Source organism: Triplophysa dalaica, chromosome 23 (genome assembly GCF_015846415.1).
Source record: "Triplophysa dalaica isolate WHDGS20190420 chromosome 23, ASM1584641v1, whole genome shotgun sequence".
Taxonomy (NCBI): Eukaryota; Metazoa; Chordata; class Actinopteri; order Cypriniformes; family Nemacheilidae; genus Triplophysa; species Triplophysa dalaica.
In genome coordinates, this window is record NC_079564.1 from 18,550,355 (window position 1) to 18,622,443 (window position 72,089).

Genomic DNA, 72,089 nt, shown 5'->3' on the forward strand with positions numbered 1-72,089 from the left:
AATTAATCAGCAGATTTACAATGTCCTGACTAAAAACATTAGACAAACACAAATAACATTCCTACGAGTGGAACAGGTGTCAACCCGCGTCCTGCAGGGATAGGGGCCGGCATCTGGCCTGGACGTACGCCTGCGAAGCGCCATCTCTCCTCTTCAGGTGAGGATTGTGCGCTATTAGCCTCCCTTCTGTTCCCCCCTTATGTTGTGTTCAGACCAAACGCGAATGGCGCGTCAAGCGCGAGTGATTTACATGTTAAGTCAATGCAAAGTCGCGATAGACCTACTTGCGGCGCGATTCGCGCGAATTGGAAAATCTGAACTTTGGCGAAAATTTGCGCCGCGTTAACCAATCAGGAGCTTGCTCTGGCAGTCAAGTGATTATGATGTTGCGAGCGGAGGCAGAAATATCAAACAACAATGGAGGACAAAATCATCGTTGCTGGATGTGCATACCTGGAGCTGTACAATACATCTTTATCAAAACAGAAGTAAAAAGGATCTTGCTTGGAAGAAAGTGAGTGAGGAGGTAGTACAATCTCCACGCCCATTCCACAGCTTTACTCCGAGTTCCGCAACAAGATCCATCCATCCATTTTCTACCGCTTATCCGAACTACCTCGGGTCACGGGGAGCCTGCGCCTATCTCAGGAGTCATCGGGCATCAAGGCAGGATACACCCTGGATGGAGTGCCAACCCATCGCAGGTCACACACACTCACTCATTCACTCACGCACTCACTCACGCACTCACACCCTACGGACAATTTTTCCAGAGATGCCAATCAACCTACCATGCATGTCTTTGGACCAGGGGAGGAAACCGGAGTACCCGGTTGTACAGTATCTTGGCTGACACGCCTCTGCAGCATCGCGTGGCGGTCGGGGACAGTGCCCTTGGACTGGCAGACCGGGGTGGTGGTCCCTCTTTTTAAGAAGGGTGACAGGAGGGTGTGCTCCAACTATTGGGGATCACACTTCTCAGCCTCCCTGGGAAAGTCTATGCCAGGGTACTGGAGAGGAGAATCCGGCCGATGGTAGAACCTCAGATTCAGGAGGAAAAGTGTGGTTTCCGTCCCGGTCGTGGAACACTGGACCAGCTCTATAACCTCTCCAGGGTGCTGGAGGGTTCATGGAAGTTTGACCAACCAATCCACATGTGTTTTGTGGATTTGGAGAAGGCATTCGACTGTGTCCCTCGCGGCATCTTGTGGAGGGTGCTCCGGGAGTATGGGATTCTCGACCCTTTGCTAAGGGCTATCCGGTGCCTGTACGACCGGAGCAGGAGTTTGGTACGCATTGCTGGCAGTAAGTCAGACTTGTTCCCGGTGCATGTTGGACTCCGGCAGGGCTGCCCTTTGTCAAACATGGTCAAGATGTGTAGAGCAACTTTCCTCAGACCTGGGAAAGATGTCTCAGGGACCATTTGAAGCCAGAATGTGGAAGAGTCACATCTTGCAAACTGCTCTTTCAGAGCCACATCTGCTTGGAGATCAACCAAGTGCATCTGGAGAGGCCCAGCATTTACCCATTTAAAGTGCTGTGTGACATCCTTTGAGAACTCCATGACATCTGTGATGAGAAATGGGTTCTGAATGAACATGGTGAGCTGCTGCCAAACCTGAAGCTGTCAAAACGGTTGCTGAAGTTTACAATCAGCTTATCAATAATGTCAACTAAGGAAGACACATCTCTCTGTCCTTGAACCTGATCCTGCACTGCTGGGAAGTGTGCACAGTCTCCCTGCAGGTCTTCCTTGAACACCAAGTTTCCTTTGAAAGGAGCGGACAGCTGTTACCAGTTCACAAATTGAATTGTCCTTGCCCTGTAGCCTTAAATTCAGTTCATTCAGATGTGAAGTGATATCAACCAAAAAGGCCACATTATCCATCTGTTTCTTGTTTTCTAAAAATGGTGAAAACTGTGTTGCTTTCTGACTTACTAGCTCTGTCAAAAAATATGCTACTTCCCTCCTGATGGACCAAAAGTGTGCTAACACCCTACCTTTGCTGAGCCATCTCACATTGTTGTGCAGCAAAAGATCATCAGCATTGGCATCAACTTCTCTGAGGAATTCCCTAAGCATGCGATGCTGGTAGGAAGAGGATGCCCTGAGAAAATTGATCATTTTCATCATTGTATTCATCACCTCAGCATGCTCATCTGACAGGGAGGCGCAGAGGACAGATTGATGAATGATGCAATGGTAAGCTATGAGCTCAGGATTGTCCTCTTTCAGTCTTGCTATAGCAGGGGTTCCATCTGCGGTTATTGAAACCACTTGTTTTGGCTTTATTCCTCTCTTTGTTAACATCTCTTTTATGGCCAGGTAGATGTCTTCTCCTCTTGTATTGGCCTGAAGGGGAGTGACACCTAACAGGTTTTCGCAGAATGCTTTCTGGTCTGTGTTGAAAAACCTTACATACACTAACAGCTGAGCATTATCACACATGTCAGTAGACTCATCCACAGCTAAGCTTACACACGATGCCTTATGCACGGCTTCATCTAGCTGGGTTAGCACGTCCTGAGCTAATATTTGGCTTTTCTTTGTGGCAGATGATGCTGACATGGGTATTTGCTTTATTTTATCACAAAGTTCTTGTTTTTGTTTTCCCTCAAGTAGTGTTTCAGCTACTGCAGTCATGCATTCTTTGACAACCCCTCCATCAGTAAATGGCTTTTTGTGTTGACCCAAAATCCAAGCAACTCTGAGGGAACACTCATGAGCACGTTGTTGGGCAGTGAATGTGTGGCTCAGGATCCTGGTGGACTGCTCATATTGGGCTCGGAGACTACTTATTTTCTGTGATCTCCCTTCAGATTTGAGTGGGTATGTTTATATTTTATTTTTCTCTCCCTTCGTCTCACTTGCCTGTTTCTCTCTTTCTTCACTTGTCTATTTCTCTCGTCTGTTTCTCTTTCTCCGTCTCACTCGCCTGTTTCTCTCTCTTTCTCCGGCGCAGTCGTCTGTATCTCTCCTTTTGTTTACATACACTACATATATCGCTATCTTATTTTCTTTCTACCGTCTTTTCATGTGTAACTTGCCGCAACTGTCTCATCTGTCTGCACTGTCGAGTTGCAATGTTTACCAGACTTGATTGGCTGACCGGTATCACGTGGGATGGCTTCACTCGCATGCAATTGGTCTGTGCGTTTCCACTACCACTTCCGTAAACACTACAACAGCTGCGCCAATGAAATAGAAGCGCCCCGCCAGGTTTTACATCATAACGTTATATTTTTGGCTCTAGGTCCGGGTCCGTATGGGATGACTTCTGGGTCCGGACCCGGACCGCGGTCCGCCTGTTAGTGATCTATGGAATACAATATAAAACAGACACACTGATGATAAAAGATGTCTGTACAGGCGTATCTGTTCAGCCAAAATCTCTTCAAAGCTTTCATGTTGACTGCGGCGCCGCGCGAACTGTTCGCTCAAGTCCCAAAATATTTCGTGCACGCCGCCACGCGAAATGAGTTCGCGCGGACACGAAGCGAACTTCCGCTTACTCCGCGATGACGTCATATTTGGCGCGCGCACCCAAACAATTTCAAATATATGTATCCAGTTTATATAAAAATTATATATAACCTATGATGTCCGTCTGTGTCTTGTGTTTTTGCTTATTTCACATATTTATCCAAAAATCATTTAATTGAACTTAAACATCTTTTACAGCCGCTTTCATTAAAAATAGCGCAGTTTGTGGTGCACAAATGGTTAAGTTTCATTCTCTGGAATATGTCCCGCCTCCGTAACTCACGTCGCTAATAGGATTGGCTATCCCTATCTAGATTCCCGCATACACACTTCGCCAAGCTGTAGCACACGTGGAGAGTCAGAGGCAGGGTCACAGGTGATTAGGCTTATAAAACATTGAAAAAGCACATTTTATTTGTTGTGCATTATATTAAAGTTGCACTGTTATTGAGGCCTTAAGCACTCAGTTATACATACAGATATTAGCAAAGGTGGAATATATGGAGTGCTAAAAGATACACCTGCTTCAAAGGTATTTTGCTTCTAACACACTAAGGGATCTATTGAATAAAGTTTAATGCAGTACTGTAGTGGTTTTGTAATTTGTCAATTGGTCACCTATGTACTTATGCTGAACATGTTGCTTCTGTTAACTGTTTGTGATTTAAGAATTTGGGGAAATATATCTAAGATTAGACTAGTCTTTTTAGACATATTTTTACATTTATTACAAGAATCATTTGTAAGTTGGAACTGGTATATATTTTAAAGAGATGAGGCATATGGAAAAAATATGGGAAGGGGAAGAAGAAATAGTTATGGTTGTCTTTCTGCAAAGATGTGCCTTATCTGTTGACTTTACTGCATTTCAGTAAGCATGTTAGTGACGGTGGTATGTAGAGGATCCCAGAAGTATGTGAAGGTGACCGACACTGATGGAGAGTATAGCTTTCATCAGTTTCACCAGGAAGGTTTGAAGGCTGTCGTTAACCTATACAATTTATAGGCAGGGTTTTAAGTTCATTTTAATGTAATCATAATACAAATTTTGATTGAACTTAATAAAATAAATCCTACTGTTGACTTCACAAATATCTGAAATAATTATTTTCCGTATACAGCATTTAAAAGGGGGGGGCACGGTGGCCTAGTGGTTAGCACGTTCGCCTCACACCTCCAGAGTTGGGGGTTCGATTCCCGCTTCCGACTTGTTTGTGTGGAGTTTGCATGTTCTCCCCGTGCCTCGGGGGCTTCCTCCGGGTACTCCGGTTTCCTCCCCTGGTCCAAAGACATGCATGGTAGGTTGATTGGCATCTCTGGAAAAATTGTCCGTAGGGTGTGAGTGCGTGAGTGAATGAGTGAGTGTGTGTGCCCTGCGATGGGTTGGCACTCCATCCAGGGTGTATCCTGCCTTGATGCCCGATGACTCCTGAGATAGGCACAGGATCCCCGTGACCCGAGGTAGTTCGGATAAAGCGGTAGAAAATGGATGGATGGATGGACAGCATTTAAAAGATTTGGCCTGCCAGTTGATGTAGATGTTACCTACAAAGATTCAACGGGGAATGAGGTTGATGCCGATATATTCAATGAACTCTTGCAACAATGCAATGTCACTCTCACAGCCTGTTTGGATGATGGTATGTTCATGTACACATTGTTACTCTTCCACAGTTCTGTAAACATTTTAATATTGTCGAGCTTAGAATTTTTTTTGTGTGGCTAGACATTACTTTTTATATCATGCCTGTTTAGAGCATGGTGTGATTTTTATTTTTTTTATTGTAGTTGATCTTTAATTTCTTTTTAACAAAGGGGAAAATAAATGCAAGGCCTTGGTATTTTGCTGTAAGTTCTGTTTAGTTTGTGTAATAGAGAGATTTTGTCTTAATTGCCAGTAAAGTGTGTAAATTAATAAATTTTTAAACTCCTATGTATTTGAGATTTGCACTTTCCAGATGTATCTGAAGACACCGAAACATCTGACACATTGCTTTCTTCTAATGCATCAACCATGATTATTATTGATCCACCAACAAAGAATGCAAGACTGACAGCTGATAGCTGTACTGATAAACAAGCAGCAAAAAATGTAAGTGTTTCTAAAATAAACTCTTCATTGTTCGACTGTTATTTAGCATTTTGTTAATAGTAATATTAATGCAATACTGGCCGCAAATAGAGTGTTGGGGAGCCATATCACATGACTACGAGAGTTATATTGCATTTTTAAACGTTCGCTTGTTTACAGTAGGAAGTTGACCTTGCAATTTCTGTTATGCACATCTCGAGACCCACACGTTAACATGCTGTAATTTGTTTAACCATTTCTTAGTGCTGTGAATTGATCTGAAAGTTCCAAATGTGAATTTTTTTTCTTTGCTTCATAAGTCCAACTTGGCTTAGTGACGGAGTGATACAAATTGTGATACTGCCTGGCATTTAGATTCGACACCCAGAAAGAAACTCTTGTATAACTGTGTATGGTTTTCTGTTTCATGTTACAGATGGTGCACACGGTACTCAAATCAAAACCTGGTGGAGACAAAATTATGTACGAGTATGATAAAGCCAAAACCCTGTCAGACAGCACCCGCAGACAGTTAATTAAAATGCTAGTCGCCAACATGATTGAAGTACATGGGTAAGAACTAAAATAAGTGATTGACTAGAATAGTGTCAATTATATTGTTGTGGTCAAAGAAAAGATTATATTTTTATAACGGAGTAATCCAATAAATGTTGTTTTTTGCTGCTTTCTCTCAACCCAATGTCTCTGCTCCATAACATAAAACAGAAGGACACCTCCACAAAATTTGCGACCGAAGTATGCACTTGGAATCATTGCATTATTTCCTTACTTGGAGGACCCATACTCCAAGAATGGATATGCGAATTGTTTTTTGGATATGTTAAATCTTTCAACAGGTTTAAATTCACTTTTTGCTGACCCATCCAGTATTGATTTTGCCAATTATATTTTTATTTTAGGAGCATTTCTATGATGCTTCAAGTGGTACTGGTTACCTAGCTTGGCGTATAAAGACAGTGCAGAGAAATACTTTCGTTGGTGAAAAAGGCAGACCTGTATCGTCTGAAACCAGTAGTGGCCCATTGTCAGCGAGGGAACCATTTTCAACCACAGAACAGCTGACTGGTGATGAGAGCAGAGAGGCAATATCAGTTATGAAACACTCTTCAGATGAGAACGTAGTTAAAGAAAAAATGAAGGCAACTTTCCAATACAGACAGTCAATGGTTCGTAATCCTGATAAGTCCCAAGATGTCTTGGGGCTGTTCCCTAGATTCCTCAACACACCTGGCCTTGTAAGTTTAAAACTTAATCTATCATACTTTTTACCTTCTGTATCTATGGTGCTGTTGTTTATTTTTATCAATTTTATCTTTCAAGATTGAACTAGATTTTTCACTGCTATTTGGAGAGGAAATTGTGGGAAAGTTTCTGGCAAAGTGGTCAACCTTCAAACCCTAAGTAATCAGTGAAGGCAAAGTATTGCCCTCTAATCACCACATTGAAGAACTCATCATAAATGCTCAACATGAATCTGGTTATGCATTTACATTTACATTTAGTCATTTAGCAGACGCTTTTATCCAAAGCGACTTATAAGTGGGGTAGGTAATGGAAGCAATTGGGACAGCACAAGTACAACAAAAGCATAAGTGCAATTAAAAAGAAGACTGGTCTCATATAGCCTAACACAGCATACAGAATCATTAATTCATACTTTTTTTTATGGGTAGAGAAGAAAAGAGTAGAGAAGAAACTATAGTCAGAACAGATCAGTAAGATGTTGGCGGAAGAGATGTGTTTTCAGGTGTTTCTTAAAGATGGCTACAGAATCTGCAGATCTTGTAGCAGCGGGCAGAACATTCCACATAGGTGGAACAGATCCGGTGCGTGAGAGAGATTTTTTTACCTTTATGGGATGGTACCACAAGACGCTGTTCGTTTGCAGAGCGTAGGGATCTGGCGGGTACATATGTCTGTATTAGGGAGTGAAGATAAGGTGGTGCCGAACCAGTGGTGGTCTTGTAGGCCAGGAGCAGAGTCTTGAATTTGATGCGAGCGACTATAGGGAGCCAATGTAGCTTAATGAGTAGAGGAGTGACTTGTGCTCTCTTCGGTTCATTAAAGATAACTCTTGCTGCAGGATCATCTGTAGAGGTTTGGTTGTGCAAGCTGGAAGTCCACCCAGTAGCGCATTGCAGTAGTCCAGTCTGGACAGGACGAGAGCCTGCACTAGGACTTGCGTAGCATGCTCTGATAGAAAGGGTCTAATTTTCCTGATATTGTAGAGGATGAATCTACAGGACCAGGCGGTGCTGGCAACTTGATCCGTGAAGTTGAGCTGATCATCGATCACCACTCCCAGGTTTCTTGCCTTTCTGGAAGGTGTGATGGTTGATGAGCCCTGTTGAATGGAATGATTGTGATAAGTCTTTGTATCAGCCGGGATTACAAGCAGTTCTGTTTTTGAAAGGTTCAGCTGGAGGTGATGGCCGTTCATCCAGAGCGAGATGTCGGCTAGGCAGGCTGAGATGCGTGCAGAAACAGTCGGTTCATCTGGGCGAAAAGACAGGTAGAGTTGTGTATCATCCGCATAGCAGTGATAGGAAAAGCCATGTTTCCTAATGACAGAGCCAAGGGATGTCATGTATACAGAGAATAGCAACGGACCAAGCACTGAGCCCTGGGGGACACCGGTGTCGAGATGTTGGGACTCAGACACCTCACCCCTCCAAGATACTCTAAATGACCTACCCAAGACGTAAGACCTGAACCATTGTAGCACCATTCCGGAGACCCCCATAGCCTTGAGAGTGGACAGGAGGATGTGATGGTTAACAGTGTCAAAGGCGGCAGATAGATCCAGTAGGATGAGAACAGATGAGTTAACTTCTTCTCTTGCGCCCCTATTTTTTTTAACTTTTCTGATAAAACAACATACCCAAATTTAAACGCCTGCCGCTCTTAAACCATATGGTCTATATTCATAATTCTGGTATATTTTTTAACTACATACTACATATTTTGTTGCACAAGAGTCATAATATCTTAAAGTTTCAAAGAAACAAGGTAAAACATGGTAAAACATGGTAAAACATACATGAAAAACGCAATTCCGTTTACTTTGAATGAAGTTTACTTAGAGGAAAATGGATGAAAACTTGATGGTAAGGGTTCGAAACACAGTAGAGATAAAATTGAATGTCTGATCATTGTTTGATTCAAATTTGAGGATGATAATCCCCAAAATGTAGCTTCTGTAACCTTTTTTCTAAAGAGATCTCTAGGCGTCCTTTCAAAAAGGCCACTTGGAGACTCCAAAGGGACACCAAGTAACCAAATGACATCAGGAGTCAACACTTCATACTACATTTTTTATATCAATTCACCACTACTTGGCCCATCAAGACACACAAGAAAAAACTATTTCAGAACAACATTTGTACATTTTAACAAAACTCTTTATTTTGAACAAATATTATATATATACATATATATATATATATATATATATATATATATATATATAATAACAAATATTTCAGAACATTTGTAATTGTAACAATAATTTTTTACTCAAATCTACAGTAAACTTCTAGTTATTATATAGAAAATATACAATAACTGAAAAACTAAAATATTTACAGTATTTACAAAGTGCAGGGAGACATGTTGATCAAGGCAGTCACTAAGGAGGTTTCTTCTCTAACAAACTGGAAACCCAAGCCACTAAAAGACAGAAAAAAGAGAAAGTGATTGTGGGTAAGTAGAACAAATTAAATTTGCAACACTGTGTGTGTGTGTGTGTGTGTGTGTGTTACGTACTTACAGAGTGTACTGCCTCACACCAGCATGTCACATTTGATTCAGTAAGGCCAAGGACTCATACTGCAAAAGAGGGAGACAGAGGGAAAAAGAGAGCGAGAGCAAACAACCAAAACCAACAACAAAGTCCTAACAGATTAAATCTATAAACATTTTATTTTGGAATAATGGAAACACAATAGCTCACAAACAGGATGAAAATTTACAAGTCATCTAAGTGTGCGTGTGAGTGCGTACTCGACCATTACCGTCTCAAGAAGCGATTGCTTCTATCCCTTCACATTCCTCCTCGGAACTGGAAATTATGCAAGGCTCTGACCTAAACTAGGAAACATTTCTGGAACAAGTATTAGTTTTGAATAAACTGAACAATGTAAAAATAAAAGAATCATTCAAACAATGATGGTTAGTATTTTCCAGTCTGCACATGCCAGTCATTGAAACAGTCCCGTTTAGGCAAAAAACACAGTGGCACCTCACATGTTGCACACATCACTGGTGTCTTCTGATGACACAGTCTGCACTTTCGTCGTCCAGAAGTGGTGTCGTCCGTGATGTGTTTTGGGTTGTGGCGACCAACATCAGATGTCTGAGGGGCAGCAGTGCGTGATTTCAAGCCTGCAAGTTCCAGAACGAGCGTTTCCCTAAATGCTTTCTGTGTCAAGGGTTTTTCGTTCCTTGCTCTGGCCAGATGCTGATGCAAAATGAAAGCGTTGACAACAGCAATATCGACAAAGTGATAGAAGAACGTACGGTACCACTTCCGTGTCTTGTGGAGCACTTTGTAGTATCCAATGAGGGCATCAGACAGGTCCACTCCCCCCATGAACCTGTTGTAATCCAGCACTGCACCGGGAATAGGCACATGCACTTGAGACCACTGCCCATCGTTAGCCTTCACCCTCCTTTTCACTGTGTCACCTTCATATGCTTTGTGGAAAGTGGAGCACATCAGCACTTCCCGGGTGTCTTTCCATTCCACAAACAACAGCTCATCTTCTCTAAGCCATCTAATGGACCCTCGTGAAGCATTCCGTGGCAGTCGGTTTCTGATGGTCTTTGGGAAACCGATCCTGTTCGGACGTATGGTGCCACATGCCCAAATCTTCTTAGAGAGGAGGTCTCTGAAAAGCATGGGGCTGGTGTAAAAGTTGTCAACATACAACTTGTAACCAGCGCCCAACCTTTTTTCATCCACAAGTGCCATAACTGAATCATAGCTCAGCCCATTCCGAGACTGCATTGACTTGCCCTCATACACGAAGAACTCACAAGTATAGCCACACAGGGAGTCTGCCAAAACAAAAAGCTTGTAACCCCATTTGGTGGGTTTGTTCTTCATGTACTGCTTGAGTACAGACCTTGCCTTGGATGCCACCATCCTCTCATCTATGGAGATGTTTTGATGTGGATGAAAGAAAGTCTTGCAGGCATCCCTAATGTTGTTATAGAGAGGCTTGATCTTCCCCAAGCGGTCGTAGGCTGATGTACCCTTCCTCTCTTCATTTTCTTCATCATCCTGAGGATCGCTAAGATGAAGAGCAGATGTGATGGTCAGAAACTTCCTGCAGGACATGATCTGAGCAGGAAAGGGAAGACTGTATATCGTGGACCTCCTCCAATAATCAGTCAAGGTAAAGACCTTAACAAGACCCATGTATACAACAAGCGCCAAGTAAGACTTAAAATCTTCCCCGGAGATGTTATGCCATGGCTTGTCTCTTCCCTGATTCAGTTTAGCACCATAGGCATTCGTGTTGTGAATGAGGGTCTGCAGCACAGATGTAGAAAAGAACAGCTGAAACAACTGCAGTGCTGTGTATGATGCAGTAAATAGCAGCTGTGGCCCAGGAGTACGAGCAGGCCTAAACACAGGTTGGGGAGGCTCTTTATCATCCTCATCCACGTTGTGCCATTTCTCCTGTGAGGTGCTGGGGGACAAAGCATGCACTGACTGGCTCCATCTCCCTCTCCCCCCTCTCGCCCGCCCTCCTCTCGCCCTCCTCCCTCTCGCCCGCCCCCCTCTCGCCCGCCCCCCTCTCGCCCGCCCCCCTCTCGTCCTCCCTTTACCTGTACCATTTGCAGCTGCAGCAGATGGAGATGCAGATGATGTAGTTCCAGATGATGACGATGGCTGCCGTGATCTCTTCCGGAGCTCAGCACTAGACTCTGGACACCAGTCCTCATCTGTGTCATTTGAAGGCCTATTTTACAGCACAGTAACAACAACAAAAAAACTATTAGCAGCATTCAGTCAAAATAAAAAACAATATTAGCAACATAAATAGCATCAATATTACATTTACAAATGCCTGTTTGTCAAATACTTTACGCTTATAATGCTCAGCATTATAAATGATTTGTAAAACCAATACTTTTGCTACATATCTTCACATAATATAGATAAAGATAATAACACTTGATATAAGATAATAATACATGTCACAGATACAATAAACTCTTTGCATCTTACCCATTTATGAATAATAGAATATCTTTATGTATTATACATATACTGTTTAGAATAAATAAACGCTTACTAATCTCTGCGCTTCGTGGCTTGTTTATCATGCACATTTTCATTATCGAAACAGCTAACGTTATGACATGATGACACATACACTGCTAATCCACAATAAAAATGTATAAGCAATCGAGAAAAAATGTTGTAACTTACCGATCTAACACGGGATCAAGTCCATCACCAAACATGGCGTCTTCTAGGGAATCGACGCTCGACCCCGAACTATCTCTGTCGGAGACGCATGTCTCCGCTTCCTTCTGCTGCTCTTCGTCGCTGCTCCTCATGATCTCCTCCAAAGCACTTTCAACATCAAAATACATCGTCTGTGGTCGACGATCCATGGTTGAGAGGTTCAGGTGTAGACTTTGAAGAAATCCGTTCACTAAAATGTGCTCCGTGCAGCGAAGCGATGTTGTTCTCTGTACTAGCGGGCCTAAAATGGCGATAGCGCTGTGAGCGCACCGATGCACGGTGGTAGCGCACCGATGCACGGTATGTTTGCGCACGTGATATTCTCCAAATCTGTTTACGTAAACTTCACAAATGGCCAATCATTGTAATCCCCAAATAGTTGGATATTACACCCATTCGTCAAAACTTTTCTGGCCAGGCATTGGATGGGTTTACCCAGTCAAACACCAAGGTGGCCTGACTGACACCTCTGTGGGCCGGTAAGGCACCCTGGGTGTTTTGAATGATCGCAAAGTCTGTGATTGAAGAAAAGAGACGTGAATGGGCGTATTTTGTTCAGAAGATAGTAGATTACGAGAAAAAAATGATTTTGAACGGATCAAAATCAATATTTATACGAAAATGGACGTTGACTCGAAACGCGTATGCAAACAAAGTGGAATCTTTTGAGTTTTTTTCAATTTGTTCATTGTTTTGGATGAAACAGTGGTATGCACATTCAAAGACGACCCTTATAAGGAGATGTATGGTGTTTTTTTTTGGATTCGTCCGAACTGATCCGAACCAAAGGAGTTGAAAGATAAGTAGTGCCGTTTATTTTGTTTATGTTTGAAAGGCCGGTCCTTCCACTTTTTATTTAACCCTTTCCTCTCTGGTGTTTTGATTACAAAAACAAGTTCAGAACACGAATCTTGAGTGTTTTAGCTTTAAAATGATGCATAGTTTATGATAGTTGATCGAAAATTAATGTAAAACAAAGTAAAATAAAAAACGTAGACACGCCCACAAACGCCATGACGGCCCGTCTGCGGGCCGATGCCAGAAAATAGGTTAAAGGAAGCTCTTTCCAGTCTCAGGGCTTCAATAACAGAGAGCAGCGCAGACTCAGTGGAATGACCGCTCTTGAACCCAGACTGGTTGCTGTCCAGGAGGTTGTTCTGGGTGAGGAAGGATGAGAGCTGGTTACATACAACACGTTCTAGAGTTTTAGCAGCGAAGGGAAGTAGGGATACCGGTCTGTAGTTGTCTAACAGTGCAGGATTAAGAGTAGGCTTCTTTAGTAGTGGGGTGATACGGGCCTCTTTGAAGAGTGTAGGAAATGTGCCAGTGGTGAGAGACGAGTTGATAATGTGAGTCAGAGAGGGGACAACCGATGGAGAGATGGCCTGGAGAAGATGGGTGGGGATGGGATCTAGAGGGCAGGTAGTCGGGTGGTTAGAAGAAATTACCTTGGAAACTTCCTCTTCAGATAGGAGAGAGAACGAGGGGAAAAAGCATGTGTCTGGGGATTGACTGTGGTCCATAGGCGGTGGCACAGAGAATTGATTGCTGATGGTGCTCGTTTTCTTTACAAAGAACGATGCAAAGTCGTCAGCTGGAGGTGAGGGGGTAGGCGGGCAAAGGAGAGCAGAAATGGTTTTAAAGAGTGTACGAGGGTCAGGAGAGTTGTTGATTTTAGTGTGGTAATATTGGGTGTTCGCAGAGGAGACATCCGCAGAGAAGGAAGAGAGAATAGACTGGTAGAGAGAGAGGTCAGTGGGTTCTTTTGATTTTCGCCCCTTTCTCTTAGCAGACCTGTGAGAGGCGCGATGCTCACGGAGAACATCAGATAACCAGGGGGCAGAAGGAGATGCATGAGATGGCCTAGATCTAAGAGGGCATAAGATGTCTAAGCAGGAGGTTAATGTGGAGCAAAGGGTGTGGGTGGCGGTGTTAGCTTCAAGGAGAAAGAACTGTTTAGGGGGTGGGAGAGTAGCAGAGACTGCAAAAGATAAGCAAGAGGGAGAGAGTGATCGTAGGTTGCGTCGGAGTGTGACCAGTGGGGAGGCATGTGTAGTGTCTGGAGACAGGTTGTTAGGATTAGCCATGCGTGGCCTTCTGCGAGTTACCATTGGTTTACGAGATGTAATGACAGTGTGGATTTGAAAACACATATTGAAAAATGAAGGAATGTATGAGACAAATAAAGAAAATTGAATAAAGATCATAGATAAAGTGCAATAGTCGAAGTGCAGACAGTTATACTCAAGTGCCTTGTCTGTGTCGTTGCTCGGTGGAGTCGCACAGATAGAGTCGATGGTCTTTACTCTCTTCGGTCTTCACGCGATGAGGGCTGCACGCGACCGCAGCACGCGGTGGTCAATCCCATTTAAATACCCTATTCAATCACGTAATTGAATTCAGCCGGACACGCCTTCCAAATCTCACAATATTAACACGCAAACAAATACAAACTAACAGCGCGTGACTCAGCGGACGCAAACAAAGGAAACGAAACGAAACTGCGTTAGACTCAATAACACACTAATGATCAATTTCACTTACAAGTTCCTGTTGATACTTAAGCTGAAACAAAACTGCTTCTCCCGGTTATGGTAAGATTTACTAACATTTGAGACTATCTGCATAAGCACCAAAAATGATCTTCATTGTTGCTACCTTGGATCTGATGTTTGATTACATTTTGAAGTAGAAGCAGATTTATTTTATTTCTCAGTTGTTTTTATGAATAACTTGATTTATACTCTATGAACCAAATGTAACCCCGCTACAGGTAAGTACACACTAGGTTCGTTTGAATTACAGTTGATGAGGAAATTCAGAACACACAAAAAATAACCATTAACAGTAGATGCCAAAAATCAGAGACAACAATGGGAATGTGTTTACAATTATAACTTGTATTAACTTCAACAAAAAAATTAAACAAACAATCAGATGAACATGCAGGTGAATTGTGCTTATGTTATCAGTGTAAGTGTATTTCTTAGTGATTAACTATCAACCATTGTCCATTGAAGTCCACGTTGCTGAGCTCAGATTGGGTTTTTTCCAAAGTTTAAGAATTCAATAGAATTAGAGTTCAAAAGAAGTTCCAGTAAGGGAAAATAATCCACGGATTGCAAAAAATCATGTGATGCACAGTCCTACCACAGCACTGGAAGGTTGAGAGTTGACATCAAACAAAATCACTACAATCAAACTGGAGGCTCGCCATCTTCCATCCGGAAGAGAATTCAAAAGGGGATCAAAAACCTGGGCTACATTGAAAGAGGCACATAATATTATTCTCAATTTGGTATACATCAGTATATCATGAACAAGTGTGTTAATGCATATTATTAGCATCAAGTAACTCAGCATTGAAATTTAACAATGACTGAGAATGATATGCATACATGTATATTCCACGTATTAAACAAGTGACACACATAATTGTTAATATGGGTCAAAATTACAATTCCTACATCTCTTAACAACCAAATTATTTCCAGTTCATGTGAACACCCTTTGAAGATGACCACAACGTTATTACGTATATCTTTTAAAGGAACATGTAACATCTCGCTACTTTTAACATAAAAAATAACACATCACTTCCTTGGTTATCACGTACTGCATATTACATCAAATTCTATCAAATTTATTATCAAAACCTTTGTAATATTATTAACAACGCAACACAACCATAACAAATAAATTGAAGCACATGCTAACTGCACGTGGCCTACGTATAGTTATTAAGGTGATCATCACTTACCGAGATTCAATAAACATCATCAAAAATGTACTCAAAAGAAAATTATATGACTTCTGCAATACCCTCGAATACGTAACTTTACTTTAAAAGAACTTCAAAATAATAACAGCAAATCTAGCTTGATTTACTCAAATTTTCTTCTCCGCTATCCGTTTACTCCTCGTGTCTCAAATCACTCGATCGCCTCTAAAAACAGGCGGAGCTTAATATTTTTTCAACCAATTGCAATTTCCTTTTCTCAAATGCTCACTGTTGCTAGGCAGATCTTCTTAATCTACTGCGTAATCATGATTGGTTAAACTCTACAATTCAGATTATGACTATTTTGCATTCTTCCTTCTTTTACATAAACGGCATTTATGGGGGTTACACAAACAATAATGTTCACGTGTTAAATTAACATTTGGTTTGGTGAACAAATGTTTATTTCATCTTTAACAATAGACTCAACTGGTTGGGTCAGCGACATCTCGGCCCTGCTGCTGCTACTTCATCTCCTACCCCCGACATCAAAAGGACACAAAAAGCAGCAAGGATTAGTCCTTTTCAAGCAGCTGACCATTTAGTGAGATTTCTTAACGTATGTTTCCCTTATTATCAGCATCCTCAGGTGGTACAGTAGTATTATCTGCTAATATCCTAGTTGAAACAAAATCTTCACAACCTATATATCATTGAAAAGCTCGGTCTCGATTTAAGTTCACAATGGGAATTAGAGTTTTATGATAGGACAAACATATTGAAAGAAAACATGTTAAAGACCTATGGCTTTCATTTTTTTTTGATCAAGGTCTCTTTTATTTTTCAAATATAACAAACAAAAGATATACAATTCACACATGAAATAGTCAAGTCTAGTTCCTGTCCATACAAACAGACAAAACAACTCCCCAGTGCCCCCCACCCACAGGTACTGGACCCTCAGCAAATTTCCATGCATCCCGGCTGTGACGGGGTAAGAGACACGGTCCCTCACTGTCCTTCCGTCCTCATTTCGGGGGCGAATGGTGACAGCGGTGTTGTCTCTCGACCCAGGACCTAGAGTGATCTTTGCACGTGGCCTTTATGCCCAGGTGACGCTGATCCCAGGTCAGCTCCGCGTCACATCTCCCCCAAACGTCAACCTGGTCTCCGATCGCTCCGAATCGCTCTCCTGATCGACGCCTCGGGAAAATCGTAGGGGTGGGTGGGGAAATGGGGCCTAACATCCCAAACCATGCTGGCTGGTTGAAAGGCCGGCTTAATGACGGACTGGATCTTCGGCTGGTCCTCGAGTGGCACTCCCGTCCTCGGCAGCGCTCTCGTCCCGCTGAACCGCTTCCTCGGTCGGCCAGGCTGCCTTCTCCGGCAGCTGGGTCGCACTCTGGAAGGCTAAGCAGCGCACTTGGGTGACTCTACAGCACTCTCCGGCAGCTCCATAGCTCGGTCGGGCGGCTTGCAGCAGGCTCTGGCGGTTGGACAGCTCTGTCGGGCAGCTAAGTAGCGCTCTCTGTCAGCTCGTCCGCTCCTTCTGCCTTCGGGATCGTCCCTTGGTTCGGCGCAATTGATCTCTCTGCCTCTCTCCTATTCTTTATCCCCGGGTTCCTCCCTCTTGGGCGGTCGAGTGAGAGGGCGTGTCCGTCCGGTCCGGGACCCAGGAAGTAAGAGGATTATTACACTCTTCTCCTACCTGCCTCCTACCTTCAATTGCAAGCATTCTCTACCAACTGTGACGGGGTAAGAGATACGGCAGACACAGAGCAACAGTGCAAGCAACCCCAGCGGGGAATTTATTATACAACTTAAAATATACTGTCCCAAAAGGTAACATCCGGGGTGCTCTTAAATAATAATCCACCAGTCCGTGCTTGTGTACGAAGGTCCTCGTCCCTGCTTCCCTCGCTGTCCTTCGGTCCTCCTTTCCGGGGCGAATGGTGACAGCGGTGTTGTCTCTCGACCCAGGACCTCGAGTGATCTTTGCAAGCGGCCTTTATGCCCGGCAGCTAATCCAGCGCAGGTGTAGAGCAATCAGCACTAGCTGCCGGGCTGTTGCCCAGGTGACGCTGATCCCAGGTCAGCTCCGCGTCACACCGGCATATTCAAATATGAGTCTGTAGTTTCATACATTTATACAGTTGAAAGAAAAAGTATGTGAACCCTTTGGGCTTACTTGGATTTCTTCATAAATTGGTCATAAAATGTGTTCTGATCTTCATCTAAGTCACAACAATAGAGAAACACAGTCTGCTTAAACTAATACCGCACAAACATTATACGTTTTCATGTTTTTATTGAACACAACATGTGAACATTCATTGTGCAGGGTGGAAAAAGTATGTGAACCTTTGGGTTTAATAACTGGTTGACCCTCCTTTGGCAACAATAACCTCAACCAAACGTTTCCTATAGTTGCAGATCAGACCTGCACAACGGTCAGGAGAAATTTTGGACCATTCCTCTTTACAAAAGTGTTTCAGTTCAGCAATATTCTTGGGATGTCTGGTGTGAATCGCTCTCTTGAGGTCATGCCACAGCATCTCAATCAGGTTGAGGTCAGGACTCTGACTGGGCCACTCCAGAAGGCGTATTTTCTTCTGTTGAAGCCATTCTGTTGTTGATTTACTTCTATGCTTTGGGTCGTTGTCCTGTTGCATCGTCCATCCTCTGTTAAGCTTCAGTTGGCGGACAGATGGTCTTAAGTTTTCCTGCGAAATAGCCTGATAAACTTTGGAATTCATTTTTCCATCGATGACAGTAATCCGTCCAGGGCCTGAGGCAGCAAAATCAAGTTTACAATTCAATTCAAGTTTATTTATATAGCACTTTTCACAATGTGTATTGTTTCAAAGCAGCTTTACAGGGGCAAACAGGAAAAACAGAAAAGTTAAAACACAGCACAGTGCATGGTATTTATACAACGAGTAAGTTCATTCTAATAAATAATATCCAATTTCTAAATAAATAAATAAATGAATGAATGCAGTCTCCCGGTGAGCAGGCCAACACTGCCCTGCTGTGGCGAGGAACCCAAACTCCAATGATTGATTAATGGAGAAAAAAACCTCAAGAAACCAGGCTCAACCAGGAGGGCCAGATCCCCTCTGACGTGTCATAGCTGCACTCAAACTGCTGACATGTGATTTAAGTTTAGCATTTAATACCAGATATTGTAATTTCAGCATTAATAAGACAAATAGTCCGTCTTTGCTCTTGGTTGGGGATGTAGTGGTCTGAGCTGGGATGGTCCGATGGTCATATTTCTCTTGGCTGGTGGTGGAATTGCCTTAGATGGAGCTGGGATGGTCAGTCAGTCTGCAGCTGTAGCTGGCGTAATCTCAAATTGGGGATGGGCATCTGTCAGTCGTCTGGACACGGTGGAACTTCTTCCTACCTCGGGAAAGCATCCCCAAACCATGATGCCCCCTCCACCATATTTCACAGTTGGGATGAGGTTTTGATGTTGGTGTGCTGTGCCTTTTGTTCTCCACACATAGCGTTGTGTGTTCTTTCCAAACAACTCAATTTTGGTTTCATCTGTATTCAGCAACGAAACAGGGCGGTATGAACTGCAATTAAGGATTTAAAAAAGTCTTCTAGGACAGCAGGCCCATCTGAAGTATATAATAGCTGGTAGAATTTCCTGAAACAGGAATTGATTTTCTCATTGTCAGTACATTTTAGACCACATTCATCATTAATTTCAGAAATGGTTTGATTAGCGGTTCTTTGGCGCAGCTGGTGAGCAAGTGCTCGGCCGGACTTTTCCCCATGTTCATAATGACCATGCCTTGATTTGGAAATAAGGTATTCAGCATACCGGGTGGACAGGAGATCAAACTCTGTCTGTAATGACAGGCGTTTCTTAATTACATCTGCTGGGGAAAAGCTGTGTAGCCTGTCTAACTCTAATATCTCATCTGCTAATTTTTTAATACGCTCAGTGTTAGCCCTTCTTTTGCTTGCACAGTATGAAATATTTGACCCCTTAAATATGCCTTTAGCGACTACCAAACAGTAGATGATGGCATCCCTGGGGTTTGATTGATATCGAGAAACAATTCAATTTCAGACGATATGAACTTAGTAAACTCATCTTCTGACAGAAGCAGAGGGTTAAACTGCCATGAACGATATGTTGATTGTGTATTAGGAATGTCCAATTTCATGATTAGTGGACCATGATCCGAGATGACCATAGCCCCGTAGTCACATTCTTTCGTGAGATGCAGAATTCTTTTATCCAGGAAAAAGTTATCAATACGTGAGTATGTCTTATGCACAGGTGAAAAGTAAGAGTACGCCCTAGAGGTGGGGTTACGAAACCGCCACACATCCGCTACACCATAGGTCTGCAGGAAAAGCTGAATAGAGTGAGCTGACTTCGTCAGGGCTGCCCTCTTAGAAAAACTCCTATCTAAAAGAGGAGAAAGTGCACAGTTAATATCACCGCCAAGTATAAGATGATGTGAAGTCAGGTCTGGTAAACGAGAAAAAAAATTAGTGAAGAATGTAGAGTCATCCCAGTTCGGGCATAAATACAGGCTAACATAACTGGGAGTGAGTATAATTTTCCTACCACAACGACATATCGCCCTGCAGAGTCGGTTTGCACATGAGATGCCGTAAACAGTACATTTTTTCAGTACATCATAATAGCAACACCCCTAGCTTTTGAGCAGAAATTGGATTGATACACCTGGCCAGCCCATCCCCCAACCAGGCGAGAACTATCACAAGAACGTATATGCAGGGGCGTAGCAAGCTTTTCAAAAGTGCGGGGGATGGATGTTTTTGTTTGTTAACAATGAAAACGTTGAATGTAATGACAGAACGGTACAAAAGGTATAACATACAAGATATAAAAAGCTTCCCATTTAAATGTGTGATACTAGTAAAGTATAAAAACACATTCGGAACACATAAGATAAGTCAAAACTCTGTTGTGAAAATACACAACAGTAGACTTGCTAATGAATCAGAAATACTTTAATAATCCCAGGGGGGAAAGACAGTGGAAAGCTTGATAGTGACATTGGTCTGACAGGACTGTGACTGTGACCGCTAAAGAATGCTTACTTGCACCTTGAAAAGGGGAGATATAACGCCCACACAAAGCTTTTTCTCTGGTGGTATAAATAATGCAACAATTTTCTGTTTTTAAACATTAAAATAATATACACTTTTCGTTCATAGTTCTTCAACAGGTACAATCAAACATAATAGGTAAGTACCCACAAACGTATTCAACTAATAAAAAAAACAATGTTCAAAATATCAAAATATATCACAATACACTGCTTAACAAGGACAATTTGTCGCTCCTCCTCGTCAATTCACTGCCTTCTTCATCACAGTTACTTTATACATTGCATGCCACATAAATAAACGAATTTAGCTATTTCTGAACAATATCCCAATTTGCAATTAGCATTAGTCTAAAAACTAAATATAATTCAGAAAACACTCGACATATCAACAAAAAATAAACAGAACATCTCCCCAAACACATATCAAGGTTATTTAAAAACCTCGAAAGCATAAACACTCAAAGTCGCTGGAAAAGAAAGACGTAAATAATCATTACCGTTCCCTCCTCCTCAGCTGGAGCTAACCTATAAATCTAACACTCCAATAGAGGCGGGACTTAAGGCAGAACAGCCAATCACCATCCGGTCATACTCAAAGCCGGTGTTCTGATTGAGTGGGAGTGGAGAGGAGAGGAAGCAGCCGCATCGAGCGCAGACACAGAGCGGCAAGAGAAACGGAGGAGCGACTGCTGTAAGGCGTTTGTACAAAACTGCGGAAAAACTGCAAAAAAAAGTGCGGGTGTTTAACCCTCTCACCGGGAAAAGTGTGGGTGTTAACACCCACATCCCCCACGGTTGCGACGCCCCTGCGTATATGGGTCTCTTGTAAGAATGCAATATCTGCATTGAGCTGTTTTAGGTGTGAGAATACTTTTTTAAATTTCACTGGGTGATTAAGTGATTTGAAATTCCAGCTTATGAAGTTAACAGGGCAACCATCATAACCTCTTGTATTATTTATATTGGCCATATTGTGTATACAAAGAGGTTAGCACCATATATGAAACCCAAAGACACAAAAACATAAAAAACAAATAAGATAATAGTCTGGCAGAATAGCCTCTGTTCGTAGATAGGTCCAGTGATTACCCACCCCCTATCACCCACATGAACAAGGTGATCCCAACAGCCCTCAGAAAAAAATCCACACATGAAGTGTTTGTGAATGGGAACTATAAAGCTTAGCACTCGAGCTCCCGTCAAACCTCCAACAAAAAGAAGATAAGGAATAGTAAAGTGTAGAGTAATACGATTGCACAGTAAACTGCACAGTAAACTTAAGTTCCCTTTCTGTCGGTCTCTCGACGTTGTGTCGAGAACGACAGATGGGGTTCGCCCTTGAGAACCAGTCAACTCTGACTACTATAGAAAAGGCCAATGAAATTTGGCGAATGCAATTTGCATGCCGGGCTCCGCCCCCGGAAATCCGGTATAAAAGGAGGCCGGCGTGCAGCATTCACTTACCTTTTGTTCTTCAGAGCCATCGCTCATGAGTACAACTCAGGATTTAATCCTCTACAACTACACGCTGGTGCTACGACGTGTTACAGCGGATCGTCCCTTCCTGCAGCGACCTTCCCCTGGGCGTCTCGGCGGTTCCGGAGGTGTTAGAGATTTTTTCTAAAAGTCCTTTTCAGGACTGACTGAGCATTCTCCAGCGCGGCATATCCCGCTGTTCTCTTGGGTGTGGCACCCTCATCGAGGAGGGGGATGGACACGATCGCTGCATTAGGTGTCTGGGCGTCCAGCACACTGAAGCAGCGTTCGTTGACACATCTGCCTGCACTGCGGGCAGATTGTCATTCAGAAGTTGCGGTCACGGGTGGCTGTCTTCCTACGGGAACCAGCCACCATTTCGTCTGCTACCCGGGCTGTGACATCTGTTGCTACGGCCCCGATGACCACCCACGTAGCAGCGTTAGAGATATGGGGAGCCAAGTGCTCACGGGCCGATCGCACCCCGATTCGCTCTTCTGAACGTTCCCCAACCGGCGGTGGCATACCATCCGGATCCTCACGCACACACTCGGAAACGATGTGTGACGTAGATGAGATGTCGCTCGCAGCATCGGAGGGAGACTGGCATCCGACTCTGCCGAAACCAAACTCCACCCCCAGCGGTCGAGTTCAGGAGGAAGCAGAAGTGATGTCATCTGTGCTAACCCGGGGATACGTGGTTCCTGAGGTCGGTGCACCCCGGGTGCCATGTTTTTCCCGGAGGTGCATGAGGAGCTGTGTAAAACTTGGAACGCTCCACTCACGGACCGTTCCAGTGAAACCAGCTCTGGCTCCCTTACTTCCCTCGATGGTGAGGCAGCCAAGGACTGCGTCGAGATCCCCCGGGTGGAACGTCCGCCTGCGGTGCACCTGTGCCGCGGACGGCTACCACCTGGGGGGGATCGGCCACTCCTACCGTCCAAAGCACGTAAGACTTCGGCATCACTGGTGTCGAAAGCTTGCGATGTTGCGGGCCAGGCTGCCTCCTCTCTCTATGCCATGGCCATCCTGCAGGTCCGCCAGGCCAGGGCGTTGAGAGGGCTCCACGAGGGTAAGGCCGACCCGGGTATAATGCAGGATCTCCGTGCCGCCGCTGACAGCGCTCTACGGGCGACTAAGGCGGCGGCACGGGCCCTGGGTCGGACGATGTCCACGGTAGTGGTCCAGGAGAGACACCCCCGGCTATACCTTGTGCAGAAGAGTGACACCAAGGAAGTCCGCTTTCTTGATGCACTCACCTCGCAGGGTGGGTTGTTGGTAACACCGTCGAGGACTGCGCTCAGCAGTTTTTTGACGGTGAAGCAGACAGTGGCAATTAGCCACATTTTTTTCACGCCGCGACTCGGCCGCCTCCACCCTGTCAGCAACCTCCTCGCGAGAAGGGACACTGACGGGAAGACCCCAGGGAGAACAACATCGGGCCCGAACCTTCACAGCCACGGCTCTGATCGGTCGGTACGGGACGACTCCTGCCTCGTCACCAAAGCCGGGCCCTTTTTAGGGCTTGGCGCCCACTTACTCACTGAGTTTTCTGTTCTCCCCGGGTTTACTTGCAGCCGATCGCACACTCCACTGGACTGTGCTCGGCGAACCGACCTCACACCCTGGCGAGGCGTGAGGTCGTACACATACGACAGCCTTCACCACTCTCTAACCGACAGTGCGTGCCGTTGTCCCACCAGGCAGGTAAGTAGGCAGAGCAAACCTTCCCTCTGGGGACTCCCCACGACATGGTTAGCTCCGCCAGCCGACGAACCACCCCCCGTGGGAATGATGAAGCAGACCGTCCCCTTGGTCACCCTGTCACAATCCCTGGGAGCTCGAGAGCTGCCCACACTGTCTCGCTGGCTAATGAGGGCGGTCCGTCTTGGTTACTCGATCCAGTTCGCCAGAGACTCTCCCAAGTTTCGGGGCATCATCTCTCCCTCTGTCAGAGACAGGGACGCCTCCGTAATTCGGGTAGAGGTCACCACCCTTCTGGCAAAACGGGCATCGAGTTCGTCCCTCAAAACCAAGATGTTCAGTGGGTCACGACCCGCACTTCATCGTTCCCAAGAAAGACGGCGGGTTGCCCCCAAAGGCTGCGTACCCTGAACAGAGCACCTTCACAAGCTGCCATTCAGGGTGCTCACACAGAGGCGCGTCCTGACATCTATCAGGTGTCAGGATTGGTTCGTGGCAATCGACCTGAAGGACGCTTACTTTCATGTCTCGATCCTCCTCGACACCGGCCGTTCCCACGGTTCGCGTGCGAGAGGCGGGCATATCAGTGCAGAGTCCTCCCTTTCGGTCTGTCCCTGACCGCCCTTTCTCCCTGAGGGGAGGAAGGCGAGCGGGTACTAAACTATCTCAGCGACTGGCCTATCTTGGCACACTCGCGAGATCTGTTATGTACACAAAGGGACCTGGTGCTCCGGCACCTAGGTCGATTGGGACTCAAGGTCAACCAAGAGAGGGGCAAGCTCTCCCCAGTGCAGAGCATCCTCTTTCTCTGTATGGAACTCAACTCTGTCACCATGTCGGCGCACCTGTCCGCAGTTGTGCCCAACCAGTGTTGAACTGTCTGAAATGAACATTTTAGGCAGACAGCGGTCCCCCTGAAACAATTCAGAGGCTCCTGGGACACATGGCGTCCTCGCGGGTTAATACCCCTTGAGTTGATGCACATGAGACCGCTCCAACACTGGTTTCAGAGTCGAGTTCAGAGGAGAGCGTGGCACACCGGCAGCAGGCGCATGGTGATGCCGCCCTGCTGCCGACGCACCATAACCCCTAGTCTTTATGACTTTTTCGACGGACTCAGGTCCCTCTGAGCAGGTTATGAGGCAGGTCGTGGTGACGACTGAAGTCTCCCTGCAGGGGTGCGGTGTAGTGTGCAACTGGCACGCAGGTGGGGTGTTGGACGAACCCCCGCCTGCGCTGGCATATCAATTGCCAAGAGTTGTGGGCTATGCTACTTGCACTGAGCAGGCTACGGCCTCTCGTGGGAGACATGCACATGCTGTTCCGAGGACAGCACTATAGCTGTAGCGAATACAGATCGTCAGGGTGGCGTTCGCTCACAGCAGCTAAACACAACTTGCTCGACGCCTCCTCCGGTGGAGTCAACAGGTGACTCGTTCCATGCAGGCCACACACCCCGGGCAAACTGAACTAGACAGCCGACGTGCTTTCTCACCAGTTTATGCCTTGTGGAGAGTGGCGACTCCACCCCCGTGCAGTCCAGCTCATTTGGAGGCTGTTCGGGTAGGCCCAGGTAAAACCTGTTCACCTCCCGTAACACCACCATTTGCCCGCTTGATAGTCCCTGCCCTCGGCACGGATATCCTTGCGCACAGCTGGCCGCGGGATGGGCGGAAGCACACCTTCCCCCCCCCAGGAGCCTTCTTGTACAGACTCTGTGCAAGGTCAGGGAGCAGGAGCACCAAGTGTTAGTGGTTACACCACACCGGTCTAACCGCACTTGGCTTCAGAGCCGATGCTCTGGACAGCGACTCCCCCTGAACCATTCCCCTGACAGAGGACCTGCTCTATCAGGGGAAGGACACGTTCTGGCATCCCGGATCAGACCTCTGGTACACCCATGTCTGGTCTCTAGACGGGTCAAGAAGATCCTGAGATGGCTACTCCCCCTCTATGGCTGAGACCATCTGCCAGGCTAGGGCCCCATCTACTAGGCGGTTACACGCCTCTAGACGGCGCCTCTTCTCGTCCTGGTGTCTCTCTCAATGAGAAAGACCCACTGAGGTGCTCGATCAGGATTGTGTTTTCCTTCTACGAGACTGGAGACTAACATCTCCCCTCCACACTGAATGTGTATGTAGTCGCTATTGCCACTCATCACGACTCAGTCGGTGGAAAGTTTCTAGGGCAACACGACCTGGTCACCAGGTTCCTAAGCAGCGAGAGGGCATAATCCGCCTCATCTCCGCTCCATACCCTCTTGGGACCCTAAGTGGTCCTGGGGAGCCTCAGGGCCCCCCAAAGAGCCCCTCGGAGGTTCCGATCTTCCTTATAGAGTAAGACGGCCCTCCTGACGGCGCTCACTTCCTTCAAGAGGGTAGGGGACCACCGAGCATCCTCCGTGTCCCCGGATTGCCTTAAACTCGGCCCTGGAAACTCTCACGACCCAGACACTGGTTAAGAATAGGCATTCCATCCATCACCAAACAAGCACCCCCTGGGGGCTGGCTGGGCAGAGCAGCCTTCCCCCTTAGGCCGGGATACCATGTGAGCTATCACAGATAGTTCTAACCGGACCTAGTGCTACCGGACGTCTGTAACACCCCCTCCTTGGGCTGTTCCGTCTGATGTATCCTCATGAGAATGGTTCCCACTCCTGGTAACCCATGAGCTTCCCCAGGTGGGCCTCCACCTCGCGGTTAACTACTCAGTCCACACATTCCATGCGTTCTCCTCCAAGGACGAGACCATACCTATGTCCACCATATTCCTCCCCACGGGTAGGAGGTGGCCTCTGTAGCGCTTCTCTGATTAAGAGTCGCGCTTACCCGGTGTAAACTGATCCGGACGGCCTCTCGCCTATAGAGAGCTAAGGCCCTGTCCGTGAAAGTTACCGGTCAGGGCTGTACCCATCTTTCTCCAAGAAAGCTCTGGAACCCCCCGACCACCACACTGGAAGGTTACAGTCTCACGAAAGCTTCGAGATGACACGCCCAGGCTTGTTACCGTCGCTTCGCTAGAGATTGTGACGCGATACAGCGTTGTGGCGTTTTCCATAGGCAACCCCATCTGTCGTTCTCGACACAACGTCGAGAGACCGACAGAAAGGGAACGTCTTGGTTACGTATGTAACCTTAGTTCCCTGATGGAGGGAACGAGACGTTGTGTCCCTTATGCCACGAACACGTATCATATTCTGCTGCAGTTTGAGAGGTCTCAGGCTCTTCAGAACAAAAGGTAAGTGAATGCTGCACGCCGGCCTCCTTTTATACCGGATTTCCCGGGGCGGAGCCCGGCATGCAAATTGCATTCGCCAAATTTCATTGGCCTTTTCTATAGTAGTCAGAGTTGATTGGTTCTCAAGGGCGAACCCCATCTGTCGTTCTCGACACAACGTCTCGTTCCCTCCATCAGGGAACTGAGGTTACATAAGTAACCAAGACGTTATAATTCTTGGTAGAGAATACATTAATCATGCTAAGTATAAAAACTATACAGCATTAACTTCCTTAAATAACAGTACAGCAGGTGTATTGACTCTTTACAAATAGCCAACTATGGCTGTTCCCATTAACCCATAGTAATAATCAGGAAAAAACAGCAAACCAATACTAGTAGTGACACTAAGCTGGACATGAAATAGTATGTCAGCCTATGAGCACACAGATCAAGCTGGACGTCATTACCAATAAGAAGCTGGGACAGTATATAGAAAATGTAAACATTGCATTATGAATTTGTACCTGATGACATCTGGCACAGTGATAAAAACACATGTTCAACATACCCGTCGGTCGACAAAGGTATTATGATCAGTTGAAAAGATCAGTCTCATGTACATTCTGCGGCCTCCGCGGAAGGAAGAATATTCTTCCTGACATGGGTCATAGTTTTGTCCGGGTCAGTGAACTCCCTATCCTCCCCTCTGTACGTGACCCGAAATCGCGCTGGAAACAAAATCCCTTACCGGACACCCTGTCGGTCGCAAAGTAGCTTCCTCACCTCTGTGAATGCAGCCCGAGCTTTAACCACAGTTGCCATGTAGTCCGGGAAATGGTAATTGGTTCCCCGTTGAGACGGAGCGGACCCCGAGTGCGAGCGCGTTGTAGTATCTGGACACAATCTTGGTAATAATGAAGCTTAGCAACGATGGCGCGAGGTTTCCCGCCCGGCTTCTTCGGCCCTAAGCTCCGGTGCCAGCGGTCGATCAACGGCTCTTTATCCAACTGTAGCACTGCAGTTAGCAACTTTGAAACAGAGGTTGTACTGCTGGAGTCGGGAGTTTCGGGGACTCCGCCGAAATGTCCGCTTTCAGAGAGAGAAGGATCTCTGGTTTCAAACCTTCAACGTCCATCTCTCCCGAAGCAGGTGAGGGCGGGGTCACTTTAGCTGGGCTCTTGGCAGTACTCTGGTCCGAAGAGGTGTTAGGCCTTGTTTTGGAGGATCCAGTATACTTAAATTTCCTCAGCCTCGTGTCCATCAGTGCCCCGCCGTGTACTCTTTCCACTATCCGGTGGATGGGCCAATGCCCTCCAGATTTTAGCTCCAAGCCTAACAAAGTTTTTCCAACTTAATACAGTTTCTAAATGTCTTTAAAATTAAACAAAGATTAGCCTTCTGACCATAGCATTCTAGTTACAGTAATTTGAAGGTTGATATCACCAATGAGATCTCAATTTATTGGCTAAAATGGGATGAATTTTGCATAATCTATTCATAAAAGTTAGATTTTCCTTGTTTTCTTTTTCCAGATGGGAACCAGCATTCCATTGTTTTTGGAGAAGTTTGGAGCTGCTCAGCCTTTCCTGTTGTGTGTTGGAGAAAATAGGAAGAGGATTCAGAGGTACTTTGTTATCGTGGACATGAAAGCAGTTCCATGCAAGTCTCAGACGTCTGTGGGTGCTTTTGATGAACTTTTTAAGGCGCATTTTGTGTTTGGCACATCATACAGTGAAAGTTTGTCAAGCTTCTACGTTTTCATCCAAACTGCCATTTACAAGATTGATGCTGGAACCTCCAAAGAACGGCCAAGAGTCAGAGAGATGAGAGCAAGGTTTCTCGGTGGAAGGAATTGATTTTCTTGTGAAGGTATGATTGAACCATGTTTACCTGTTTCTTTACCTATCTGTAAAACGCATCATCAGAGTTCTACTCTTCTTTGTCGTCATTTAAAGTTACTTCATGGACTTTGCCCGGGAAAACTGTTGCGGATATGATGTGCAGCAGTTGAATGTTCTTCAGTGTTTGGCACATATTGAGATTTCCAGAAACATTTAAAAACTGTTCATGGTGATAGGGCAGTCCAAAATGTGTGGGCAGCTGTGGGTGAGGCCTTCAGTGAAGATGATCAAACAACTTTTGAGACGAATATTAACGAACTTGAACCAACGCCTTCGACTTCTCAACACAACACAGTGGGGCCTGAGTCCACACCAATTTCTGCAAATAAAAAACAGTTGCAAGAGATGTGCTATTCTTAAACCACTTGTTGAGGATCTAAAAATTCTTGAGACAAATGGGATTTACACTGCTCTATCCGTCACCCCTTTAAAAGGAACTGTATTGCATGTAACGGGGGACAACTTGGCACTTCATGGGTTATTTGGGTTTGTTGAGTTGTTTAGTGCTGCATTGTGTTCGCCGATTTTGCTTAACTGCAAAAAGTGCCATTCAAACCATTTTCACCGAAGATCACCCAGATTTGGTTCTTTGTTCTAAAGAGTTACATGCTGTTCATTGCAATGAATTACTGGATCATCCAGAGGTCTCTAGTTTTGGGGTGAAAAAAATTTGCTTGCTTAACTCATTGGAGTTCTTTGAAACATCTTAGAACTATGCAGTTGATATAATGCATGATATACTGGAAGGAGTGGCACAGTTTGAACTGAAACTTGTTTATCAGCATTTGGTGAAAAAAATCTATATCTGTTAAAGAGTTATGTGAACGAGTTCAAAGCTTTAACTACGGTTACCTTGAAAGAAAAAACAGACCAAGTGGACTAAAAATGGATGACAGCAAAAACCTTGGATTGAATGCAGTTCAGACATGGTGCTTGTTGCGCAATACGCCACTTATTTTTGGAGCTGTTGTGCAAAAAATTATTCCGTATGGTATTTGCTATTACTTTTGATACAGTTTGTAAACATTGTTTTCTCTCCAAGAGTGACTCGTGGCATACTATCTGAAACATTTGATTTTTGATCATCATACTTTATTCAAAACCCTGTTCCCGGATAAGAATCTGTTACCAAAACACCATTTTATGATACATTACCCCAGGTGCATTCGCAAAATCGGTCCCCTTTTACATGTCTGGTGCATTAGATTCGAAGCGAAACATAATTTTTTAAACAGTGTGTACGAAATTTTTAAAATCTTACTAAAACATTGGTAAAAATGCACCAAACTCATATGGCATTAAATTGAAAAAATTTAAACTTTCAAAGACTTAAGCATGGACCTGTTAAAACTGATCTGGCTTTTGATTAAGAAGGTTGAGATGTTTTAAGCAGAAAGCTAAACCTATCAATTTATTCTGATGTACACACAACCACCTGGCTAACAAGTTATGGGACAGAGTATCATACTGGCATGTATATTTGCAGTGGTGTTGAATCAGAAATTCCAGTTTTTAAAAAATAGTTCACTTGATTGTTAAAGATGAGGTTTTTCTTTTAACAAGCCATGTCCATACTGTGTGTTTTGACGATCATTTGCATGCATTTGTGATAGAAGATGTAATGGGTCCTTATTCAGTGTTTTTACCCGATGAATTGCCTTACCACAGATCATTTGACAAACAGTATTCATACAATACTGATGATAAAAAAGCCTATATTGTGCCAACATGTCACTTATTTTAATAGTTTACTGGCTTTATATTGTCTCATGTGTTAATTGTGAGAGGTTAAATAAAACCACTTGTTTGCCAAATCAACTGTGTAATTTACTTTTTAATACACGAATACTCTTGAAACATTGCATCAGATGTTTTAACATGTCTTTTTATACACACTAGCAAATACTATACTGTGTTTTGAGGGTGTATATTTTTAAACTTGTGGGTTATTTAGAGGCAATATATTGTGGTGTGGTAGTAACTCTGCAAAAGGTACAGATTTTCTGGCAGGAGTGGCAGTCGACACTTTTTCGAGTTTTTAATGTAAACTCTGTACACTAGTGTTAAAAATATATAGTTAAAATAAATCTAATTGGTGTTGAATTGTAACTCTTTACTCTAGTGTTGAAGAAAAGTAACACTGTGTGGTGTTGAACAGTGTTGCTTTTCAACTCCACATGGTGTTATTAGAACTGTCATAGTGTTAAACAAGTAACACTTCCAAGAGTGTTGTTTGAACTCTATAAATATTAGGACAATATGTACACTCGTTTGGAGTTGATCTTAACTCTATTAGAGTTGAATTAACACTGATCATTTTGCTGTGTGGAATAAAATCTGCATTTACTAATTATGCACAACTATCAAGATGAGATTATTATATGCACTATTAATTATAATAAGCCATGCTTTTATTATAGTAAAAGTGTAATCAACATTTTGTTGTATTGATTATCATACACCCAAGTTGTACAACAATACCACGGTTAAACTGTGCTTACTGTAGCAAAACAGTGGTCTTTTTCAGTTTAACATTATGAATTTGCTTGTATTCATAATTGTTCATACATTACCTCAATCAATTTTCCTGTATTCAGGAATAATAACCTTTAAAAATCATCCTTTAAGACCTGATGTAGGGTTGCATATGTGTGATTTACTATTTCAGACAAAGTAGTGGCCCCAATTCTGAAATGGAATCTTAGTGATTTGTAGGTTTCCCCTTTAACAAAAAGGTAACATTAGTGATAAATGTAAACACATAACACAAACATGTTAGATATCTATACAAATCTGTTGCCAAGAATCTGAGGGTCGAGGAGAGCCTCTCCCTGGCTGTAATTGCCCTCATTTTGTTGTCCTGACTGTTGATAAGTGGTTCAACTCTCCCTACAGCAAAATGTCAAACTCATCTCATCCGGAGCAGCTCATTAAACCCTTACCTGTACTCCAACTATTGAGAAACAAAACAGAATTTGTTTAAATTACTCATATTTGAATCAATAAGGTTTAAAAATTGACATGTTCTGTTTCAAAATGAAATTAAATAAAAATGTTCAACAAACTGCCATCGCAACGCGCAGCTTGTAGTTTCGTACAACAGATTGTTATTTGGCTTTAGTCATCGAACATGCGTTTGTGTGTTTGTTTTTATGCTGTATCTATAACCACATTTGCAGTCATCTTTATTCTCAGCAGTGACAATTTTTTCTTCCATTCTTTATTAACAAAAAAGCATTATAGCACCCCCTGCTCAAAAAACATTACGGAGGCTTTGGACAGACAGAAAGAGAATCATAGAGCGACAGAGACACAGCATTCCAGGATTGAATGTTGCTACAGTTACATGTTCATGCCAAGGCAGTAACCAGGGTTTGAAAATTAGTGAGGTCCAAAGTAAGGTGTTAAGAATTGTGCTATAATAACACCCACAAATGCACTCCTAAACTTCAAAATAGACAGACATGTTGATGATTGCGAAAGTTTTTTTATTCAAAATAATGTTTTACATTTCACAGACGTGTGTGTGTGTGTGTGTGTGTGTGTGTATATATATATTTATGTGTGCCATCTGAAAATTTCTTCTAGAGTGGTCATTTTTATCAAGCTCGTATATTTAAGTTCAGTCATTTATATATATATATATATATATATATATAAGTAGATAGATAGATAGATAGATAGATACACTGTATGAATATGAGGTACCGTATAAGCAGTGTTGGGAAAGTTCACGTTCTACATGAACTAGTTCAAAGTTCAGTTCACAAATTTTAAAATGAACTAGTTCAGTTCATAGTTCAAACTTCAAAATAGTGAACTAAGTTCACTAAGTTCCAAATATGAACTAGTTCATAGTTCTTTTTTTCCCTATGTTGATGCGAGCTATTATTTTTCAAAATTATTGCCACAGCCCATATACAGTAGAATCACAGACAGCAATTATTTTATCAGTTTTAAAATGAAGCTATGCGTCAGATTTCATCTTCATATCCAATTTTGAATCCTTATCCAACCAGGGTTTACATTATCATTGAGGGGACAGCATTTCCCCATTGTTGCTTTAATGCTTTGTTGCTGTCCATCACTCCACACTAGTAGCAGCTGCAGCTTTCAACCCTGCAGTACACTCTCAAAAACATGAGGAAAAACGTGCTGCTTGATTGTCTTTTTTAATGAGGAATTATTAAAACAGGACAGTAATCATTAAGGTGCAAACGTTTTTCAATTTTAATAAATTTCCATTGTCCACATGTAACTGAAGTGCGGATTTTCTTTTTGAAAGCCGGCGGGCAAAGTTTGAACAGAAAAGTGAGATTTCTCCCATTCTCACCGACCTTGTCATAAAATTATTTTGAATGATCATACTCCTTGCAAACATGCTGCTGTCGCCTCCATGCCTTTTTTTTGTTTTGATGACGCGTCACGCATGCGGCGGACGGCGGTGCGACACTGGTGGCTGGTGTTGCCAGATTGGGTGTTTTTCCGCTACATATTAAGACCCGTTTACGGTGTGTTTTAGCTGGGCTTTCGCCTGGAAGGCTCTATAGAAATCTGGCACCCTATTGAACGAAGTTAACCTGAGAGAGCATGCGTTCACATACACCAGAATGAACGAGTTCACAGTAACGTTCATCAGGCAGTAATACAGCACGTTCAGTTCACGTTCGCCCAAAATATGAACGCGTTCATGAACTATCGTTCAATGAACGCGTTCAGGTACAACACTGCGTATAAGTAACCTTAGGTAAGGTAGCAGTTCCAAAATAGTTTTTGTTAATAGTTGGTACGTGTGACGAGACCACAGTCATTTAGAAATACATAACAAAAACACAGTGAAAATAAAGTAGCATTTTGAGGGTTAAGGTCTGTTACCATGGTAAATTTGCGCGCAACGAGCACAGTAGCCTATGACTGACAGGACTGGAAAGTTCGTTTTTTTTTAGGTGAGGGAATTTTTATTCTATAACAAGTTATAAAAACGTTAGAATAATGACACCGATATAAAACTTGACAACATCTCATTTGACCGTAAATACTGAATGAGGAAAAAGCGTTTTTGATAGTCAACCGCTTTCACGCACGTCTGTCAAAATAAAAGTCTAGCGTCAGAAAAAAACAGAATTACGTTTGTTGTTTCTTTGAATGCACACTCCGCAACCCACTCAAAACGTTTTTGCGACCCACCAGTTGAAAACACTGCTTTAATTTATGTTTTTTGATGACTTAAGGTTAACTAAAGAGCATGAGACGTCATCCTGCTGGTCAGTAACGTTGTTTGGCAATGGCATAGCCTATTTCATTCTGTAACAAACATATTTGTATTATGCTATTGTTTTTGTTGGTGTTAATCATTTCTTTCAGATACTAACGATGATCACTGCGTTTGTCTTACCAATGGTGGTATCTTCCTGTCAGCAATTAAGTTACAGTTTGTCTGTAAGCTTTTTTTTTATTAATGTACAATGTTGCCAGATATTGCTATGAAAAACAAGCAATTTCAAAAAGAAAGAAAAAGATATCCGAAATAAGTTCAAAGCTTGTGTTTTGTGAATAAGATTAATATATCACTAACACTAACGTTCAACTTTACACTTTATAAACGTCCCAAGACTCCCAAAGTGTCACAATAAATTGGAAAAACTAGTAAAAAAACACGTATAATAGGTGCATCTGGCAACAAATGGAGGCATACCCGCGCTCTCACTCAACGCGCTCTCAAGCCCCGTTCACTGCGCTAGCTTCTCGCAGCAACATGATGAATTGCAAACACTCATATGATATGGGGTGGTTTAAATGGCAAAATAATCATTCAGAGAGCTTGACATTTTATTTTTGAATATAAAAAAATGACCGAGGTCCGGACCTCGGTGACCTCATAGCTGGCTACGGCCCTGGTTCATGCCTGTCTTGCTAAAGTAACGTATAAATGCCTTTCCACTATTTGCTACAGTAACATGTTTGCTTTTCACCGCGGATACGCCGTAATACAGTTAGCTCCTGAAAGGTTGCGTTGTACAGCGGAGATAGAGGAACAACTTGTGGCAACAACATGATCGTCTTCATGTATCCTCAAAAACATACCACAACCGCATAGATAAGGAAATGTCGCGTCGGTTTTAAATGTACCGCGTAGTTAACTGCTAACGCGCAGTTTGTAGTTTCGTTCAACAGATTGTTATTTGGTTATAGGTACGCATATAACATGCGTTTATGTGTTTGTTTTTATGCAGTATCTTATAATCACATTCGCATTCATCTTTATCTCGGCAGCGACAATTGTTTTCTTCCGTTATTTATTAACATTAAACTTAACGGGCTCATCCAAAGCAGTCATAACTTCAGCCCTAGTAAAAAAGAATATAGCACCATCTGCTCAAAATACGTTCCCGCGGCAGACAGAGAATCATTCAGAGCGCGACAAAGACACAGAATTCCAGGATTGAATGTTACACACCTTGCTACAGTTTTGCTACAATAAAGTATAAATCTCTTTCTACGAAGCTAAGAAGGGTTAAAACGGTTCAGTTACACACTCTAGACCTGTTGCATAGCCACTGCATTTCCTTAATCGTGGAAATACACTTTTTTCATAATAGGACAAATAGATCACGTGAAATAAACTGCATGCCCCTTTTTACTTCTGTTTCCCGGTGAGATGACCTAAGAGGCATCTGGTATGATAATCTTAATATTATCCTGTATTTGGGTGTCTTAGAATGTCTTTGGAATTTGTTTTTATTTCATAATTGCACATCAAATCAATTAATTTTTATTTTTGCACTTGCTACCTTTAGTCTTATTTGTAAACACAACTTAACCCCCAACGTTTTCTTATCTGGACATTTCACATTCATAAATGCAAGTTTACAAAGGGCAAACCTATTTTCGTAGTGCTTGAAAAAGATTTAAATTTAGATGTGATGACAGGTTTAAGATTTTTACATAAGAGAACCTGGCAAGATTCTCCTTATGTGTGTGCTGCAACCAGAAATTAAAATCTGACATGATTTTAAAACTCCTGTAGTCGAGCCAGGTTTAAGGGTAGGCTAAATCTGGGCTGACAGTAAAAATCTAATAAACGTCTAACCATAGCCCAAGAATAGACTACAATAGACTACATCAAACCATCAAAATATAAAGCTTTTATTTAATAAAAGATTACACAGAAATTGAAAATACAATTCAGAAAATTGAAAATGACAAAACAAACCATTTAAACAGTAAATGGAAATTAAAAGGCAATAAACAAATATTAAAAGAAATGCAATCAGAAGTTGTTGAGAGAGAGAAAAAAAAAACGTACATTTATACAAAACTATGCTGGAACGGGTGTTTCAGCTGCCATTATTTTTTGCAAGTTGGAGCCTTCTCGACCAATTATTTACCTTGCATGTTGTTATGGAAACGACAGGGCTCAGTCATTGGTTAGCTGGGGAAAGGAGCTTGACGTAGGGTGTTTTTCAACCTCAGAAGACGCTCTGAGCTGCAGAGAAAGTCGCAGGAGCTGGTGTTTAAAAAAAGCGCTCAGGACTCTTTGAAAAAACAATTTACTCAATAGGATTATAATGTAAAACAGACGATAGCACCTCGAAAAATGAGTCAAATGTGAACATAGGCTGACGTAGATAAATAATGAACACATGTGAAATCGAAAACACAGATAGATACTAGATAAAATCAAACGTTCTTGTTTGGTGTAGACTAGGGCTAGTCAACTGGCGGACCGCCGGCTGAATGCGGCCTGCCAATCATCTTTACCTGGCCCACCTTTACATTTCAAATAAGTTGAGAAACTTTAAGACTGGTTTGCTTTAGGAAATGCACATCCTGAGACGGCACACATTTGAAAGTCCAAAACGCTGCTACATTCATTACAAAAGTAATTCCCGCGGCTCATAACGATTGGCTTCATATAAAGCCATTTGATCGGTCTGTACAATACATTTTATTTGTGGCGCTGCGATTTGAGACAAACCCAAGTTGTTTACTAATAAGACAGTCCGACTACGCTAAAAGTTAATCCCAGGGAAAATACTCAAACACTTAAAGCACACAGGTTCGGTTCCCTCGTAGAATTAGAAGAGAGGCGAGTAATATACAAAAATACAAATGTTTATTAATAAAAAAAGTGATTTAAAATATTAGGACACTTAAAAAAACAAGAGACACTGAAACCCCACTTCAACAAAAAGAAAAACATGTACAACCTAACTTAATATACAGCAATTAGGTGTATATGTAAAACAAAAACTAAACAACACCGGCAGGGCTGAGGCTCCCAACAGTAGGGATTAACATGGAGCCGTAATCAATGTGGAGTTCGATTTTACAAAGCACACGTCCACGCACACGCGTGCAGTCTAATGACACTGTCAAGCACTCACAGTGCACACCGCACATGATAAAGAAGAACCACCACCACAAGGAGGAAGAGCAGAGCAATCTAACCGTGGGACCCCAGCTCCTGCAATAAACAAATAAGAATAAGATACTATAGAAATAAACAAAAAAATGATAATGTAGACATCACTAATGAAACCAGTCCTCACAGCAATGAATGTCAATTACAAACAGATATAGACAGAAAACAAAAGAATCAAATAGTTGGTCACCTGAGATTACTACAAAACAACTTGAATTCAGTAGATGACCACATACAAATAGAGTCACACTAATCGATGGTTGATCACATGCATCCAAAGCTAGGAGCTTTACTTAATTAGCTTTACTTAACTAAACTTAATTAGTTTTACAAAGAAAAGCAGAGCAGCTTAGCTCCCCTACAAGTGGAAGGAACTAAATAGTCCTCCCACACCTGCCAGAAATATAAAGCAGGGCACTAAAACACCACGATAAGAGCCAGACGAGCAGTCCCCTTTTTATTTATGGTGGTGGTCGTGTCGGCGAGCAGCACAAAAAAAAAATCACAGCATAGAACGAAAGGTAGAATCCATCAGGATATCACGCCAGATAGCACGCTTAATAGACAAGGATTGGTCACAGTCATACCCACAGATAACGCAATGGGACACAGGGAGTCATGCCTGAGAGGCGAACAGTCATCAAATGTACTAAGCAGTACAAAAGAAGAGCACCATCACCAAGCTGCACTACAACCTCCATCAACACGAGCAAAACAAACGGGGAAATCGGAAGTGATGCATCCCAGGTAACAACCAATCAGGCTTTAAATAGAAGATACTACTTGCTGATAGGCTAACGCTGCTGTCAATCACCTAGTCCCGTTACATTTGCATTGTTATAATCGGCATGGTGTAACATTGTTTGATCACTAACGGCAAATCTTTATAACATCATACTTAAAAGGTAAAAAAAATTATACTTATAGTTTTTAACTATTTAGCATAATATATATTTAAAAAACATTAGGCTACCAAGCCTTTACATCCTGCTCAAGTCGCGTCGGCGAAGTTGATGTATCGGCTTCATCATCTTCATTTTCTGGTTCAGATTCGGGTTCGAATTGATAATGAAAGTACCGATGGATGTTTATCACCTGTCAGTACAATTGCTTGGGAACATAATGTTCCAAATATGGTAAGAGGCGTAATATTTCAGTCACACGATTGCAGTATTTTACCAATTACTATGCACTGGTTAACTGGCCAATCATAGCACACCTCGCTTTTCAGAGAGGCGGGTCAAAGAGGAGAGACAAACATGCACTGTATGTGGAAAACACTTTGTTTTACCTTAAATATACACATTGCATTACATCTAAAACTAAAAATAATATTTGTTTTAGCCATGTCATTTGACCCCTTTAACTCATTGGCCGCCAGCCTCTATAAAAAAAGTTTGTTTTTTATCACTCCGTTGATGTGTGTAGGTTTCTTCAAAAAAGCATTATTTTGATTAAAAAGCTGAGAAACAGCCCAGATTACACTCAGAACAATCATTAAAAACCGCTGAAAAATATATATTTTAGGTTCTGGGATTCTGTACTTTTTCCCAAAGGTGTGTAACAGCGCCACCTGCTGTACAACAGTACAAACACTGATTGCCGTAAAAACTCGTTTTTGGCGGGGAAGCGTTTTATTTTAAATGATGAGATAACTTGTCAAGGGCGGTGAAAGAGTTAATGAGCGATAATCTTGTTTATTTCGTTGTAAATCTTTTTCATATTTCCAAGTGATTATTGATTTTTTATCTTCTTTATGTTCTCTAGATGTTCAGCTTTTTCAGGCTCTTTGATTTCTTTCAACTTCTCAATGAGAAAGTCAATGTGCTGAAGTATGAACAGAGAACCAGTGTTCAGAGCGATCATCTCCAGAGACTCCACACTGTGATAAGCTTCAATCAGCAGCTTTAATTTGTCTTTCTCTAATTCATGAAGTTCATCCTTCAGCTTGTTGACCAAAGACTCATAATCACTCATTTTGTTTTCATATTTCTTCTTTAAATCTTCATAGGTCATCTTCTCTTCTCTAGACTTTACTGCATATATTTTACCTTCTTTGACATGTTTGCTGTAGTGGCATTTATTTGTACACACTGTGCAGTGTTTATTTCTCATCACTTCACACCAGGAGAGATCTATAACCCACCCGCATCCTGGATAGTGACAGTTCTCCTCACAGACAGTGCACAACAATGCCTTTTTAGCTACAGCAGGATCAATATCAATCTTTACTTTGTAGGGCACTTGAACTGTGTACTCAAAGTTATCCTTTTCTTCAACATCTTGCTTGTGTTTCTCCAGAGCTTCTTTAGTCTGCTTCAGCTCATTTTGTTTCAGTTCTATCTCTTGAACACGTGATTGGAGATTAGAGATGTTTGCCTCCAGCTGTTTTCGATGTTTCAGCACTTGTTGAGTCAAATTTAAGGTTTTTGTATTGATTTTGTCAAGAAACTTAAAAAACTGTGCCACTCCTCTATTACTGAGATCCCACGATTGTTTCTGGGTTGTTTGATATTCTTCTTCAAGAGTCTCTGACTGACAGTTGTCAAACAGAAAATAGATGGGCTGGTTCTTCTCATTTTCAGCACACTTGACTTTAGCTTCTTTGACGGCTGTCAGAGCTTTGTTAGGAGGAAGCCCATTTGAGTGTGTGAAGAGTAACACAATGTTTTCTTTAATATCTTTACCAAATAAAGACTGAACAGCATCAAATATGTACTGTTGTCTGTCAGTGAGTCGAGTTTGATCTGCTTTAATCACAAGACAAACAGCATCGATTTGCTGGATCAAATTATCAGATTGACATAAAAGCAGGAAACTCCTGCCGATCTCATTATCACACTCAGTTTCTCGAGTGTCTCCATATGGTGGTGAGTCAATGATTGTTAGGTCGATTGAACTCTCTGGTATATAAACACAGTGATGATGGAGGTCTGACTGTGAGCTGATGTTCTGTCACTCTGATCATCTGTGATCTCAATCCAGATCTTGTCTTCTCTCTGAACACCACACGTGTAGTTGATCATAGTGTTGATGAGGGTTGTTTTTCCAGTGCCTGTTTCTCCCACCATCAGAATGATTTTATGAGCTTTCTCTGGGTCTCTTTTACCAATGATGATTTTTCTGTATGGCTCAGATTGATTCAGATTATCTGTTGTTGTTTGCAGACGATATCGAGCAGGATTTCCATCTTCAATTAAGATGCTCTTCATGATGAGTTCTGAAATTTTGGACAATTCTTTGCCTCTACTCACCATGTTTTCCTGTCAATAACAAAAACAGTGTTACTAAAAACATTGCTATTTGTGTTAATACAATGTTACATCTGATTGGCTGAGAGCCTTGCAAAAATTCCACCAGGATAACTACAGAAAACGACTGTTGAACCATTTTACTAACTGCTTGTTATTAACGAGCAAACACACACATAAACACGAAGCAAAGATTGTTCGCGTGGTTTACCAAAAATGCTGTACGATGACTGAGATCTAAATCTCAACCCTGCATGTATGGAATAACAGACTTCAATACTAGGAAATGGCCACTAGGTGGCTACAATGGCAGTGTCTCTTAGCATTTTTTTTTTGAGATTCCTTTTAAAATTCTCTCTTTCATTCACTGTTAACTGATTATTAACAGCGCTCTGCGCTCATAATTTAAATAAATTACAGCGCGGGAGGCCAGGATCTTGATAACGCGCTTAAGAGAATAGAATTGCCCTGTCAACTTGCTACAGTAAATAAGCTCATGTTAAAAAAAATTGCGGAATAACTGGAAAGTGCCGCAGTGCAATGGGATTTAAGCATTTTCGGTGAGTAGCCTTTTAAAAGTCTCTCTCTTTCATTCACACGAACGTCCTGCCTCGTTATTTCTCACAAGCAGCACAGCGCACATTTAATAAAAGTGACGGTTTGGAATTAGTAGAGGAGGTTTGTTTAACTAAGCTTTGCTGGAATTCTTGGCAGAAGAAAGTAGTTTCCCAGTTCCTTTAAAATCCTGAGGGTTTTAAAAACACTCATATGTTGTTTCTAATTTATCTACACACGTGTGCCGACAAACTGTTGTATAAATGCAAGATCGCTCTCGTAGTCGTATATTTATTGCTCTTATATCAACAGCTGTGATGAGGCCAGAGACACGAGGCCGCAGGCAATCTCAGCCACTGATATAAGATCACTATATCATTTCCTACTCCAGCGATAGTATGAAACTGTGTATTTGTGGTGTTTTGTTGAAAATGATTTATAGATAATACATTATAGTACATTTAGAGAACATTTATAGGTCACATCACTAGGTAGAAACTTGACTCAGAATACATCAAACACAGGTTCACTTGCATTTGCTATTCACAGTATTTTGTGCAATTTGTTGGGTGAATAATAATAAAAAGAAAGTTTTGTGGTTTCAAGGACATTTGTGACACATTTGTTCAGAAACAAAACAAGACCCACTGGCCTGTTAAGGGTATTTACTTGATTGTTTAATTTAAATAAGTCATGTTTATGAATAATTATCATCAATCATGTTTGTAAGTTAGCTTTATTGGGAGACTAATTTAACAAAATCATAAAACTGCCCTTTGAAAACAAACAATATGATATTGGATGATAGTCATGTCAGTGCAATGCATCAGCCATCTGCAATTTTATTTGTGAATAAAATATACATTTGTATTTTTATATTATAAAATACAATTGATATTCTATGTCTACAATGAGACACTTTATTTTGCATACAATGATATGTCCTCAATTCATTTATTTTCTCTCAAAATCTAAATGTTTTGTGAACTGACATTATTAAGTTTAACACAATAATTAAATTCACAATTCAATAAAGTGAATCTACTTACAATATTATTTGTTTTTATTTCCGTTCTGTTCTACTCCAAATGACAAACCGCTAGATCCGGAGGTGCATTTATATGCTGAAGACCACAAGCGTTTTCTGAAGATCATGTGATTTAGAGGAAGACAACTGCTATCTTGTCATAAGACATATATGATTTAATTTCATGCATTTTAAGGTGTGTTGGAGGGTTTTCCCTAATCTAAACGACTTATTCACATATTTACTCTGTGTTCACGGGGCTAACTTGTTATAATGATATTGTACATCACAGAAAGTCATGACATATCCCTTCTTGAGAATGAAATCCATTGGATTGATTTAGAGGTGTTATAGATGTTAGATCATTGTTTTTGCTTCCAAAGTTTCCACATGACACCTGAGTGTTGTGGTAGAAACATATCAAGCACAGCCAAAGTATAATAATGAGATGGTAACCATACAGAAATCACATGACCTTCAGAAAACGGATGTGTCTTCACTATATAAACCTTGTCAGCCAGAGAGAAGGACTTTTAAAAAACACAAATGTCGTAAGTAGACCTAAGTCGTTGAATTATGAACCAAATTATGAAGCATGTCTATAGCAAATATATTGTAGAATTTTTTTATACATTGTATCTCTTGAGTAGGTTTTGATTGATTGAAACTGAAAAGGTTGTTACATTTTAGAAACATATTGATAAATTGTTACATCAAATTATCAAAAGTCGTTATCTATACACTGAAGCCCACAGAGAGAATTTTGAAAACAATTTATTCTAAACTTAATGTTTTAATATCAAATCAATATAGCATTTTTCTTTTTGAGAACATGATTTGTGCATTTCCAAAAACATCTTCTGCCAAGTATGATCGCAAGTTCCAATGTTACCACCATAGTACAACAACTCAGTGTTTACCAAAACCATAGCTGAAACAAACATCTGCAAACTGCTTTACAAACGAGTGTGTGGTTAGAACAGCAGCTCTGCACCTGTGGTTAGAAGCAAAGTTGCACAGCAGTTAGTTTGCTTTGTGCTGTGTGTGGAGCTCGCTGATTTGACCGCAGTTGGACTGTGTTCATTTTTATGTCTTCTCTGACCTCAATTGTTCTCTTCAAAGTAAAAAAAGAGAATGCTGAAAATAAACTAAATAAAATACAGTTGTAACATTTTTTACTTCTTATAAAAAATTAAGGGCCGGGACCACACGGTCAAACATTATTCTGGATAGTGGTAAATACAACCCATTTTATTTTCATAGCTTTTGATAGCTATACATAAAAAATTATTGTCGTTTTTAAATATTTTATTGGTCCTGAAAGGCAATAGGCAATTATTTCGGAGGCAGCATTTGTGCCTAAAGCTGGCAGCTACGGAAACAAATTCGAACAGGCTTCATACAGTGTAACATAATTATATTTGAATTATAAAAAGAGAGCGCAAAAATATCTATTTGTGCTTAAAATGATTCAACTAAATATGATCAAGGAAGGCTGTGAAGATTTATCTGCATCGTTTATCCTTTGGACTTTTTATTGAAATATTTTACAAAAATCTAAGAATTTTAAAAGGGAAGATCTCAGTATGAAATAAATGTTTTATTTTTATTTTTGAATTGGCATATTTTTGCAAATATAGTTATTAGTTGGTGATATTATATGTAAACATATTTTATGTAAATAACTTGTTGAGGGCAGTGCCTAATTAAAAACATAATCCTTTTATTTTTTCTAAATTTGCAACATTTTCAAGATTCTGCAGTGTATTTAAGCTTTTGTCTGCACCTGTATATGATTATGAGGTTATAAACACATAAATTACGATCTGATGAGCTTTGTTAAGAAAATTGTGTATGTTTTTGATTTAACACTACAGGGCAAAGACTTCTGGAGAACTGCTCGATATCGTCTGCAAACAACAACAGATAATCAGAATCAATCTGAGTCATATAGAAAAATCATCTTTGGTGAAGGAGACCCAGAGAAAGCTCATAAAATCATTCTGATTGTGGGAGTCAGACGTCCATCATCACTGTCTATGGTGTTTATATACCAGAGAGTTCATTCGACCTAACAATCATTGACACACCAGGATATGGAGACACTCGTGGTTCTGATCAGGATAAAGAGATTGCCAGGAGTTTACAGCATTTATGTAAATCTGATAATTTGGTCCAATGCTGTTTGTCTTGTAAGGCAGCTGGAAATGTTCTAAGAACTAAGGTTGTTTTTGATGCTAGGATACAAAACAATCAAACCCCATTTGTTGCTAGATTCTGAGGAATGATATCCTGCCCTCCCCTCAGGGGTTGTTGATGCCCAGGAATTGAACCCCCTCTTCTTATCACAGCTCTCCCCTTCATCTCTTCAGGCCTGATCACTAGGAAAATGCTTACTCTTTATTCTGTGTATATCATTTATTGTCATAGTATGAAGTTTTGATGATTCATGTTTGGTATTGTTTTAAAGGTCATGGTGCGATGGGTAAAAGGTCTAGTTCTTTTAAATCTAACAGAGAGTATATTAGAGCGTTTTAACTCTAATGCCTCACCTGCACTCCTCAAAGAGGTGTGACTTTCTCAGGGAATCCTGTTTACATGTAGATTGAGATCCATTTGATGTTCTCTTCACTGACGAGAAAACAAACAAACCAAGTTTCTCGCTGACCATTGGCTTTGTTACATCTGGGTATATAATGTGAATTGGCCAAAGACTCGAGGAAGGCTTCTGTAACCAGAACTTCCCACATTGCAGCTGTGTGTCTTGATTTGGAAGCATCTGTAAACAGAACTTCCCACACTGCAAATGTGTGTCTCAATTTTACCAGGTATGATAAACTTTGTGGTTTCATTTTATTCTTATACTAAGTTAATAATCTTTGCTTAGTACATTAGGAATTTCTTTGTATATTCATTCTATGATTTTAATTAATGTTGTGCCTGCCTGGTATAATAAATTGTTATTGTTGATATTATCTGAATTCTTCAAAGTCTGTTATTACAAGTAGATTGAAAGGAACCTGTTCTGTTACCGCAAAATCGATGTGTCAGGATAGGTAGGGCTAGTTTATACTAGATTTTTTAAAGGAGCATTGCTAAAGCTCACATGATTTCCACCTATCATCTGGCCTAGCAAGTTGCATGATCGTGACTAAAATAACTATTGTTATGTTTCTGAGCAAGCATATCGCGGCCAAACTTAATGATATTAGTTTACCCGGCAACCTCTGACTAGAGATCGGAACTGACCGTTTTGTGTCCGTGAGATCCATGAGCCCGGCCGGTGTGAGACTCTGAGCGACTGCAGGTCCCAATCGAAAGAATAACTCTAATATTAAATATTCAAATATGAAGATTTATAGATAAATTAACGCTTATCAACAGATATATTTGAAATGACATATAAGTTATTTTATATTATATTGAAATTGGAGTCAGATCGGTATTAACCACAGAGTCATTTAAATTGGAACTAAATTGTAACAGTTCTTGAATAACTTCATGTAGAAATCGCTGACAAGAAGCAGAACACGAGATCCCTTCAACCATACCATTGGATTCCGTTGTTGGGCCTTTGGGGGGTCTTTTACAGTCTCGTGATTAAAGCAGATCAAACTCGACTCACTGACAGGCAACAATACATATTTGATGCTGTTCAGTCATTATTTGTTGAAGATATTGAAGAAAACATTGTGTTACTCTTCACACACTCAAATGGGCTTCCTCCTAAACATTCTCTGACAGCCGTCAAAGAAGTTAAAGTCAAGTGTGCTGTAAATGAGAAGAACCAGCCCATCTATTTTCTATTTGACAACTGTCAGTCAGAGACTCTTGAAGAAGAATATCAAACAACCCAGAAACAATCATGGGATCTCAGTTATAGAGGAGTGGCACAGTTTTTTAAGTTTCTTGACAAGTGCTGAAGCATCGAAAACAGTTGGAGGCAAACATCTCTAATCTTCAATCACGTGTTCAAGAGATAGAACTGAAACAAAATGAGCTGAAGCAGACTAAAGAAGCTCTGGAGAAACACAAGCAAGATGTTGAAGAAAATAATAACTTTGAGTATACAGTTCAAGTGCCCTACAATGTAAAGATTGATATTGATCCTGCTGTAGCTAAAAAGGCATTGTTGTGCACCGTCTGTGAGGAGAACTGTCACTATCCAGGATGCTGGTGGGTTACAAATCTCTCCTGGTGTGAAGTGATGAGAAATAAACACTGCACAGTGTTTACAAATAAATGCCACTACAGCAAACATGTCAAAGAAGGTAAAATATATGCAGTAAAGTCTAGAGAAGAGAAGATGACCTATGAAGATTTAAAGAAGAAATATGAAAACAAAATGAGTGATTATGAGTCTTTGGTCAACAAGCTGAAGGATGAACTTCATGAATTAGAGAAAGACAAATTAAAGCTGCTGATTGAAGCTTATCACAGTGTGGAGTCTCTGGAGATGATCGCTCTGAACACTGGTTCTCTGTTCATACTTCAGCACATTGACTTTCTCATTGAGACGTTGAAAGAAATGAATGAGCCTGAAAAAGCTGAACATCTACAGAACATCAAAACAAGGGCAGGAGGTACTGGAGCGCTGGCATAAATAACAAGAGATAGAGAACAGTGTAATTTTGACAAACCCTTTGTAAGATTTCGTTTTATCGAGCTCTTCTTACAATGGGACCGCCTGCTGAACTAAATTAACTTCTCTTCATTCTGAAGTTTTTAAAGCCACAACAGTCATGTGAAATGTCATCCCTCTGGAGCTGCTGGAAATTATGTCATTCTGACTGCTGCCACGAGAAAACAAATATAATTCCTGGAGCTCAGTGGTTAGAGGATATTGCCAGCAACACCAAGATCATGGGTTCATTCCCAGGGATTGCACCTACTCAGAATTTTTTTTACAGCGTAATGCAATGTAAGATGCATTGATTTAAGCATCTGCCAAATGCCTAAATGTAAATATCACACCCTCTTCACTATAGTTCATCCTGAACCAGATCTCAAAGACAGGGACTAATCCCATTTCATGTTCTTAAGAACTCTTCAAAACAACAACATTACACTGTAATGGCATATAGGTGACGTCGCTTACGAAAAATAATCACTCTGGCGTGTAATGCATCTTGAAAAAGAAGCTTAGTTAGTCTACTGTTTCCCCAAATCACAGCACAGATGATGTAGTTATAGGATATGCAAGCTTCAGTTGAGCGCAAGTTCTGCCGGGAAGACTCGACCTTGACCATTCACTACCAATCGTCATCTATCCAATCACCATCTAACATGGAATATATAAAACATTGCCACCTACTCTCATTTTGCGTCCGCAGTCGAAGCTTAAACTACTTTAGATGATTGTGTCACATTGTGGCTAGTCTGCTTAACAGGTGTAACATGCTGGAAAAATATTTTTGGGTGAACTGTCCCTTTAAGGAAGAAAAATTGGTATTTTTTATATAATCATAGTGATTGTTGGCTTTAAGTTAAAAAATGAGTTTCCCCTTTTTTTCTGCTGTCTTGATGATATTCCACAGAACTTCAAATTTTTCAGACTCTTTGATATCCTTTATCTTCTTCATGAGAGCATCAATGTGGTAAAACATTATTAGAGAATGAGTATTCAGTATGATCATCTATAATGCTTCAATAACCAGCTGAATTGTCATGTTCTCTAACTCTTGTTGTGTGCTGAACAAAGACAAACTATCTCCAAAACTAAGTTCTTATGAGACCCGGTTTAAACTTTTGTCTTCTTTTTTAAACATAGTTTTGCATTTTTTCCAGAGCTTCTTGGGTCGATTTTAGCTCGTTTGCATTAGTTTTATCATTTGAACAAGTGATTGTAGATTAGATGTTTGTCTTTCCAAAACATTTTGAGCAATAATAAGGTTTTTGGATTGATTATGTTAGTAAACTTGAAAGTGACAAGAACACCCCTGATTTTAAGATTTTAAGATATTATGATGAACTTTAACATGTTTAAAAACATCTCAAACTGAACACACTTCACCTCAGGCTTCAAAACACATGCAGGACAGGAAAGTAGTCCCACAGTAAACTCAAACTCAGCCCTAAAAGTATTGTTTGACATGTGTTTATTGTTTCAGGAGGAACTGTATTAGCTGTACATTAGTCAAATGTAAGCAGACGACTTATCGTCTTGGTTACGTCTGTAACCTCAGTTCCCTGATGGAGGGAACGAGATGTTGTGTCGAGTGACATTTAGGGTTCGCCCTTGAGAACCAATCAACTCTGACTACTATAGAAAAGGCCACTGACATTTGGCGAATGAAATTTGCCGGCGTTAAAAGGAAGCCGGCGTGCAGCATTCATTTACCTTTTGTTCTGAAGAGCCTGAGAGCCTCTCACGACTGCAGCAGAATACTATAAGTGTTTGTGGCATAAGGGACACAACGTCTCATTCCCTCCATCAGGGATCTGAGGTTACATAAGTAACCAAGACGTTCCCTTTCTGTCGGTCTCTCGACGTTGTGTCGAGCCGACAGATGGGGTTACCTATGGTAAACGGCACAACACTGTATCGCGTCAAAGTCTCTAGCAAAGCAACGCTAACAGGCCTGGGCGTGTCAGCTTGAAGCTTCTGCGAAACTCTAACCTTCCAGTTTGGTGGTTGCGGGGTTCAAGTGCTTTCTTGGAGAAAGATGGGTACAGCCCTGACCGGTAACCTTTCGCGGACGGAGCCCTTAGCTCTGGGAAGCAGACGTCGCACGAGATCTCGGAGGCCTCTGGGCGCTTCTTCACTGTCGAGAACTGCTGAGCGAAGTCCTCGACGGTGTCACCAAACAGCCCCCCCTGCCAGATGGCTGCATTGAGAAAGCGGACTTTCTCGGTGTCTCTCATCAGCTTAAGGTTCAGCCAGAGGTGTCTCTCTTTTACCACTAGCGTAGACATCGTCCGACCCATGAGGCAACGAGGGCGGCCGATGGCGTGAGGAGGAGAAGATCGGGAGAGTAAGAGAATGGCGAGAGGACTGCGGTCGAGAGAGGACCGGTTCCAGACATGTGTTAAATTTGTATTTATGTTCGTGGAGCCACCTCACGGTCGACTGTCGGCCTTTTACTTCCGTATTATTGTTTGATTATTTTGATTAAAAGTTGGTTTAACTTTCACCGGTTACCGCCTCCTTCCTTCCCTACTTTGAACTGTATTACAGGCACGTTATGGCATCCCAGGCTAGACCTCTGAAACCTCCATGTCTGGCTCCTGGACAGGACGAGGAGATCCTCAGGCCAGGCCCCAGCCACTAGGCGACTGTACGCCTATAAGTGGCGTCTCTTCTTGTCATGGTGCTCTTCTCAAAGAAAAGACCGGCGTAGTTGATCATTCAGGAACAGGAGCCGTCGACACTCTTAACTTATCCCATTCATTTTCATGTGCTCATGCTTGACAAAAGGGTTATGATTATGGGTGGGTACCGAAACCTGATACTTAATCAGTCCCAGGGCTAAATTATGAAAGACCGAAGTATCGATAAGCTCTCACGTTAACGGTTCTGCTGTCGGTACTGGAGAAATTAAGAAAAACATTTCCTATTTATAATGGTTAAATAAACTTTAGCTAGCATATTTTAACTGATCAACCATTTCATTTGCGATTAAAGACATTTACCTGGATTTTTGTTATTTGCAATCTCGCACGCGAAATGTCCGTCTGTCCCACACTACACATAGCTTGCACGCACACAACACGAGAGCTTGCAAGCACACAACATGAAAGCTCGCGCTTAATAGAGTGACGATGGCGAAGAGAATCAAACGGTCTAAAGTATGGTAACATTTCACTTGAGTGGATACAAACAATGGTTGTTGCAACAAGTGCAACAAGATTTTTGATTGGAAGAGCGGAAACACAAGCAATCTGGCAAAACATCTTTCAAAGTGTCTTATCTTTGACTGCCTAGCTACTAGTTCATCATCCACGTCCTCAGGTACATATGCTAACCTAGCAGTCTTCCTAAATAACACCGACAGAAACATTGCATAAGGTTTCTTTAAATTCCTATGTAATAATTTAATAAACACACATCAGCCTACATAAAAGTATTTGAAGTTTTTTTTTCTGCAGTAGCCTAAATAAATCTTAAGCATTAAAAATGCTTTTACAGTACTGCATTTAAAATGGACGAATAATAATAAATTATGCTGAATAAATTATGCTTAAGAACGTCTTGGATACGTATGTAACCTCAGTTTCCTGATAGAGAAACTTTTTTTCGTCCTTGGAGGAGAACGCATGGAACATGCGGACTGGGTAGTTAACCGTGAGGTGGAGGCCCACCTGGGGAAGCTCATGGGTTACCATGTGTGGGACTCGCCAGGGCGTGAGGTCGGGTTGCCGGGCACAGTCCAGTGGAGTGTGCGATCGGCTGCAAGTACACCCAGAGAGAACGAAAAAACTCTGTGAGTAAGTGGGCGCCAGGGCCTGAAAAGCCCGGCTTTGGTGACGAGGCAGGAGCCGTCCTGTACCGTGGCTGTGAAGGTTATTGTTCTACCTGGGGTCTTCCCGTCAGTGTCCCTTCTCACGAGAAGGTTGCTGACGGGGTGGAGGTTTCCCTCTTGACCTCCGCTTCCGGGGTTGCCGCCTTTGGGGGCACAGGATCTAGAGCCGATGTCGAAGGGGTCCTGGGTTGCCAGAAAGCAAATTTCCACTGTCTGCTTCACCGTCGAAATCTGCTGAGCGAAGTCCTCGACAGTGTTACCAACAACCCACCCTGCGAGATGAGTGCAACAAGAAAGCGGACTTCCTTGGTCCTTGATCCGGACGGTATGCCACCCCCAGTCGGGGAACGTTGCGATCGGCCCGTGAGCACTTGGCTGGCGGGTCTACGTTTGCAGAGTTCCTCATATGGCACGGTGGCTTAGTGGTTAGCACATTCGCCTCACACCTCCAGGGTTGGGGGTTCGATTCCCGCTTCCGACTTGTGTGTGTGGAGTTTGCATGTTCTCCCCGTGCCTCGGGGGTTTCCTCCGGGTACTCCGGTTTCCACCCCTGGTCCAAAGACATGCATGGTAGGTTGATTGGCATCTCTGGAAAAATTGTCCGTAGGGTGTGAGTGCGTGAGTGAATGAGTGAGTGTGTGTGCCCTGCGATGGGTTGGCACTCCATCCAGGGTGTATCCTGCCTTGATGCCCGATGACTCCTGAGATAGGCACAGGCTACCCGTGACCCGAGGTAGTTCGGATAAGCGGTAGAAAATGGAATGGAATGGAGTTCCTCATATCACTAACGCTGCTAACGTGGGTGGTCATCGGGGCCATAGCCACAGATGTCACAGCCCGGGTAGCAGACGAAATGGTGGCTGGTTCCCGTAGGAAGACAGCCCCCCGTAACCGCAACTTCTGAATGACAATCTTGCAGGGGAAGGTCGCTGCAGGTAGGGACGATCCGCTGCTCTATCCGGCAATGTAGAAGAAGAAGAATTCATTGAATTTGTTCTGTTCGTAGTCAAATGAATGCTGCACACCGGCTTTATTTTATACCGGATATCCGGGGGTGGAGCCCGGCATGCAAATTTCATTCGCCAAATTTCATTGGCCTTTTCTATAGTAGTCAGAGTTGATTGGTTCTCAAGGGCGAACCCCATCTGTTGTTCTCGACACAACGTCATTTAATCCATAAGGAAGCTGATTAAAATCTCTAAAATGGAGTGTGTCTTTTTATTACCAGCACTGATGCAAAACACTCTGGATCTGCATGAGTGAAGAATCTTCAGTCACATTTATTTTTACCCAAAAAGACTCCAGCAGTCTACATATAGGTTGCTAATGTACGCTTTAGAATACTGGGGTCAAAAGGTCACAGGGTTATAACACTCAGTAAGATATACCGCAGTGGTCTTCCAAAACGCGATATCGAGTTCCAAGTCTGTAGCTGATTCTGGAGGCAGGGGTGGGAGGGTGCGTACTGCCAAAAGTACCCCGCATCGCCGGGCGGCATCCGGGTCTTCAGGCAGGCCTCGGAGGAGTCGGTAGGCCTACATAAAGTTTAGATTGCAAGGCACCGGCACCTACCCAAAACTCTTCCAATCGATCGCGGGTGCTCCCCCCTTCGTTTCGACTCCACTGGATGACCTGGGAAAAATTTGGGTGCATCGGTGGGCAGCGTCCGTCTCAAACTGTCAGCCAATCAATTCTCTGCGCCACAGTCTCTTGACCACGCCCAATCCCCAGACACATGCTTGCTCCCCTCATTCTCTCTCCTATCTGAAGAGGACGTTTCCGAGGTCATTTCTTCTAACCACCTGACTTCCTGCCCCCTAGATCCCATCCCCACTCATCTCCTCCAGGCTATCTCTCCACCGATTGTTCCCTCTCTGACCCCGATTTTCAACTCTCACCACTGGTGCATTACCTTCACTCTTCAAAGATGCCTGTATTATCCCACTACTAAGGAAACCTACTCTTAATCCTGAACTGTTAGAAAACTACAGACCGGTATCCCTATTCCCCTATTCCCCTAAAAGTTTAGAACATGGTGTACGTAACCAGCTCTCATCCTTTCTCACCCAGAACAACCTCCTGGACAGCAACCAGTCTGGTTTCAAGAGCGGCTATTCCACTGAGACTGCACTGCTCTCTGTTCTATAAACCCCATGCACTGTGCTGTGTTTTACATTTCTTTTTTTCTGTTTTTCTTGTTAGCTCCTGTAAAGCTGCTTTGGAACAATGCACATTGTGAAAAGCGCTATATAAATAAACTTGAATTGAAAAGCCGGCTGACACACGGACTGGATTACCGGCTGACACATGGAGTGGATTACCGGCTCACACATCGACTGGCATGCCGGCTGACACTCGGGATAGATTGCCGGCTGACACACGGGATTGCTGGGCAGGATTGGGTGTCGACAGGACAGGACAGGATGTCGGTGGCTGGGTAGCCTTCTCCGACGGCTGGGCAGCGCTCTATGGCAGCTGGGCAGCAAACAAGAAAACTGGCTGGATCACTGGCAGGACAAGGAGTAGACTCCACAGGCCTGGGTACCAGCTGGGATGCCGGCAGGGATCTGTGGCGGGAACAGGAAACCGAACCTCGACCCCGGACTGGAGCACGGCATCCTCAGGCATGGAAGGGAGTCCGTCGACCTCGACCCAGAAAGGAAGCCCGTCGACCCGACCCTTAAAGGGAGTCCGGCAGGGAGTCCCGCCGTGTCGACCCTTCCCGCAATAATCCCTGTGTCTGCTGAGTCCTATTGTGGCTGGTTCATTCTAAAAACACTTTACATGCAGAATACTAAACTTACTAACATGACAGGAACTCACCCACAAGACACAAGCAACGAGTGACAAATACCAATGAACAAAAGACAAGGAACAAGCACAGGACAAGCAACACAAGGTCAATAATAGGGAGGATAATCAATGGGTGACAGGTGTGGGGCATAACTAATTAACAGGCAATAACAAGACAAGACTAAGAGAGAGAGTATGGCGTACAAAGAGGCCCAAAAACCTCTCTCTCTACAAGAAACAAGGGATCCTGTCCTGGTTCTGCCACAAAAAAAATAAGTCAAGATGAGGCAGAACACTGACAGAGATTGTCTGGGGGAATAAGCTGCTTCTGTGTCAGGAAGTCCTGGTGATTGATGTCTAAAGCGCCGGCCAGAGAGTTTTTTTGTCATATTATATTACAAATATGTTTTTATATCTTGTGTTTTGTGTTAGAGGTGATCTAAGAATTTCGTTGTTTGCTTTCCCTGCAAAGAAAATAAAAACTTTTGATTAATTCATATTCAGGTATGCGAATGTAAAGGTAAACCAATTATAGTGGACCATGATAAAAGAATACTATGGAACCCTACCCAATACACAATAGAAAATGTAATGGATTTATTAGTTATAATGGGAATTTAATGATGGTTTTAATACATAAAAACCCCAAGGTTCATAATGATATTTACAATGAAACCATGACATTTTCTTTTGGCATTCTTCTATTGCTATGTAATAGAAAGTAAAGTGCAATGAAAATTACAGGTTTTTTATTAACTCAGCTTATTTTTATAAACATAACATCAAGCATGTATATCTAAATACAATATCAAATTTAAAATTCAAAACACTTCACATACAACAGTTTTGTCTGTTATGTTATACATTTTTTAACAAATTGTAGTAGAGTAGGCGGGGCGAGACCGTGGTTCGAGTCCGGTGAGTAATTGTGAATAAGCGCCAGCTGTGCGCACACCGGGCTCGAATCACGTAGGAGATTGGGAGCATATAAAAGGAACGAGCGACCGGATCGTCGAAGAGAGAGGACCGGGCCCGAACATATGTTAAGTTTATATTTACGTTCTTGTGTTTTATTCGCCGGCGGTCGTCCGTGAGGGGCCTCCGGCTCAGCCGGCGACCGCCTACTCTACTACATACCCTCATCACCCCTCACAGGCCGGGGGGTACCCCCGCGACTGTGCATGCTCCCTCCTCCTCCCTTGGGGGGGTGGGGTGGGTGGTATGCAGCGACGAGACGAGACAACGGAGAAGGGAGCCCTCGGAGCGACCGGAAAGAGAGAGGGGAGAGAAAAAAAAATTATAATCCGGTTCCCTGACATGCTGCCGCTCGTTCCTCAACCAGCCGAGAGGCTCTTCCTCGCGGTGCTATGCAGTGGTGCTGGACGTCCGGTCGACCGCCCGATCCTCCTCCGCCTCCTGGCGGTTGGTGATGGCTCCTCTGTGTGAGGGCATCGGCAGCGAGTCAGTCCGCCGTTTCCTGCTCCTCACCATCATGGCTGTTGGCAGCAGCATTCCGGCTCACGGCCAACGGCGTTGACTCCTCCGCTCCCTCTTGGATGGCCGCCACCCCACATCGGCCCAGGAGCACGGCAGGGAGCTCTCCGTCCCAGCCGAATCCTCGCTCCAGAACCACCGCCTCGGGCAACCACTGGCGGGCGTCGCTCGTCCGCGCTGCCCGAATTCCTCAGCACCGCGATGCCCCTCAGCAGAGAGGGCTCTCCGACAGCATGTCTCTCCTTCCTCCCGGGTTTCGTCACCAATGTAATAAATCTCCATAAAAGGGAAGGAATGAGTCGGGAACCGGAAGACATTTCAAAACATTTAATAATGTAATATAACAGCCGGCGGCCCCTCACGGACGACCGCCGGCGAACAAAACATAAACATAAATATAAATACAAACGTAAAACGTGTTCGGGCCCGGTCCTCTCTCTTCGACGGTCCGGTCGCTCGTTCCTTTTATATGCTCCCAATCTCCTACGTGATTCGATACAGTTGTGCTCAATAGTTTGCATAGCCCTGGCAGAATTTGGAAAAAGCTGAAACTTTTTGAAAATTTAGGTCTATTTTTATATTTATTCCTGCCCTAAGAAAGTTAATTCACTAAATTAATGTTAACATAATGTTCACACTAAAGAAAAATAACATCATTTAAAAAAAATAGCAAAAGTTTCCATGCCCCTGATTCTTAATACTGTATGATATCACCTAAACAATCAATGACAGTTTTTATGTTTAGTCATAGTTGTTTAAGGGTTTCTTGTTTATCATGAGTCATTAAACTGTCCAATGATCTTCAAATAAATCACCCAGGTCCTCCACAATCTTTGTTTTTTTTTCAGCATTTTTGGATATTTCACACACGTCCAGCAGTAACTGTGTGATGCTGAGATTCATCTTTTTATATTGAGGACAATCAAGAGACTCATACACAACTATTACAATAGATAGAAACATTCATTGCTGCCCACAAAGTCACACAATTCATTTAAAGTCAGGTGGGTGTAAAAACCTATGAAAATGATGGTTGAGGTTACCCGGGATATGAGTATCCATAGGAGACGTTGGGCGAGTTGTTACATCTGCTGTGAGCAAATGCCACCCAGTTTTGTACGCCACTGCAGTAGAACTGTCAAAGTGGAGCAGCACATGCTTGCCCTCAATGAGGAGAAGGAAGCTCTTCAGAGCAGGCCAAGTGGTGAGGCAGCCTGTCTGATGACCCGACACTGCAAGACCATTGCAAAAAGCATCTAAGCAAAGCAGGGAGGCATCTGTTGTCACCACGATGCGTCTCGACACCGCTGATTGCTGCTTGAAAAGTAAAGTCTGGCAGCGCAGAATTGACTGGTCACGCTCGTTGTTACCTATTTCCATACCGAGATAAGAGAAGTCGGGCGGACCTCCTAGGTAAACAGAATCCCCCGAGACCTGGGTGGGGGCCTGGTAAACTAAATTGCATTGCCTAGACGGATCTTCCTCACTAGCCAATGTGACGGGCAGGCCCACACGACCACACTCACAGACACCATGACAGAAGGCTAGGGGAGCAATCTGCATCATCATCCCCATGGAGGGATGTTTTGTGGTTGCCAGAATGGCCGTCTCGCCCAGGGCGGGGACCCAGGGAAGCGGGCGGTTCTGCTTTCTTACCTGCCTGCTGCATGATGCACCGACGAGTGGAGAGTGCTTCTGAGATAGGCATGACGCAACGTCAAATTGAGATCGGCATGCACTATGTCAAGTTGAGGCTGCCCTCTCCTGGAAAAGGTGGGATGGGGACTGTCCCGGTGCAACTCAACAGTGGTGTTGTGGTTGGAGTCGTGGACAATGTCCTGGGTCTCCTTGGGCTGTCGCCAATGTTCTTTGTCCCTGGGGGGCCACCTGAGGAGGGTCAGCTAGAGCCGTGGTGATAGAAGTGGAAGGGCGGGTATAATATGACATTTCATAAAAGAGCATAATCCACACTGCTCATATCCATTTACAATTAGTATGTTCACCATATTTTAAGATGTGTCTAGTCATCTACTGTTGATTTTTTAATGCTTTTAAGATAATTTAGATTTAAATGATTTCCCACTGTTGCAACTATAAGTGGGATTGATGATATTTAAACTGAAATGTGTTTCTGTTCTATGAATCAGGTCTGAATTGGTAAATTAGAGCGGTTTCATATTAGCATTTTTGGTGCGCACCAGGATACGATTGATGTCAGAGTTCAGTTTGTTTGGGTGATGTGAACGCTGCCTCTATTGTGTAAAACAACTTCAATCATTTGAACATTTTTACAATTGTCATTTATTTTGTCCACATTTTTATTTCTTCAAGAGCAAAGTTTTAATGAGATGTAAAGTGCATACACATTTTTTTTATTAATTGCCTTGCAAGTTCACCTTGAATCTGCTAAAATTTTATTTGATTATCATTTAAATAAAAACATAATAAAACAAAACATAACATGTAAAATGAAATATGGGTAAAATAAGAAACATTATGTACATGCATACATGTGGTTCCAAACCTATATGACAGCTTCTGTTTGAAAAAAAATCTTAAAAATATCTATTGTGTTCAGTAGAAGAAAGTCTTACAAGTTTGATATAAGTTTATTTTTAGTTTGAAGTATTCTTTAAATAGTTTGTTAAAATCAATGTATTATAATGTTAATAATTTATAGTACTAGAAGATGTATTTACAGTACAGTAACAATTTAGTAGTTACAGTAAAAAAGCCAAATAATAATATTTTGTCTTCATATTTTGCAATAACTGATATTTTGTCTTTTGTCTTCACAGAAATGTGAAAGTGGCCTTTTAATATGCAACATTTCATTATCAACATGTACTGCATTTTACCCTAAGGTAAGTTACCTTAAATCTGATAATCATTGAAATGAAAACATTAAAACACAACATAACATGTAAAATGTAAGGCATTGTAAAGCGTGTGACATTTAATTGTCTACATGTACTGCAGGACAGGAATCCTTTTCTATACAGATTGCCCTCAAAGGTTGAATGTAGATGCAATAGAACAAGTATAAATTATTTTTAACTAACTGACATTTTTCTTTTGTTTTTGTTTACAGGTATGTGAATGTGGCCTTGTAAAGTGTGTGACACTTCATTATCTTCCCGGTACGAGTTGCTGAAACATTTTAGACTGAAACATTTTCATTACGGTCGCAACTGCAGGTATCCCTGTTCATATGCAGATTGCCCCTGCACATTCACAAGGTTGAAGAACTTTCTGACCCACACATATCAAACACACAGGAAGTCAAAAACAACACACATTCAGTTAACTACATTCTTTTGTCAGGCATGTGGATGTGTCACGGTGTGACAAATAGAGAGCGGAACTAGTTCTGTCGAATTGGTGTTCCCTCCGGGACGATAACAATGTAACACCGCTCCCCGTGCCACTGTGTACCGGTTGCCTTGACGACAGTAATGATTACTTGACATCAGGTGTGGAGAATTAACTTAGAGACCCGTGATGAGGCCACGTCGGCAATTGGAAACATATAAAAGGCAAAAGAAAGAGACTGTGGAGGGGGTTCTCCTTCGTTGAGAAGTCCCTTATTCGGGAGTTGCAACTGTTGAAGTAACATTGTGTGAAGAGGAAGGTGTTGACTTGGAGAGAGACTTGATGACGTTGGAGGGAGAGGGAAGCACACCGTAAGGGCTGAAAGAGAGAGTTAAGTAACCGGAAGCTGAGTCTCTTAAATGCATGTATTCGACACTGAATTGGATGTAGTTTGGAGTGCTGGATTGCGATTACAAATATCACTGCGTGGAGTATACTGATTCATTACCGACCTCTTGCCTCCTCTTTCCCCATTGAAAATGGTGATGTGAATTCTGTCCGTGTCTGTGGAGGAACATTGAAAGCATCCTGCTCGAACATCGACGATGGCCGCTCTTCTGACAGAGACCCATGGGTGAGTGCTGGCCTTACTTGCACTTTGTGAAGTGGACCTGCAGTGCCTAAATTGACGTGTCCCCCACATTGTATGTTCGAGGTGGAATTGCTGTGTGTGTGTGGAAGATTTATCCCTTATTGCCGTGTCCTCCCCATGTGTCATGCTAGTCTACTGTCTGGAATGAGAGCTAAGTGATGGTGATCTGCGCCATCTGGCCGGATGTCAGAAAGAATAAACTCTGTGAGTCATATTGAACCCCTCTGTTATATTAGCAGGAGAACTGTACGCCTTGTCTGAAGTGTCTATCCTGTCTGTTCCCGGGCCGAGCCTGTTCAAACTGCCGATTGGAGCCTGCTGCTTGCCTGTCAGCCCACTAGTGCTGTGGGAGATGTCTATCCCCTCTGACAACGAATGTGAATGCTGTGTGCTCTGCTGGAAATAGCTTTTCTGTCTGTGCCAGAAGAAGCCGCGTGCAGCCAGTCGACATTGAGTCAGCTACATTCCTGTAGCCCACCTGGACTGTGAGCAGTGCTCGTCCCCCTGTAGGGAACGTGAGAGGCGTACGCTTATCTGAAGTTCTGTCTTGTCGGGTTCCGAAGGGGCTCTGCCCGGCCTGTTGACGTAAAGCCTGCATGATTCCTATCTGTCTACATACCTGCCTGCTGTGTATCCACTTAAGCCCTGTATCTGCGTAGAGGAGTTCCGACCTCACGCCTACCGAGGAAGACTCCCCTGACCACTCTACCCCGGCACTGTGCACATGCCGCCTATTCACCTGCCCATCGTTCATCCACTGCAAACTCTGCCCCTGTGTGGGAAATACAAAAGCCCTGACCACCGACTCACCTGTCGGAGTTCCCCTGGCCATTTACCGGTCCACCGTGCACTCAACGCAGGATCCCGTACTCGGGAAGAGGGTGGGAGAGACCCTGGCCACTGCCCCGTGGGCCTTCGACCACTGAGGGTGACGAAGAAAGATTTAAATTAGGATTTTCCAATTGTTTTAACTTCTAAAATAAACTTGTCATATTTTATCTCTGTCTCTGACACGCTCCTCGAGGTGGTCCTGGTGTAGGGGTTGGTGCAGTCTGGCTTGGCCCATCCCGACCTGTGACAGGATGTAAGGAACTGTCAACTGAGAAGGAAAACTTTGCTCATGTAAATCATCACCTTAAGCAGTATGAAACCATAACTTGCATGTTTGAAGGATGTATGTTTGAGACAAACATATATGGTACGTTTAACTCGAATAAAAAACATAAACATAATCCCCACACTCTAAATGATTTTAAGGCTGGTGTTGTGAAACTCGCTGTTCAGTCTGATGATTCTGGTACTACTCTAGATGATAGTCTCTCATCTTCTGCGGACATAGATTTTGTTACTCTGTCAGATGCAGATAGTGAAAAAGATACTTCAGAGGACCTTCCAAAAATAGTAGAACAAAAAATAGCTTCCATTCTACTTAAATTAGAAAGCATATTTTATGTTCCCTCTACGGCCATTGATGAACAACTTGAAGAACTACACTTCCTCTTAAGTACTGTGTCTGTGCCTGTAAGTTACAGCAGTCTTTCTGATTTTTTTAAAAACAAAGACCTAGAAGTTGATAGTTTAATTCCTAAGGAACTATCTGATGTACTCTGTAAATCTAATCCTTTGGTAAACGCAATAGGGAAAGATGGTCCACTTGCTACAGCCTATATCAGAAAGCAGTACTTTAAGGAACTTTTAAATATTGAAACAGGCTCTCATTCAACATTCTCTTCAATTTTTTTGAGTGTTTTGTGCAAGAGTGATGATGTAAAGGTATATGGTTACAAATATTAGTCACTTCTACAAGTCCTTCGTAATTTGGAAGAGCATGGTGTGTTCATCTCACAACTTGGCAAGTTTGTCAGAGGAACAGTCCATAGTGTTGTAGCGGATAATTTGGGAGCCCACGGATTGGCAGGTTTTGTGGAGAGCTTCTCCGGACAGTATGTTTGTCGATTTTGTACTGCTCAGAAAATAGAAATTCAGCCGAAGGACGTTCAGTCGGGTGATTTTTTTTTTTTTTTTTTTTGCTGCGAACAAAAGAACTGCATGAAAAACGTGTAAAGTCTGCCAACGAAACTGACACAAGTTTCTCTGGAGTAAAAAGAGCTTGTGTTTTAACAGAAAATCTTCACCACTTTCATGATTGCACAGGCTACCCCCCAGACATCTTCCACGATTTATTTGAGGGTATTGTCCCTCGTGAACTGGCACTGTGTTTGAGTGTTCTCATCTCCAAGAAGTACTTCAATCTTGAATATCTGAACACGCAAATCCTAAAATTTCCTTATAAGCTGAGCGACAGAAAAAATCGACCTCATATTATACCAAACAGCTATTCATGTAAGAACACAATAGGTGGCAACGCCCACGAGAACTGGAATTTAATACGTTTGTTTCCGTTTCTTGTAGGGGTCTCGGTACCAGAGGATGAGCTTGCTTGGCAACTGTTACTAGATCTGAAGGAAATTGTGGAATTAGCTGTTGCACCTGTTCATACTGATGAGACAGATGTGAAGGTGTCTGAACACAGACAGACACTACTCGAGCTTAACCCAGACATAAGGCTTTTACCCAAACATCACTATCTTGAACATTATGCACACCTAATTAGGTGTTTTGGGCCACTTGTATGTCTATGGACAATGCAGTTCGAAGCGAAACATTGCTTTTTTTTAACAATTTGCTCGACACACAAGCAATTTTAGAAATATTGCACTCACATCGGCAGCGAAACACCAGCAATTCATCAGTTACCACATACATTCCTCTAGTCTCGTTACATCTGATTTGATAGTTACAAATGTCTCCACAGTGCAGGTTGATGTGTTGAATAAAGAAGTTGTTTTGGCTCTCAGGCAGAAGTATCCAGATATCAGTCAAGTTAATCTTGCAAAAAGTGTCACCTCAAGAGGAATTAACTACCACAATGGAATGATAGTTGCATGAGGTTCAACTTCTGGAATGCCAGAATTTGCAGAAGTTCTCCAAATGTGCGTAAGGGGAGATAAGCTAAGTTTTATTGTTCGTTTATTGTGTGCTTGGTATCAGGACCACTTCAGAGCCTTTGAGTTTACTTCTTCACCAGGGAAAGAAGGAGAGTTATTGAGGAACTGGCAGATTTTTATCCGCTTGTGGCCTACACAGTTGGTTCCAAACGTTTGGTAACCCTGAAGAGACACATCGTTGTCAAAGGTAAGATTTGTATGTACTTTCAGTGCTTCGAACATTTTTTTTTGTGACTTTAACATGTGAACGTTTTATTTATTATGTTTCCAACCATGTTTGGGCCTGCCATGTAGATCAATAAAGCAGGATGGCAGCACCAGTTATCTTCGGAGTCCTTTTAGGATGTGAAGAGGATGCACGAAAACTTACCATTTCATCCGGAATGCCGACATCTGTGGATCACTTGGTTCTTGAAATAAAGACTGTAAAGCATTTGTAAATGCTTTACAAGGCATACATAGTCCTCACTTTAGATGAGCTCACAAAAAAATAGTTCTCTAACAACTAGTAAATGTTTTATAACTACCTTAATTAATCATGCATTACAGCAGGAATGTGTGTTAAAAAAACATTTATTAACAAATTAAGTAACTGTTACTATATGTCAGAATAATAAGATGTATAAATGTGCATTTAAAGAGTTTATTAATCATTTACTTACACTTTCTAAATGATCTAATGAACTACTGACAACTCCTAACTAACTGGTTTGTAAGTAATGTAATCCTTAATTTTGAAATGATGAATTCATCCTTAATAAAGTATGAAAATTTGATTATTAAGCATATTTTATACATGCTTATAAATCAAGAACAAAGCATTTATAGCTGTATTTATAAACTGCTTACTAATGTCTATTAATGTGGGGCCAACGCTTCATAAATGATTAATTAACTATGTACTGATGCTTAACAAATGATTCATAGCGTGCAGTTATTATAAAGTGTTACCGGAAATTCTATTAGAATTATAGACTTATTATGTATGTGTAGGTATGTAACTGATTTATGTGTAATTACAAAATTAAGAAATGATCAGACTGATGTCTGTGAGATTAATGATATTGAATCACTTGTTGACTACATTCTTGATAAAAACATTGTGGTATGTATAAAATTCCTACACATACTGGATGACGTATGATGTATTTTCTTTTTACTGTTTTTAAATAAAACCCCACAACACTTAAACTATCTCTGTTATTCTTTTGTGGAAACTGATGCGACAATATGTCTGAAGAACAAATGAAAAATATTTATTACACACCTTCAAACCCTGGTTCTTTAGGTGGTAAAAAACGTTTAAAAGATGCTTTTTTAAAAGAAACGGGTGTTCGTTTAACTGATAAAGAGGTATCAGAATGGCTCGCCGGTCAGGATACTTACACACTGCACAAAACTGCTCCTCTAAAATACAAAAGGAATAGGGTTTTTGTCCATGGTATTGACATGCAGTTCCAGGCCGATCTAGTGGACATGTCAGCGTATGCAAAAGAAAATGACAACAACCACTTTCTGTTGACATGCATAGATCTTTTTAGTAAATATGCCTGGACTCGTGTGTTAAAAAACAAAACCGGTGTAGAGGTTGCTAAAGCCTTTGAGTCCATACTGCGAGAACGAACTCCAGTTAGGTTACAGACCGATAGGGGGACTGAGTTCTTTAACAAACACTTTCAAAAACTCACAAAAAAGTATAACATTACACATTTCGCAACAGCTCCTGAATTAAAGTCATGTGTTGTTGAACGGTTTAACAGAACGTTAAAAGGTAGGATGTGGAGGTATTTAACAGCTACAAACTCAAAACGCTATATTGACATACTTCAAGACATAACGCAGGGGTACAACGCATCCTATCACAGGAGTATCAAGATGAGACCTATTGATGTAAACAAAGAAAATGAATCTGTGGTGCTACAAAATCTATATGGAGATAGCAGATCTCGCCTTGTCAAACCCTCATTTAAGTACAAAGTTGGTGATATCGTACGTATTTCTAAAGTAAGAGGTCCATTTAGCAAAGGCTATGAGGAAAACTACACGCAAGAGTTTTTCACCATTACCACATGTATCCCAAGAGACCCACCTATCTACAGATTGAGTGATTACGACGGAGATGTTATTGAAGGAGTTTTTTATGAAAAAGAAATACAAAAAATTCTTGTTGGTAAAAACAAGAAATTTAAAGTGGAAAAAATTTTAGACAAGAAGAAGAGAGGTAAAAAACATTATTGCTGGTACAATGGCTCGGATGGCCTGCAAAATTTGCCTCATGGATTGATCAAAAAGAAATGGGGGATGTACAGATACCATAAGACAGAGTTAACTGCCTAGAATGTATACATTTGTGTAAAACCTACCATGGCTGAGGCTGGCTTTTATGTTACACTCCCCTGCAACGCATCTTCATCTGTTTATCCGGAGAATAAAATATCTAATTTTACAACCCTCTTAGCGAGAGCTATAAACCTAAAAGGAGAATGGGAAGTAGGGTTGATAGAATTTGAATATCCTACGTCGTGGTATACCTTTAATGAGGACGATGCTGCTTTCATTCTGGACCATAGTGGGACCAGGACAATATATAGCGATAACCCTCCTAAAGACAAAGAAATTGAGATTTTCATCAACAGAGATCCAAAGATATCAAACAAACTTTGCAGAATAAAGTATGGATATTATGACGACGTTGTTTTCTTGATCAGGGAGATCAATACACACCTGCCAGCGGGTGTGAGTATTGGATTCGACCATGTTAAAAATAAAGTGTTTCTGAAAGGGCCTCCGAATACTTCATTGACATTTTAGGGAAAGCTGTCTATTATTTTAGGATTAAACCATGGGGTTGCTATAGAAGCCGGAGACCAGACTGTTACGTATGCACCACATCAAGCAGACATAAATGGTGGTTTCTATACAATGTATATATACACCGATATAATAGAATATCAATCAGTTGGTGATTATCATGTCCCCCTATTAAGGTGTGTACGTATAGAAGGTGAGAGTAACAAGGCTTACTGTGTTAGATACGACCGACCTCATTACGTGTCGATTAATAAATCTACCATCACCGAGATAAGCATACAAGTAAAAGACGATCAAAATCAAGACGTGCGTTTCAGTTACGGGAAGGTCTGCGCTAAATTACACTTTAGACCCGTAAAACACTACGTTTTTTAGGAAAATAAACTTGGAGAATGGTGTACTACAACAATCACAATGTCGACCCCCTGCATTACGTGGCATATTACCAGAATCAGGCAGGCAATGGCATCCCTGGCTATGCCCGGGGAGGGGTTATGTATGGAGCCGGTCTGGGTGGACTTTTTCGTGGACTGTTACGTATGGCGGTACCCCTGCTAAGACGTGGATTTAACATAGCAAAGCCGCATCTCAAATCAGCAGCAAAAAACATACTAAGCGATGTTGTTAGCAATACGTTATCGCACTCTTTTAATAACAACAACAACAGTCAAGATGGTTCGGGGTTGATGGTAATGACTCGCAAAAGAATGACTAGACCTCCAGGGACCCGGAGGAGTGGTCATACGCAGAAGAAAAGAAAACGACAGCCTAAGAAAACATCAGTTGTCAAACGTAAGCAAGGCTACAACAAGGGGTGCTGCTGCGAAAAGAGCAAAGAAATCTGTTAAAAGAATATTTTAGATCATGGCATTACTACACAGCATGTCAGAAGAGTGTTTAAAAACCGAACTGGACCTGTTTACAGTATCGCTGACTCAAATCGCTATTGAGAAAAATACATATATTGAAGTACCCCCTTTATCTGCTATATCGGACTCAACACCTTTGGAATTTTTTATTGCTGGAACTGGTGAGGACTACGTGGATCTGAACAACACAATGTTGTTTTTACGCCTCAAAATCACAAATCCTGATGGCACAGATATTGCAGACGGAGCTCCCGTGGGGCTTATTAACTATCCAGGAGCAACAATATTTTCACAAGTTGATGTGTCGCTTGGGGATCGTCTCATATCACAGAGTTCAAGTACACATCCTTATCGTTGTATAATAGAACTGCTCACAAATTATGGCAAGGGGGCCCTGGAAACAGTATTCTCTGCGGGGCTCTTTTACAAAGATACGGCTGGACATATGGATACTACTGACCCTGCAGGGGGTAATCATGGTCTGACAAAAAGAGCTGCCTTTACCAACGCCAGCAATGTGGTCCAGCTTCTTACACCCATACATAGCGATATATTCTTTCAAGAAAAACTGATGCTTAATGGAGTGGACATTAAAATAAGGATGACCAGAGGTAAAGACGAATTTTGCTTGATGAGGAGTGACAATATAGCCTATAAACTAAACATCCTCTCAGCATCGTTATTTGTGAAAAAAGTGTCAGTATCACCAGCTGTAAGGTTGGGCCATGCGCAGGCCCTACTCTCAACCACGGCTAAATACCCAATGGACCGAGAATGTCTGAATTTTTTTTCCATACCAGTAGGCTCCAGGGTGAGCACTCAAGAAAACCTATTCTTAGGTACTCTACCAAAATCTATTGTACTAGCCATGGTTGATAATGATGCATTTGTAAGTTCATATGATAAAAACCCCTTCGCTTTTAAAAATTATGATTTAGAATTCTTAGCCATCTATGTTGATGGGTAACAACACCCTGCAAAACCGCTACAGCCTGAATATGAAAACGGGTCAGCAGTGAGGGAAATTTACCAGTTAGCATTGGCTTCTGGAAGGCATCTTAAAAATCAGTCCCTGTCTATTGATCGAGAAGAATTCCTTTTTGGATATACAATTTATATGTTCAATCTAACACCTGATTCTGAATGCGCTCAGCACATATCACTAATCAAGAGTGGTAATATAAGACTGGAAGCACGTTTTAGACAACCTCTACCCCGCACAATAAATCTGATACTTTATGCTACATTTGACAGTGTTCTTGAGGTTTCAAATCGTCGTCAGATACTAGTTGATTACTATTAATACACCAAAAATGAATACTATACAGCTTACGGCCGTGATGGATAAGATCTCCTGCAATATCAATTTTCTGGGTGTGCTACCGTACGACTACCTACCCAAAAATCAATTAAAAAAACTCCCCTTGATGGTTACATTGAACACACATCCTTCTGGAATGCCGGGACAACACTGGTTAGCCATTTACGTAAATGAGGATGGTGTAGGATGTTTTTTTGACAGTTTTGGTTATAAACCAGATTACCAAGGATTTCCACAAAATATCAAAAACTTTTTAAAATGCAATTCTAAGGAGATACAGCGTCCGACCGTACAAGTCCAAGATTATTCATCAGACACATGCGGACAGCATTGTGTGTTCTTTCTTTACCACATGGCTAAAGGGTTTGATTATGATTATGATTATGTCATGAGACTGTATAGTGATGATTTTATTAAAAATGATAAAATTGTGTCAGCTTTTGTTAAAAAACTAAAACATGCTCAATGTAATGAAAGTGTTTTAAATTGTATTCAGTGTGTACAAACAGGTGAAATGTTTATGTCTTATGTTTTCAATAAATACTAAAAACAGAAATGGGGTGTCTCCAAGCCTTTATTCATATGTAAAACATTGAACAATACATATAATAACAAATAAACGACAATAACAATGATCATGCAAATCTCATGAGTTTAAAAATTCATCCAACGAGCTGGGTTAAGAGGGGGTGATTGAAATGCATTGCCTTCTGGATAATTTGCTTGTGTTGAAGGGGTGTTCACACGCATTCTTTTTCTGCCCCCCTCAGGTGCTCCGGTTACAGGCTGTAACGTTCTGTGTTTAAATGAGTTTACCGCATGTCTGACATAGTGGTTTGGAACCATAGAGTATGGTGTATTTAAAACGGCAATGGCCTCCAGAAACTCGTTCCAACCATGTGGTCTCCGTTCATCAGCAATCTTTTGTGGCGCCGTCACGCCTTTAAGTAAATCGTACATGTGTGAACCAGGGATCGTTCTACCTTTAAAAACAAACTCTCCTGATTCCCCCCAGGACGTGATTCCTTTAGTTTTGTACATTTTATCTAAAATGTATCGAACATTTTTCACACTTCTCTTTGGAACATTTTTTAAAATGTCATCCACAACATTGTCCAGAGCATCATCACCACTCACACTATCTGTCACAGTAGGTTTTTCTTTTTCAACGAGGTCAGCCTGTGGTATGGTTAATGTTAATGTGTTGGATTCCCTGTCACTTTGTTTAGACAGTGTTAAAAATCTCTGTAAAACAGCAGTGTACATCTTAGCCTTTTCATATGATCCCAGATCAGGGCGGTTCAAAATATTTCTTATAGTCATGTCCAAGTCATTCTCCACAACCTGCTGAATAGTCTCACGTGGGGTACCAGTCTTTATCTTATCCAACTGACTTTGTGGTACTAGAAACATCTTTTCAGCATACTCGATCATTACTTATTTAGAAGTAATTAAACTGGTAATGAAAGGCACTGCAACGCTTAGAAGAGGTATGAGAAATCCCCCGTGCTGATTGATTAACTTTCTTTTCCTTCTAAATCCAACCTGTTTGTCCGCGACAATTTTGATTTCACTTTTTCTTCTCTCCAGCTTCTGATATTGCTGCGATGTAAGTGGTACATTACCATGAAGTACGTTTAGAGCCACTTCACACAATGTTAAAATGAACTCGTCTGTGGCATCCTCTAAAATAACGCGTCTTTGTTTAGTTGTAGCTTTTAATAACAACTTTAAAAGAGCCAGGTTTCTTACAAGTCTTGCAGACATCTCTAATTACGTCAGTGTGTTCTTTTCTGAATGTAGACAACAGGATTTTGTGAGAGCAGATCTGTTCTGAGACGATATTGCTCTGGTGTTTTCGCTTTAAAGTCGATCATTAGGTAACCAAAAGGAATGCGGGTAGCATCTTGATAACACTCCATAAAAAACTTTGTGTTTCGAGGATACATATGTCTGGCCAGCACATTAATTTGGGTATTGTCTCGGGGGTTCTTGAACAATACCAGATAATTTGTGTTCAAGCTGATTGTCCTACTAGCCTTGCCCTGACAGAATAAGTTTTGAACAATGTACAATGCACTCAGATTTTTGTGGTGAACATAATTTGTGAAGACTCTTTCAACTTCAGAATTACCACTAGCATCTTTCATAACATCATCTAAAATTAAAAAAATTGTTTTGTAGGGTGGAAACAAATGATCGTCATTAAGACTCTGCGGTATACCTTCAATAAATTTAATGTCATACATTTTCAACAAATCATCGTACAAAGGTTGCCAACAATCATATATATACACAATATTTTCAATTTTTTCTGAAATCGGGTTGGAAGGCCCGCTTATTACACAGGAGAATGGGTGTTGAAATCTGAAATCAAACCCCTCTGTCTCTTGTACACCCCTATACCCAAAAACATTATTAGTACCCATAAGGAAGAGTTGTGTAATCAGAGAGAAGCTTTCGTTTGTTATAAACCACCTTGAACCTTTTAACAACTGATTTGTTTCTCAGTGTAAAGTTCTTTTTATTCCTGACAATACTGTCTGTGTGAGCAAGGAGGGGTTGATTGCTGTCAGATGATGTCACATAGCTGTCAACATGACCAATTAATGAGTCGAGTGTAATGACTTTGGAGTTCTCTGAATTAAGGGTTATCCCTTTTGCTTTCATTGTGACCTTTCCCTTAGAAGTCCTATAGCCATAGGTTTTCGGGCCTCCAGAAGCTACTTCTATAATAAAATCATCCGAATCAAGTTCATTTGTAAGGTCCCCTAAATAAGGCCCCAGAGGCGGTTCCCAATATCCATCTCTAGACACGTAGATGACACTATCCGTATCACTATACAGTAGCCTATCACCCAACCTGTCCATGAGGTTGTACAGCTCCAGCCGAGCATTCGCTGTAGTAAACGCCCCGATGAATACATTAACATCAAGAGTCTCGTAAACGGCTCCTTCTACATGGCGGTACTGCACCAAGGCGACTTCATCAGACACAAACATGAAATATTTCACCTCATACTGGCAACCTAAGATAAACTCAGAAAAATCTGAAGCATTTTGCAAAAGCTTACAATTAGGCATATTCTCTCTGAGGGAGAACCTCCTCCACAACGATTTAAGCAACAATTTGTTAATAGATCGTTGGGCTGGGTTGTGACAGATTTTTTGAGGTTCCAACTGAATTCCCTCTTTCTGACGATAGTCGTCGATGTAGGCCTGTTTGTCCTCCTCAGTGGTTACGTGTGAGGGGTAGCCTGAGGCCTGCTGTTTAAAACGCAAAAATGTTTTTCACATACCCACCAAACAGACTGTCAGATTTTTGTGGAAAATGCCATACCTCAAAAATTTTCATAACTACATAGTTTTTCTCAATAGCTTTCAACAATTCAAGACTAACCCATGTCCCGGAAATCGATCTTTCCTCATCAGTGTGTGTGCAAGGCATAACTTTGCTTAGCTCTTCTACACATGTGCTACAAAGGGGAAACATGAGTTTTCCTTGACATCGGTAAGGTAGCACGGGATGTAGTAACCCACGGGTTGAAAGGACCTTAGCTTTGACTAACCCAAAATCATTTTCAATTTTTTGAAAATCCTTGAAGATAATTTCAGGGTGGCTAATGGGGTAGGTCCTTCGAGACTGAACAAATGGATACAGACTGGTAAAATCAACATACCTAATCTTCTCTCCCTCTCCCGCTTTGTGAAACAGCTTGTAAGAATTTGTGTGGCCGCCAAACAACGAATCACGTGGTTTCAATCTTTCAGGTGCAGAGTAAGTGGACATAAAGTGAATTACATCAGGATCAGTTCTCTTAAGCTCCCTCCAACGACACTCCCACGTGACCTCAACATCAAGATTGTATGATTTCCTCAAAACCTCAAGCCTATCATTAAACATTTTCAAATGTATTCCATATGTCAGTTTGGACTGTGGATTGATATCGTCAGATCTGAAACACCCTCCGTGGCCGTGAAAGTAGCAACCTGCGAAATCAAGTGCTTTCCTAACACCAGATTGTTCGTAATAGCCATCAACATAGAAACTACCAAACTTCATCTCACCATGAGTCAAGGCGTGGTGAATGTCCACATCACGTGTCTTTTTCACATATTCAAGCCACTCAATCGAAACATTCGAGAATGTCTTGTGCTGGTGTATGTATGCATTATTATGTGTCAGAGCTATTGTGTTAGGGGTGAGAAAGTGTGATTTGAACACGCCCATACAGCAGGATGCTAAAGTTGTACATTCAATGAACTCTTTCCTGTACGTAGTACAAGCCTCACGAAGTAAAACCACATCATTCATGCAGTACAAACCAATCTCCTTCTCGAAGTCAAAGATCTTTCCTTTGCGGGTGTCATACCACTGGTCAAACTTAACCCTGGCACTGTCTGACATTGTCGAGTAGCCATAGTAATGTTTGGCTGGATAGGGACCCTGATAACATTGATTCTCTGTCCGGTTAAAGAAGTGCGGAAAGTAACCCTTCTCTGTGTTTAGCAAATTAAATGCGGCAGGTGTCTTTGCTAGGGCCATTGGCATAAATGAGAAACTGTCAATGTAACGTTGTTTGAAACTCTCGTCATACATGAAGGTTAATCTGCAACCCTGCATGACTATATTAAGCAAGAGCCCCTCCTTGCAGAAATATTCTAGGATTAAGAAGTTATCAAAACCCGCACCATTGTGTGCCACAAATGTGTAGTTTTTATATTTTGGCCGTCTAAACTGCTGGACGAACTGCTTGATACAATTCTCACCACCCCACTCAAATGCCTTGCCCCTAAATGTCATGGCACAAACATAATTTGCAATGTGTTTACCAGCATCGCAGCGTGTTTCAAAGTCATAAAATATGTATTTGTCTTTAATCACTTTGAATGGAACAGGTTGTATGAAACATTCATGTGTGCCCT

At 42.0% G+C, this 72,089-nt stretch overlaps 2 protein-coding genes and 1 pseudogene across 3 annotated transcripts; 1 reads left to right on the forward strand and 2 right to left on the reverse strand.

Moving 5' to 3' along the window:
- Positions 1-9,072: 9,072 nt before the first annotated feature.
- On the reverse strand, positions 9,073-13,863 carry LOC130413299 (piggyBac transposable element-derived protein 4-like). 2 transcript variants are annotated; one of them, XM_056738391.1, is made up of 3 exons: positions 12,019-13,863; positions 9,346-11,545; positions 9,073-9,245 (listed from the first exon to the last, which is right to left on the reverse strand). In XM_056738391.1, the coding sequence occupies exons 1-2, from the start codon at positions 12,204-12,206 to the stop codon at positions 9,748-9,750; spliced, it is 1,986 nt and encodes a 661-aa protein (XP_056594369.1). In that variant the 5' UTR covers positions 12,207-13,863; the 3' UTR covers positions 9,073-9,245; positions 9,346-9,747. The 2 variants fall into 2 exon arrangements, with proteins under 2 accessions (XP_056594369.1, XP_056594370.1); XM_056738392.1 differs by having other exon boundaries at positions 9,342-11,545.
- Positions 13,864-36,308: 22,445 nt separating this feature from the next.
- LOC130413284 (uncharacterized) lies at positions 36,309-42,544 on the reverse strand. Its single transcript, XM_056738374.1, is given in 3 exon segments — positions 36,309-40,526; positions 40,529-40,871; positions 42,464-42,544. Coding segments are annotated over 2 exon segments (1,521 nt in total). The 5' UTR covers positions 40,866-40,871; positions 42,464-42,544; the 3' UTR covers positions 36,309-39,342.
- A 3,167-nt stretch (positions 42,545-45,711) lies between these two features.
- LOC130413129 (uncharacterized) lies at positions 45,712-47,044 on the forward strand (annotated as a pseudogene).
- Positions 47,045-72,089: the final 25,045 nt, after the last annotated feature.

Excerpts from the sequence above, each read along its gene's own strand:
- LOC130413299 (XM_056738391.1), bottom strand. The coding sequence starts at position 12,206 with ATGGATCGTCGACCACAGACGATGTATTTTGATGTTGAAAGTGCTTTG. Across the intron at positions 11,546-12,018 it reads CTTGATCCCGTGTTAGATCG|GCCTTCAAATGACACAGATG; the intron begins GTAAGTTACAAC and ends GCTGTAAAATAG.